Source organism: Hippopotamus amphibius, chromosome 1 (assembly GCF_030028045.1).
Source record: "Hippopotamus amphibius kiboko isolate mHipAmp2 chromosome 1, mHipAmp2.hap2, whole genome shotgun sequence".
In the NCBI taxonomy this organism is placed as follows: domain Eukaryota; kingdom Metazoa; phylum Chordata; class Mammalia; order Artiodactyla; family Hippopotamidae; genus Hippopotamus; species Hippopotamus amphibius.
Window position 1 is genome coordinate 2,329,234 of NC_080186.1, and position 71,294 is coordinate 2,400,527.

Sequence of the window (71,294 nt, forward strand, 5' to 3'; positions counted from 1 at the left end):
ACGATGGAGTGGAGGCCGTCGCACAGGACACACCTCCTGACCCACGGCGCCTGTCACGGGCGGTGATGATGCAGACCTGTTGGCTTGTGCTTGGGTCAAGCAAACGAGGTCGCACAAGGCCAGGCAGCTCCACCGGCCTCCGTGGAACCTTAGAAGCTGGTTCTTGCTCGACAGACGGAACGGGGGGGATGCAGATCCGCACGGTCTAAATCTGGCCTGAAACACCGGCCGTGTTGAAGAAAACATGAGGACATTTAGGTTAAAAACAACCCTGGTGTTCGCTGGCCCAGCTCAGAGCCTTGCTGAGTTCTGGTACCTGAAGCAAAGTCAGCAGCGTTCAGCAGGTGGGAGGTGGGGGCACTGTTTCGGTGCGAGTCTCCAGGCAACTTTGGGGGAGGAATGATGCCCTGGGGTTCCCAGCGTTTGAAGACTCCCTGTGAATGCATGGAGCCCTGAGAGTGTGGACACTGTTCTCCCCGTGGGATGATGGGGACCTCTTTCGGGCCTCCAGGTGCCTCCTGAGCCCCAGTGGGAGATTCCAGGAGGGAAGACGTGGTTCCTGAAGGGCCTTCCCGCAGGTGGTGCTCGGTCACGGATCCAGCAACGCGAGGAGGACAGCAGGGCGGGGCGGGGTGTTGGCACAGGTCTCCCAGGGCCTCTGGGGGAGGTGGGACGTTGGGTGGGTGGGTGGGGGGGTCCCTGGACCAGGCACTTTATTAGAGAGACTGAGAGCTAGTAAGTTTCAGAGTCCAGACTCGGACCCATGACCGTCTGCCCTTGGAGCTTGTCAGCTTGGCTGGAGCCCTGGGAGATGGACATGCGGGCAGGTGTATTTAGGCTGGAGGAGACCGCCTGGCCAACACCTGGCAGGTGTATGGCCTGAGGGGTTTGAAACACGGCAGGACCCATGAAGCTCTTGAGTGCTGGCCAGAGTAGTTTCAGGCCAGGTTCTCTCTCTGGGTTTTAAAATAAAGAAAAACTCTGTTGCCCTTCAAAACGAAATGCTGTTTGGTTTTGTTCGGCTCCTAACCACATTTATCAATATCATTCTAAGCAAAGCTGTGTGACTCCTGGTGCCACGGTCCAACCTCATCGATTTTTCATAAATGTCAAGCTCTATGGGGACCAGCATTGCTTTATTTGGGGCTGTCCCCGTTTTCTCATTTTCAACTTGGAAAGGACCCCTTCGGAAAAGGGCAACTCTGCTCCCCATCACGTAGGTGGGGAAACCGAGGCCAGAAGGCTTAGGGGAGAAGCCTGCGGTCAGCTGGTGGGCAGGGGCCAACCACGGGCAGCTCCCCACCTCCATGGCTGCCAAGTGCACAACTGCTTAATGCATTTTTCTCCAAAGCTGAATAAATGGGTCTTTACAGAAATTGAGTAGGAGAGTAAACCACAGATGAAAAATCAAACACTTAGAAAAATCATTTAAGGGTCTTATTTATACCATATGTGAAATACCAGCTTGGTTTGGGATTGGAGCTGTTACATAATTTATAGCCGCAAAACCAATTCCTAACGCAACGTGCTCTTAAGTTTCGCAGGTCCCTGAGGCGCCCAATTTATATTCCGTTCCACCGCGGAGAGAATGAATGGCAGGATGGTGGCGGGAAGGGAAGGGAGTCCTCCCGGGAGCCCGAGAAGGAAAGGCAGCTTGGGAAGCGGGAAGGCAGACATGGCAGGGATGTAGGACGGCAGAGTGGTTTGTAACGGAAGGATTGTAATTTATTTTGACACTGATCATGTATTATTCAGCCCAAGTAAAAATAAACCTTATTAACCGGGAAAATATATCCTCGTCTTCAGCCCACGCCATGCCAACGGCAACTTAATCGTGATGATCGGGACAACAGCAGACTTTGCTCAAGCGTCTTATCGGCACTCGAAGAATCAAATCCCTCCCTCGGAAGAGATTTACAAACTCGCAAACGCAGCTACATAATACGCGTAATCTGTCCTCCAGCAAGGGAGCCTTTGGGGCCGCGGGGTCAGGTCCTGGCGGGCAGGCTGTTCTGGGCTCTGCAGGGCGGGGACCTGGCTGGTGGGACGGGGGGGCCCTTCACCCACTCATTCCTCCCTCCCTCCTTTCATTCCTCTAGTCCACACTAACTCCGTGCCGGGCACCTTACCCAAGACCTCCCTTAGGATCCTCTCAACTCTGTGAAACAGGCATTCCTGGTCTTAATTTTGCAGATGACAGAGAGGAGCTGTGTGTGCAAACACCCTTGACCTCCAGCCCCAAGCTTCCATCCTGCAGATGCTCCTGTCGTGGGTTGAGCAACCTTTCCCACCAGCCCGCCCCCCCCGCCGCCCCCCAATTCACATCTAACAGGAGTGTCAGAATGTGACCTTCTGGGTCACAGGGTGGTTGCAGATGTAGTCAAGGTAAGATGAAGCCACACTGGATCAGAGTGGGCCCTAAATCCAAAGACTGGTGTCCTTATAAGAAGAGAAAACAGAGAGGCCCGGGAGAAGGTCACGAGACGACAGAGGCAGGGGTGAGAGGGCTGCGTCTACAAGCCAAGGGTAGCTGGTCATCACCAGAAGATGGAGAGACCCAGGGGACGAGGCTCGCTGCGAGCCTCCAGAAGGGACCAGCCCGCTCACACCTTGACCTCAGACCTCCAGCTTCCAGACGGTCTGTTGTTTTGAGCCCTCTCCCCTACCCCACCCCCCAGTCTGCGGTACTTTGTTAGGGAAGCCCCAGGAGGCGAGAGGAGACATAGAGCGGGACTCCGTCACTCCTGCAAAGACCGGAGGGGACGCAGTGGGCACCAGGGGCCAGCCGCTTTCTGGGGGCTTTCTGAGTAGGGCCTCGCCTCCCTGCAGTGACCAGCCGGCTGTGGGCTCATGGGCACGTCACGTGTTGTGAGTCTCGAGAGGCTGGCATGGATGGGCTCTGGGGTGGGCTTTGGCCTGGATTTGATTTGGGGGCGAGCGATGGGTAAGTGATCTTTTCATGCTCTCAGGGCCCTTGTTGGCAGGTCCCCAGACCAGCCACACCCACCACGCTTGCCCATCGTCCCCCCTCCCTCCCCACCTTGCTCGTTTCCCCTCCCCCACCCCCTCCTGAGCTCACATGGTCCCTTCTGCCTGGGTCACACCTTCCTCACCTTCTGTTGTGGGCCATCCCTATTGATCTTCCAGAGAGAGCATACACCCCACTCGCTCTGGGAGGGTCTCTCTTGTCCCCCACAACCCCCAGCACATACCCCATCTCAGCCTGCGCCTGCCTGGGGGAGGGGGAGATAGCTGTGTCCCAAGTACGGGCGTAGAGTAGGTGCTCAATAAATGCTCTGCGTGGGTGCTTGCTAGGTGGCTGGTCCTGTGTGTCTCCATCAGCTCTGGGCCTCACTCAGCCACGTGGTCATGGAGCCAGAGACCCGTGGATTCCTGTCTGTCCCACGGAAGAATTGTCCCAGGAATGTGAGGAAGGATGCCTCTTATCTATCTCAACTGTGTTAAACCTGGAAGGAACAGCCTCTGTTCTGGGAGGGAAGATGCGGGGCCTCCTTGGGGTCTGGGCTGCCCCTCCTGGGACACTAGGAGGGAGGGGACGGTTGGCCACCAGGGACCACGCCTCCAGACTTGTCAACAGGAAGCAAGTTTCTTAAAACTTGGAGCAGAGATAGGCTGCATGTGTGGACCCCAGAGAAAGGACAACAGGATGGGACGCAGCCCATTGGACCCTCCAAGCCTAGGACACCTCCACAGGTAGTGACTGGCCCCTCCGTCCAGGCAGGCCCGGGTCCAGGGTTCTGGATGCTGCTGGCCTGAGAGGCCACCTGCTGAAGGTACAGCTGCAGGGAGCCCTGCCAGGTGGGCGGCCGAGCCAGGGCCTCACGCTCCTCTTACGATCCTCAAGCCGGGCTCTGTGTCCTCACAGCCATGTGACAGGTGAGGTCCCAGGATGTGCCCTGGGCCATGGGGCAGTGGCCGAGGGGGGCTGGGTTGGGGCTGGAGTCAGCCCTGTGCTCCAGCTGCCCGTCTGGCCGCGTCGCTGAGGACTGGCTTGGTGGGGCAAGGTGGCCCGAGATGGTCTGCAGGATGCTGGCCTGGCTTCCAGGAGCTGCGGACACAAGGGTGGGTGAAGCAGCGGAGAGGCCCACCGACGTCACGGAGCTTCCTCTGGGGGCAGTGCTGAGGAGGGGGGAGAGAGGATAAATAGCTCTGGTCACCGATTCTAGGATGCAGGGTTCCGATGCTCGACCACCGTCTCCGAATCGGGACGCATCTCATAGCCAAAGGCGCAGGCTCAGCCTCGCCGTGGCCCTGCGGCTGATGTCCTCATCTCTGCACAAAGCAGCCCGGGAGACGATTCCGGGGACGGCAGTGAGGCCCCGAGGGGCCGCAGGTTGTGAGGAGGTGGTCAGGGAGGGTGCTCAGCCCAGATTCCCTGGGCAGGAGGAGCAGGCCAACCCCGCTGTCCCCAGGCCGGCTCTGGATGACCTGTGATGCTCCTCACCACTCAGAGGGCGCTGAGGTGGGGAAGTGAGCAGCCTCGACGGCTCGGGGCAGAAAATCACATGGGAAGACTGGACTTCAGCGTGTGCCAGTTTTAGGAGTAGCTTACCTGGTTTATCTTGCTTATGTCTTTCTTTTTATGTGTGTATGGAAGTGATAGCCAATAAAAATCTGGGTCTAATTAAGTCCAGAAGAGCTCCTTCAATAAGTATAAAATAAAAATTATAGGTGATAAGGAAGTATCATGTCAGTTTAATTGGCAGTGTTCTTTCTTTCTTAGTGGTACATAAAATTACGAAGCCTTCTGCCATCGACGGCGTCTTAAATCCAACGAGATATTCCGAGTAAAATACAACACCGAGCAGTGGCTCCAGGCCAGACATGATTACACACGTGTTACATGTTCTAACTCACTTAATTGTGCGGCGGCCTCAGAAGGTACTCATTGGGAAGGAGGACATTAGGCTGGACCATTCCAGGGTCTGGGATGTGGGGAGGATGCAATGGAGAGTCTAGTGGTCAGGGATGCCCCAGTGAGAGGTTTGAGCAAAGACAGGAGGAGGTGAGGGGGTCGTGCCTGGGCCTGGGGAGGGGAGCCCAGTGGTCTCAGAGCACCTGGGCGCAGGGGCCTCTGGTCACCAGAGCCCGGTAGATGCCATACCGCCAAGGTTGGGCTATGACCTGCATGAATTGACCACGTGTCCCCAAATCTGCGTGGCCCTGGGGTCCTGTGTGAAGGGCTGCTGTGCAGAAGGACATGTGACAGAGAGGAGCAGGGCCACACGGTCCATAGGGCAGGAGGGACCCCAGTGAAGGTTTGTCCCTCTGGTATAACCAGCAGGACCCTGTGGGGGGACCTCTGAAGTACCCAGATAACAGTATCCAATACACATTTCCTGATTTGTTTTGCAGACGCTAAAACCACCATCAAAAGGAAGAAATTAACTACTTGGTGACCATGAGCCTGTAGCTCCCAGACCTACTGGTGCCTAAGGACTGATAACGTGAGCCCCCGTGACACCACCCTGGCACCGCACCATCAACCAATCAGAGAACTGTGCGCGAGCCGGTCACACACCCTGGGACACCCCTCCCTCACCTGGCCTTTAAAAATGCTTTGCTGAAAGCCATTGGGGAGTTTGGGCTTTTTGAACACTGGCTGCCTGGACTCGTTGCTTGGTGCCTGGAATAAGCACTGCACTTCCGTTCACCACTGCCCGGTGTGAGTAGATTGGCTTTATTGTGCATGGACGAGGGGGCCCAAGTTTGGTTCGGTGACACTGATGCCAAAGTGTGAACGCCGGCTCCAATGTGGCTGCGATGCCAGCACCAAGAAGACCAGGGAGGCGGGTCCCCCAGGGTGGCAGGTGGGCACACGGCATGGTCGTCAATTCAGGGCTCAGAATCTTGCTGAGATGGACTTAAGTGAACGGAGCAGCGTAAACATCTGTGAGTGGAAGAGAGGAAACAGGATGGAGGGGCGGCATCTCCAGCTCACTGTGGCTGCTGTCACAGAATCCGCCCCCCAGATATCCATTTGGTGCTGGTCCGGGCTCCCTTGGCCCCAAACATTCCTTTGTGAAGCATCAAATGAGGTGAAATCCATCCATTTGCTGTAACCGTCATCCCAGCTGGGCCCCAGAAATTGACCCCCATGACTACAAGGCCCAACCTCCCCGCTTGGATTCAGGTGGGGCTGGTGCAGAGTCTGGGTCACTGGGAGTGTGTAGATGACACTATTTCCAGCATCTGTGCAGGTTTCTAGCTAATGCTTTCGTTAACATGGTATCTTGTGCTTAAACTTCTCTGAATGCCACTGCCCTGGAGGGGCTGGTACGCACATGGGTCTCCTGTTTAACAGGTGAGGGAGGCATCCAGCCTCCACCTGGTCCTGCTGACTGGGGTCGCGGGCAGGGAGGCCCTGTGGATGGGCAGTGGGGCCAGTTAGGTGGCTGAGGTCATCGGTGGGTGACCGGGAAGCGATGGACAGGGGTCAGGACAACTGGGTGCCCTGGGACAAGCTGCTGGGCTTTCTGCACGGTGGGAACAATTACCCCTGCCCGGGGGGCCCTCAGGGGGGTCACGCGATTGCAAGAGGAGGCTGTGAGAAAGGGCTTCTATGGCTCAGGGCTTGTCTCCATGTCAGCTGCAAACCAGCCACGTGCTCGAGTCTCTTCTCCGTCTTCTCTCTCAAGTGACAATGGCACAGGGGCCTGTCCCTTTCTCCACCCACCGGGAGGCAGGTCCCACATTGCTAGAGCAGAGCCACCAGCCCAGGGACTCACTCCAAACCCACATTTCAGGGCAAATTTCAGATGCTACCTTTCTATTTCCAGAGGACTCGGGTGAAAAACTCCACTTCTGAGTCTCAGCAGCACAGTTCCGGGTTGATGGGTGAAGCTTCCTCCCTGCTTGTGCAAAAGCCACAGCCCCACAGCTGCCAGCTGCCTTCAGACTGGCCTTTCCTCTCGTGGCTGCCATGGGAACCACACTTGCCTTGGTCCATGTTTGCCTGTGGTTTGCCGGTGATGGGCCTTGATCTGCCTCATTCTCTGTCTGCAGGCCCATGAGGCATCAAAAATCCTAGAGCCGGCGGGGACTTGGACATCACTTTACAGATGGGGTCATGCAGAATACTGGGGGCAAGTAGCCCTTTCTCCCATCACCCTGGGTCCCCTTATCACCCATTTTCCCCCTACCCCCAACTCAGCTGTAAGACAGGAATGGTATTATCCAACTTAGCCTGCCTGAATTCTGTTGGGTTTTCTAATCTTTGAGTGCATTTAAGCAAAGGTCACCTGGACAGGTTTTGGCACCCAGTGAACACTCAGGTGCTGACCGAGAAGTAGTTGGGATTTGTGGAGGACTGGACAGGTTACATGATGGATGTGCCCACGCCAAGAAATGCAGAGGACAGCTTTCATTATTTCCTCCTGAAGCCCGCGTACAGGATGTCCTGTTCCTTTCTGCTCCTCACTCGTGTCTTCAGGCCTGCCATGGATAGTTGCACAGGAGGAGCACTGCACAACTGTAGGGGCACCATCCATGTAGATGACACTGTAAGTGCCATTCCCTGGAGTTATTGGTCCTCAGCTATGTCATGTAAGTAGCCCTCAGGCTTCATGCTTAGAGGTTGTTGGGGTCCCTGATGCAGTGTCTGGCTCAAGGCTGTGCTGTGTGAGGAACATCTAACATCCCTGCATGGGGGCCCACACGGGGCAGGGTGAGGGGAGGGGAGGCCCGAGGGGTACCTGCTCTGTAGCTGTGTGCTCACTGTGATGTGGAGAATCAGCCACAGTGGCCAGAGCCAAGACCGGGGAGCTGGGACACCGCTGTAGCTGCATCCGGGGAACTGTGAGCCCAAGCCCCAACTCTTCCCAGCCAGAGGCGTTTGGTCACCGTGGTGACTGGAGTAACGGCCCCCAAAGATGTTCAGGTGCTCATCCTGGAACCTGGGACTATGTGACCTTAGTTGGTGAAGGGTTGAGGTGGCAGATGGAATTGAAGACCGAACGGCTGTAGATTGGAGTTTCCAATGACCTCCTCCTCAGGTTTGATTAATTTGCTAGAGTGGCTCACAAAACCTGGAGAAACATTTTACTTATAGATGACCAGTTTATTATAAAGGGACATAACCCGGGGACGGCCAGATGGGAGAGATGCACAGGGCGAGGGATGGGGAACGGGCATGGGGCTTCCGGCCCTCTGCAGCTGTGTCACTCCCCCCGGATCTGTACATGGTCATCAGCCTGGAAGCTTTCTGAGCCCTGTCCTTTCGGATTTTTTGGAGGTTTCATTACAGAAGCCTGACTGATAAACTCATTGGCCATTGGTGATGGGTTCAACCTCCAGCCCTTTCCCCTCTCCGGTGGCCTGGGGGTGGGACTGAAAGTTCCAACCCCCTAATCACATGGATGGCTCCACTGGCATCCAGCCACCATCCTTAGATGCTTTTCCAAAACTCACCTCATTAACATGACCAAAGACACCTTCATCACTCTCTTCACTTAGGAAATTCTGAGGGTTTAAGGAGCTCTGTGTCAGAGACTGGGATGAAGACCAAGTACGTATTTCTTATGACAAACCACAGTATCACAGCCTCTTGTGAAAAGCCTGTTGGGAACCCATGTATGGCAAGGCTTTAACCAAGGGATGAGGATGTGGCCTCATTTGCTGTGGCCACTGCGTGAGGACAGCCCTCAGGGGGCAGTGGCAGGGCAGGCAGGATGTGACGCGCTGGGCCGGGCATCAGGTTGACCAGTCAGACTTTAGAATGCAGATCCCCAGGCCCCTCCCTGGACACCAGCCTGGGCCCAGAGAGCTGCATGTCTTACAGGCTCCCAGGTGCTTCTGCTGGCCGGTGGGGTTTGGGGAGCTCTGGGCAGCTGAAGTCAGCGCCTGGTAATTAACCCTGATGCCTTCCCAGCCCTGGGTTTGGGTGAAGTCCAGAGCCTGCCCTAGAGGGTTTGTCAGAGGCTGTTACTCTTCTTCCACGGAAACCACCTGGGAAAAAACATTAAAAATATATAATTTGTTATCCCCTTTGGCTTAATTTTTTTCTTTTGGAAGTGAGTTGGCATTGGAGATGATAAAGCTGGGGAGGAGGCGTCTGGAAGGAGCGTGTTATTAAAACTCTCAGCCTAATTCAGATTGATAACAGCATTTAAGAGGCCAGCTTTCCAGGTGGTAAATGAGTTACAGTCTCAGCAGCAGAGTCCCTCCAGCTCCATCCCTGCCGGGGGGAGAGATCGATGCCGCATCCGAGGCCCACCCGGGTGTCTCTGGGAGGCCAAGTATCACGGCTCTCCTGGACCATTTGGCTTTCATGTGCCTGGAGACCTTGGAGCAGAGGTGAGGCCCTGGCAGGTGCTCTGCTGCTTCTCCCCCTTTGCTGTCTAACCCACCAGGCAGGGCAATCCCTCCCCAGGAAACCCCCTTCCTTGGGGAGCTGGGCCTCTCCTCCATTACGTCTCACCCAAAGCTCTCGGCTGCCACCAGTGGTCACACTGACCAGCTGCTCTGGTGCATCCGTCACTCGGCAGGTATCTATTTACCTGAAACCTCCCCTCTATGTGATTATCTTCTCTGGGTTGGTCCTGCTCATCCATCAGGCTTTGGAGGGTCCTCCACCTTCTGCCTGGCAGGGAATACTCTTAGGGAGCCTGTGCGTCCTCTCCCCTCTCTGAGCCGTGTATGCACCTTCCGCCAGTGGGGTGGGTACTGTGGTGCTGAGTAGAAAGGCAGGAAATCCAGGCAGAGGTGTGCAGAGGTGCCCTGGCCACTGAGAATTGTTGAGACTCAAGGTATATTAAAAATTGGAAACAAAGAGAGCGTTAACATTTAACAGGGCTTCAATACCCTGGACCCAATTTAAAATGCTTCGTGCAGGTTACCCTATTTAATCCTCATGTAAATTCTATGATGTTGGGAGTTTTAGCATCACCATTTTGAAGTTAAGAACGACCCAAAACAGAACTTAAGAATAAAAAAAATCACCGAGGACAAAAAGAACACTATGTAATCATAAGTAAAGGAGAGGTACTCACCATACACATATATGTACCTAACTACATAGCTTCAAAAAAAACCCCAATAAGCAACACCAACAGAAATCCAGGGAGAAAACATTCTTTGAAAATATTTATTTATTTTTATTTGGTTGCACCAGATCCTTAGTTGAGGTTCATGGGCTCCTTAGTTGTGGCATGGGAACTCTTAGTTGTGGCATGCATGTGGGATCTAGTCTCCTGACCAGGGATCAAACCTGGGCCCCCTGCACTGGGAGCCTGGAGTCTTAACCACTGCGCCACCAGGGACGTCCCTGGGAGAAATGTTAACGGAGCTTTTAGTGACAGATCAAGCAGACAAAAGAAAGCAGAGACCTGAAGTCTTGAGCAAGACAGTGAATAAGCTGGAGCTGTGAGGTGTGCAAAGAACGTGACAACAGTCAAGAGACAGAGGGTGTGCCCTCCCCACCCCAGCACACAGAAACGCTTACAAAAAGAGGTGGTATATGAGGCCACAAGGGAAGTCTCAATCTCTTTCTAAGAATTAATGTCAAATAAACTAAATTTTGCAACCACAAATAAAGGACATTCAAATTAGCAAAAGAATAGTGTTTTTGGAAACCCCAGTTCTCGAGGGACTAATTAACATACCTTGAATAACTCATGGAAGTCATCAAGGAAAATAAGAAAGATGTTAGAATAAGTGACAAAAGAATTTGTCGTGTCAAAATCTGCAGGACTAAGTCAAAGTGGTTCTTAAAGGGGAATTGACAGTTCTAAATGCATTCAGCAGGAAGCCACAGATGCTAAAAATGAATAAGCCAGGTATTTGATGTGGATTCTTGGAAAAAGAGCAAGAGAGTGACACTACCCTATCTATCCACCCCTCCAAAATAAGGAAGGAAATACAAATTATAAAACAGAAATAAATGAAATAAATAAAACCTATAAAGAGGGTGACCAAAACCAAAATCTGGATAGAAAAAATTAACACACTAGACTTCTGGAAAGACTAATCAAGAAAAGGATTAAGTTAGAAATAAGATAAAAAAGTAATATAATGAACAGGAATATTTTACTAAATTTGATACTTTAACGGAATGCATAAATCCTTGTAAAAAGTATAAAATTCCAAAGCTGGTGTGAGATAAAACAGACAACTTGAACTGACAAATGCGTGTTCAGGAAGTTAAATGGTAACCACGAATTTCCTTCACCAAAACCCCCCAAAGTCCAGATTTATTTGGGGGGAGATTTCTACAATATTTTCTAGGAACAGTTAATTTCTGTTTTATACAAGATATTTGAGAAAGTAGAAAATGAGTGAAATTTTGCCTGGCTCACTTTGTGAGGCTGGTGTAATCGGGGTTTCATAATCAAATAAGGACAATAAGAGGAAAAAATTTACCGGCCCATTTTATTTATGAACCAAGTTGCAGAAATCCTAAGTAAAATATTAACTAACTGAGTCAAATAGTGACAAATTAAGAAAAATGCCCATGATAACCGTAGGATTTATCCAGGAACATCTGAAAACCTGTCACAGTAATTCATTACAGTAGCAGACGAGAGGAAAAGTATCATAATTGTATCTTCATCAATGCAGAAAAGGCTTTTATTCAATAAAGCTCAGAACCTAAAACCCTAAGCCCAACACTGAATCTCTACCTAATGCCATCTACACAGCTGGATTCTGGGTGGATTAAAGTTCTAAAAGGGAAGCAAATGTTAAAGAAAATGCAGGAAAAAGCTTTGTCACTTAGAAGCAGGGAGGCCTTTAATAAAAATTCAAACTACAAACCATAAGGCAACAAATCAATACATTTCATTTTATCAGGGTTAGAGATTTTTGTTCAGTGAAAGACACTACATCAGCGTTAATAGTGACAGGGCAGGAATAGAGACGCAGAGGTCGAGAACAGACTTGAGGACGTGGTGGCGGCAGGAGGTGGCGGGGGGGTGGGTGGGTGGGAGGGAGGCTGGGACGAAGTGAGAGAGTAGCATTGACATATACACACTACCAAATGTAAAATAGGTGGCTAGTGGGAAGCTGCTGCAGAGCACAGGGAGAGCAGCTTGATGCTTTGTGACCACCTAGAGGGGAGGGATAGGGAGGGTGGGAGGGAGGCTCGGGAGGGAGGGGACATGGGGATATGTGTATACATATAGCCGATTCACCTTGTTGTACAGCAGAAACTAATAACATTGTAAAGCAATTATACTCCAGTAAAGATGAAAAAAAAATAAAAAATGGAAAAAAAAAAAAAAAAGACAAGGTGGACAAAGTTAATACACTGCTGAGCAAAGGAGAAAAGATATTTGCAAAGTTAAAAACTGACACGGGATTAAGAAAGACCTAGAATTTACAAGGAACTCCTGCAAATCACAAAGCCAAGGACGCAACCCCAGTGGAAACATAGACAAAGGGTATGAACAGACAATGGATAGAGAAGAAACCCCAAAGCTAATAAGCATAGAAAGAAAAGCTCAAAGTTATTAACAATCACACGGGGAAGATTAGGGCAAGTTACCACTTTACATGTATCCGACTGGGAAAAATGTACAAAGTGGTTAAGCCAAAGTCGGGGTGAACGCGGGTGGCAGGAACGCCCAGGACAGCTGCTGGGTGTGATACTGCCGCAATCCTGGAAGACAAGGGTGGGGGGAGGGGCGTGCTGTAGCCACGAACTCTGCAGGGGCACGTCTCAGCACCCGGCAGGTTTGCCTCTATGTATCCAGCCCAGAGACGCCCTCAGGGACCCACACGAGCATCCTCTGGGGGTGTGCAGAGCGTGGGAGGCAGCCCGGGTGCCTACCTGTCAGAAGCAGAGAGCACAGGTAAGCCCGGGCAGGTGCCCACTGTGGAGGGCTAGCAGGAAACAGAAACTGCAGACTGGATATGCAACAGAGGAGCGCGATGAGACTGGAAAAAGAGAGCTAGGACACAGTATCATTCACACAAATAGAACATACACGTGGATTTTGTAAGAACACCAACATACAGAAGAAACTATGTCGTTGTAATGGGGAAGATCCTTTGCATTCTATACAAGTTCATCGCTAAAGAGCTGTTGCCAATAAGCTTAAATGATACATCATGGCCCATCGCCCGGAACTCTGCCTCTGGTGGAATGAGCATTAAGCTAAAATATCTTTGTTTATCTCACAGGAAACTTCCTGACCAGGCCCACCTGTGGATGACTTTAGGAAGGAAGAAATGAACGCATCCCCTCTGGAGTCTGGTCAGAACCAGGACGTCCCCCCCACCCCCTTTTAGTATAAAAGAAGCCTGAATTCTAACAGGGAGGATGGCTCTTTGGGGCACTAGTCCACCATCTTCTCAGTTTGCAGGCTTTCTGCATAAAGTCACGATTCCTTCCCCAGCAGCTCGGCTCTCCATTTATTGGCCTGTCACGTGGCAGCAGTATGAGCTTGGACTTGGTAACATCATAACCAAAAAAACTGTTGCCTCTGGGGAGGGGAGGAATGGGAGTGGGGTTTGGGAATTCAAGGGAATGGGTGCCCAGATTCTAAGGAGAGGTGGTGAAGAGGAAAGTTAGAAACTTACACTCAGCTAAAAACAACTCCATGCTTGTTTTGCTTTTGTGAAATATGCTTGCTGTGTGTAGAAAAACAGGATGACCTAACAATTCAATGTAACTTTAAGATGTTTTGCTAAAAAATGGAATATACTGCACCTGCTCTTGTAAGTTTCTGTTTGGAAACTTCCATGCTCTGTAAACATGTGCAGTATAAAAGTAAAGCTCACCCTGAGTTTGGAAACCAGAACTTTGGAGCCTTAGCTCGTCTGGGGCTGCTGGCTTAATAAACCTGAGTTCTCCAACCCTCTGAGCATGGTGCTTGGTTTCTTGATGGACCAATTTCTGCAACGGTGGGAACCTTGCATAGATCGGGGGTGTAAAGATGCTACCAGGTGATAAAATGTTAAACCCACCCTCTGTGTCCAGAGCCTCTTTATTTGTCCAGGGACTTAGAGCAAAGATACGGACCCTGCAGAGGGATGGTGCCCCACGCAAGCTTAACCACAGCACCCTGACACCCCTCAAGGGAGATGGGCCACGTTTCAGTTTCACACTGAGCACTCCCTGAATGCCTTCCAGACTTGGGCATTGAAATGACTCCTGGCTAGAAACCATGTGTTTCTGTGTGCACAACTGTACCCACACACAAGTACACAGACACACACATGTGCAAACGTGGAAACACAGCTCTCAGCTTGCGGATGGCATGAGAGAAATTCAGGGACCTTGCTCTTTTTTTGTGCTGAGATGAGAGAACCTTGATAAATTCTCTTCTTAAATTTAGTACCTTTGATTAAACACAAGAAAACCCAAGAAGATGAATTATTAAAATGGGGGTTCACCTCCTCCCTCTGGGGCTATTGTTACACAAATACATCCAGCTGAGGGGCTGCCGCAAATTTAATACGGAGGTGACACAAGTATTACGTGTCTTTCAAAGGCCACCAGCTCTTCACCTGCCTGCAGCAACAGCCACCGTCTCTGCTTCCCACCAAGGTTTCATTTCTCAGGGAGCTGCAGGCTCACGGATACAAGCTAATTATCAAAAAGGCATCTTTGTAAATGAAGAATTTCTGGGTTGGGCCGGTGTTAGCCTTGGGCTGAATGAACGTCTGCAGAGCCACTGGAAAGATGTTGGCAGGTGAATAGAGGGCCGAGTGCTCGGTGTGGGGAAAGGTGCCGGTTCCTGGCTCTTCTCCTGCTGAGATGCGCCGGCTCCAGCCAAGGGGAGGCTCCCTCGGGTGGGTTTTTGCTGTAGGCCGATGGAAGCCAGAGCGTAACACCCGCAGTCTGAGGAACGGCCATGGGCATCTGTTCCAGTCAGTCCTCGATGCCTCTTTGAGTGGAGAAGAAACCGGAGGCAGGAAGACGCTGGGGCAGCCGGATGTGGAGTCGGGCCAAGTGGCATCGGGTCAGATGCCTGTGCCCTTTGTAACAGTCCTGGGGGCACGACCAGCGGGTCCTCAGCTTCCCCTGCCGCATCTGTTGGGGCACCTGACTCTTCCAACTAGACACCCCGAAAGCAGAGCGTTTGCTCTATCCTCTGTCCGTGGCCCCTCCTGTGGGTGGCTCCTGCCCCCTGGGTCAGCTCACTGTCCCCTTTGGGGGGGGTCACGGTCATCTTCAGAGCTCTCTGCAGGCTCCTTGGGTTAACACTGTCAGGTCTGCACTTATTTTATGTTACCGTGTAGTTGATAACGGCTGTCTCCCTCATCAGACTGTGCGTCCACCGAGCCGGAACCTCTGCCGGGTGGGCTCCCTTGTCAGAGCATGGAGCCCTGCAGCTCAGGGGCTCAGCCAACGTCAGTGAAGAGGACGAGGGGGGCCGGTGTAGATGCTCAGGGGCTGGGCGGTGAATGGCTCATGGCTTTGGGACTGAGACAGAAACCTTTGCCCTTGAATCCCTTGGCCCCGAGTCAGGGCGGAGAGTGACTGGTGGGTTCACGTCCTTGTCACAGAGCGTCTCACCTCTGGGCCTGAACCCCAGCAGGCAGTGGCTCTGCTCCTGGTCTTGAACTCCTGGCTCACGGGCAGGGCAATCAGCCGAACTCTACGGGGCACTGGAGGGTGGAGTTGGGGGGGGGTGCTCAGATTCTCATCAGGGCCCCCAGGAGGGCTGGTCACCCTCTTTCCCAGCCTTGTCCACACCCCAGCTTCCTCAACCTGGTGGCAGCCACTCTAGAGAAGGTGGGGTCCTCCCTACAGCCTGTTTCTCTTCCCTTGCAGCCTGGGAGCCATGGTACCCAGCACTGGGGGAGAGATGGGGAGACAGCAGAATTTTGCCCTGTCCAAGATGCAGAAGGAGGAAATGCTTGAACAAGAGTCAGGCCCAGGCCAGGGCAGCTCAGAAGCCAGTGGAAAAGCTCTAGCACAGACAAGAGCTGTGGGGGGCCCTGTGTGGGTGGGTGGCTGAGTACCCAGGAGAGGCCAGGAATCCCCACATGTCCAGACTCAGCCTAGACATGTCCTAAGACACACATAGGACTTGACCTGCTGAGAAGACAGATGCTATTATTTGCCTCTATTCTGGTTTCTTGCCCATACTTGGGCTGCAATTTGGGGGGAGGGTCCCCACTTTGGGCTGGGAAGGCCTTACTTCCTCCCTCCACCAAAACAAAATCAAACTTGATGCTTTGGGGATTGGAGACAGTTCTGCTCTCATGTGGTGCAGTCTGTCTGAGAAGCTCGCTTTTAGGGTGGCTGGGGCATTGCTAAGGTGACAGAGGCCCAGGGTGCTGGGGTGGGCTCTAGGTGACCAGCAGAAGGAAACAGAAGAGAACTTGGTCCTTAGATGCTGAGACACTGGACAGAAATAGGAGGAACAGCCGCCACAGGACTCCTCGGGGAAGCAGAGAAGGAAAGGCTCATGCCCTGGGTCTCTGCCAGCTCCTGGCCTCCTGCATGGACGTCAGTGTCCACCTATCACTGTGCCCTGCAGCCCCCGTGACTTGGGGGGGCAGTGAGGGGAGGAGGGGGCCCCTCCTGGCACCTGTCACACACCAGCTCCCCAGCTTGAAATATTAATGCTCTATGGACCTGAGTTTCTTTTGGCATCTCAAATTAATTTCATTTTATTTGGATCATGAAGGATTTTAATGTAAAATAACAGGAAACCTTTGCCAACCTCAGGCAGTTTAATAACCAAAAACTTTGATTAAAAATTTTAATAGTCTGGAATGATAGAATGGTGTAGGGCCGGGAGAAATTAAGCCTCTGCCTTTCACAGTGATGTATATTTTTCTGCCTGGGATGGGGAAATCTATTTTCTTACTTTTCCCCAAAGGAAACAAAACATTTTTAAACTCTCTAAAACAAGGTTTTCTTAGAAAATTAACCTCAATTCCTATCTCATGGTTTTCTTTATTTAGTTTAGTCGAGCATGTACCTCGATTCTCAGGAGGAGAAGTGAGAAGGACCGTGAGCTCAGCTCCGCGGTGCCTGAGGCTGGGCCTTCACTGGCCCAAGGCTCCTCGTGGTGTGCGTGTCCGGGGACTGCGGTAGTAAATTACCACTGCCAAGTGACTCAAAACTACAGACATTTATTCTCTCTCTGTTTCAAAGGGCACAGGTCTGAAATCAAGGGGGCCAGAAGGCTCTAGGGGAGGAGACTTCCTCACCTCTGCCAGCCCCTGGGGGCTCCTGGTGTCCTTGGCTTGTGGCTGCATCCCTCCAATCTCTGCCTCTGTGGTCATGTGGTCGACTTCTCTCTGTGTCTCTTACAAGGACACTTGTCCTTAGATACAAGGCTCACCTGGACACTCCAGGATGATTGCATCTCAAGACCCTTGACTTAATCACAGCTGCAAAATAAGGTCACATTTTCCATGTCAGGTCACATTCACCAGGGATTAGGACCCGGACATATCATTTAGGGACCACTGTCCAACTTAAGTTCCTTAAATATGAAAGAGTTCCATTCTGAGAGTGTGTTCGTAAGTCCAATTTGTTCATGAGTCCAACAAAGGACTTACTGTACACTCACACCACCCTTGGGAAGAGAGTCACAGGTGAGGATGTAGAGCATCTGTGGCCCGGTGAGAAGGAAGGGTAACCAGACCTGGAGAGCCGCGAGCTGGGATGCTGAGAGGAAGGGCACTGCCCCCGCCCCCAGCTGGCAGGAAAGCTGGTGGGGGCTGTGGGCTGGGGGTCTGTGTCCCCCAGACCCACATGTGGTGGCCCCGACTCCAATGTGATGGAGTTTAGGAATGAAGCCTTGGGGGGTGATCATGAGGTCATGAGGGCGGGCCAATGGTGGGATTAGTGCCCTTATGAAAAAGGGCCCCAGAGATCCCCCCACCCTGATCACCACAGGAGGACACAGTGAGAAACCGGTCCTCTGGAAACCAAGAAGTAGGTCTCACCAAGAACCAAATTTGCTGTTATCTTGATTTGGGGCCTCCAGCCTCCAGAACTGTGAGAAAGAAACATTTGTTGCTTAAGCCACACAGCCTGTGGCATTTTGTTATAGCAGCCCGGCCAGCCTAAGACAGTGGGGTCAGCTTTCTGGAGGCAATTTGTTTCTCACCGTCCATCTGTCTGTCTGTCTCTCTGTCTATCTCTGTGTCTCAAGGCCTTGAAAATGTGTGTACCTTTGACCCAGAAATCCCTCTCCTAGGAATTTATCTACCCTATGGAACACTCAGAGACAGACACCGAGACTTATGTCCTGGGTGCTGGGTGCAGCATGGTTTTTAATACTGAAATATAGCAAATGACCTAAACATCCAAAATAGGGAAATGGTCACATGAACGAATTCTTGGGTAGCCATGAAATCGTAGGATATTTAGTGACGTGGTAAAAGGTTCAAGCTGTATAGCACCAGGAAAAGAAAGTCACAAAGGAAAATAGGAAACAGGATAGCAGTTTAGCAGAGAAGGAAACGCATACACAGGGAGCTGGATGTCGAGACTCAGATGCTAACACCTGCTAACTCTGAGAGGGGAATCACAGCTGATCTTTCTAAATCTGAGTTTTCTCTCTTTTCTATTTTTTGACACCTTTCAGGAGGCACTGATTAAGACTTGGGATACAGAAAAGTGGTTTTGACCCCCAAAGAGCTCCCAGTTTATTTGGGAAAAAGAAAGACATGTAAACAAATACGTCTGATGCCACATGGTCATGATAAAACGGGCCACAAACCAAGTCACACGTGGCAGGGACGTTTAGTGGGGCTTGGGAAGGAGGTGGGAGAGAGGCCATTCCCGGCAGAGGGGGCCGTCTGAGCAAAGGCTGGCAACAGCTGTTGGGCTGGGGGTGGGGGAGTTTGGCAAGGGGGGGCGGGGGCATGGAGCTTGTGCAAAGAAAGAGTGGAGGGGAGGCTGCAGGTGGCTGAAGACTGCTTGTCAGTGGTTTTCTGTGGGGTGTGGTCTTCTCTTTGGGGGGTTCTTGGGGAACCACCGAGTTTCTGAGTGGGGACGTGACTGTTCTGTTTGTCTTTAGAGAGCTCATGGGGTAACATGGAGGGTGGACTCCAGGGAGATGATGCTGGGAGCAGGGGCACCAGACAGAAGGCTGGGCAGGGGTCCGGAACCTTCCTCCTCTCCCACCTGGACCACAGTTGCTTCTCTGCTATGCCACGTGCCTGACTCGGAGTACAGGGGACATTTTTCATCGGAAATGAATAAAAAACCTCTGGGCTCTTATTCCTGCTGGAGGCCCCCATTTCCCTGGCACCCCTGTCCCCAGCTGTCCTCCAGGTATGAGCCCATGTCCTGCTGTGCTGGTGATGCATTTATTCACATCTGCGGGGCTCTGGGGAGAAAAGCACGTACCTCTTATTCCCCATGGGGACAGAAAATGGTCACACTCTTGTTTATTGTTATAACACACATATTTGAAATGCCACAAATCTCGGATCTGGGGAGAGATGGAAATACTTTAGCTGAGTCTTAGAAAAGCCCTCCTAAGTCCAGCAAATGGGATCAGGGACCTCGTGAACTGCAATCACCCTCAGCCCTTGTTGGGAAAATGATTTCCCTGTGAGTGAGTGAAGCTGCTTCTTGTACTTTATTATGTTGCCTGGGAAAGATGGGCTTGGGCAGAGGCAAAAGTCAAAGAAAGGAGCTTAATCAAACTTGTGCTTGGCCTTGGGAGCTCCTGAAGAGTTGGCATTGAGAAACAGCTGCCTGTGAACCAATTTCCCGAGGACGCGACCCCACCGGGTCTGGAGAGCGAGGGTGTAGGGTGAAGGGGAGGCGGGCCCTGGGCTGAGAAGAGGCAGGACAGTGTTCAGCCAGGGATTTGTGCCTGTCTTCTGCGTTCCTTCCATGTTTATTCCCCAGGGCCCCCTCAGAAGGGTGTGAGGATGCTCTGAGAAGCCCCCTGCACCCCCGCACCCACAGGAGTGCTCAAGGCTGCAGCAAGCATAGCCTGAGAAGGACCGTGTCTCAAGGAGGAACATCCCTGGCCACACATGCCCCCACAGGGTTCCCACGGTGTGTCGGCCTGGTCACGTACCATGTGGCTGGAGAGCCGGCCTGAGGCTTGGGTGAAGAAAGGACTGCTGGCTCTGGGCAGTTGGTGTGTTCAACCTCCTCCAGTCCCTGCAGCCTGTCCTGGGCAGCCCTTCCTCCATCAACCTGGCCAAGGCCATGGCCACATTCCAGCCCCCCACCTACCCCCATGTCAGGAGCAAGAGCGACTTCTCCCTTGTCTCTCCAGGAACAGCAGAAGCTTGGGAAGGTTGCCCTCGAAGGTTCTAATTAGGGGAGCCCCTCCCGCCCCTAGAGCCAACCTGTGAACCAGCTGGAGGACACTTGCCTTAGAGCAATCCCAGGTGACAGTCGGGACGCTAGTGTCCTCCTATGGACCTGCCAGTGGCCCATACGGATGCCCAAAGGAGGAGCCAGTGAGACGGGAGGAAAGAGTGTCCAAACTCTGGAGGTGAGAAAATACCTTTTTAATTCATCCCTCCTTTTACAATAAATTATTTTAAAATTAACAGACAGTTAAATGGACTCACTTTGTATATTGGGACCCACGAAGTGGAGGCCACCCTGGTGGCCCAGCCCACGTCACAAATCTAAACCGAATCAGCCCGCATTGAGGGAAACACCTGCCAAGGGAATCTAACACATGTCAACCCCCCATCTCAGCTTAGCTGGCTCACTGGACCCCAGAAAACAGGTGCCGCTGGCTTAAGGGGAGAACCTGACCTCCCAGCCCTTTGCGCCCTGTTCCCGGGCTGCCCTTCTATGCTCTGCAGAACCTACTCTTACCCAAGGTCCCCCGGGGAGAGCCCCCCACTGCTTGTGAGGCACTGTCTCCCCAACCCAAGGATTACTTCCCCTTGAACACAGGACTTCCAACTCGTTCCTAACGTGTTTTACTTTTGACAGTTCTTTTTGGTAAACAGATCCATGGACTTTTACACATATACAGATTCATGCAAACACCACCTTGATTCGGATGCAAAACAGCTGCATCACCCCACAGACTCCTTCATGCCACCCTTTGGTGGAAGCCCCTCCGCCCACCCCAGGTAGTGGCTGATCTGGTCTCCATCCCTAGTTTTCTCTTTTGGAGATTAGCATCATTAATGGAGTCAAGCAGTGTGTGGCCCCTCGAGACTGGCCTCTTTCACTGAGCAAAGTGCCTCTGAGATGCAGCCAAGCTGTTGTGCATCAGGAGTTCACTGCTTTTGATTGCTGAATAGTGTTCCGTTGCTTGGATGAACCCCTGCTTATCCCCTCACCTGATGAAGGATGTTCGGCTTTTACGTCGAGCTGCTCCAAATATGTGTGTACAGGTCTTTGTGTGAATTTCAAATTTTGTTTTTCTAGAGTAAATGGACAGGAGAGGGATTTCTGGGTCCTATGGTAAGTGTTTGTTTAACTTTATGAGAAACTACAGCACTTTCCCGAGTGACTGTACTGTCTTGCATTTCCATGACAATGTATGAGGCTTCCAGTTGCTCCACGTCCTCGCTACCACTTGGCATTGTCAGTATTTTCATTTTAGCCATCCTAACAGGTGTGTAGTGACATCTCATTGTAGTTTTAACTTGCATTTTCCTAGTGATTAATAATGTTACATATCTTTTCATGTGCTTATTTGCCATCCAGACAACCTCTTTGGTGAAATATCTGTTGAAGACAGTCACCTATATTTTGAGAGTCCTTTATATATTTTGGATACAAGTCTTTTGTTGGATTTGTGATTTATAAATATTTCCTCCCAGTTTGTGGCTCCTTTCTTTCTTTTCTTTTCTTTTCTTTTTTTTCTTATTTTAAATAAATTTATTTATTTATTTATTGGCTGTGTTGGGTGTTTGTTGCCATGCACAGACTTTCTCTAGTTGCGGCTAGCGGGGGCTACTCTTTGTTGTGGTGTTCAGGTTTCTCACTGGTGTGGCTTCTTTTGTTGTGGAGCACAGGATCTAGGCATGCGGGCTTCAGTAGTTGTGGCATGTGGGCTCATCATTAGTTGTGGCTTGCGAGCTGTATAGTGCAGGCTCAGTAGTTGTGGCACACGGGCTTAGTTGCTCCATGGCATGTGGGATCCTCCTGGAGCAGGGATCAAACCCATGTCCCCTGCATTGATAGGTGGATTCTTAACCACTGCACCACTAGGAAAGTCCCTTTCTTTATTTTCTTAAAAGTATCTTTTGAAGAGCAAAGATTTTAACTTTGATTAAGCCCAATCTGTAAATTTTTTCTTTTCTGGAGCATGTTTCGGTGTCACATCTAACAACTCTTAGCCTAACCTTAGGTCATGAAGATTTTTCGCCTATATTTTCTTCTGAAAGTTTATAGTTTTAAAATTTACATTTAGATTTCTGACCCATGTGAGTTAATTTTTGTATAAAAGTGAGGTTTAGGTCAAGGTTCATTTTTTTTTCTATGGATGACTAGTTTTTCCGATACCATTTGTTGAAAAGACTACCCTTTCTGCATTGAATTTGCTGTGTAACTTTTTCAAAGTTGTGCTTGTGTGGGTTTACTTCTGCAGTCTTGGTTCTATTCCACTGATTTATGTGTCTGTCCCTTTGCTAATACCACATGGCCTAAATTCCTGTAACTTAAGCCTTAATACTGCAATAGGGATCCTTCACATTTTCTTCTTCTTTTTCTAAATGGTTTTAGCTATTCTTGGTCCTTTACTTTTCCACATCAATTTTATAACCAGTTTGTCTATGTCTACAAAAAAATCCTGCTGGGATTTTTATGGAAATAGAATTAAACTTATAGATCAATTTGGAGAGAATTGAAATCTTTACCTTCCAATCTATGAACATGTATGTTTTTCTGTTTATGTAGATTTTCTTTGGTTTCTTTCAACAGTATTAGTCGTTTTAAGAGTACAGATCTGTTTTGTTAGATTACACTTAATTTTCTTATTTTTTGGTGCTACTATAAATTGTATTGACTTTTAAATTTGGTTCTCACATGTTCATTGCTGTTATGTAGGGATATTGATGGTGTGTGTGTGTGCGAGTGTGTTGATTGTGTTTCCTGCAATCTTGCTAAACTCATTTATTATTTCTAGGAGGTTTTGTGTGTGGGGGTTTGTTTGTTTGTTTGTTTGAAGGCTTGATACATTCTATGTAGACTAGATGTTGTCTGCAAATAGGAGCAGTTTTATTTCATCCTTTTTAATCTGCATGTCTTTTATTTTTTTTCTTTTCTTTCCTTTTTAATATTTTTGGCTTAAGCAGCAATTTATTCTCTCATAATGCTGGAAGCTGGAAGTCCAAGATCAAGATGTTGGCAGGGTTATTTCTTCTAAGACCTGTGTCTTTGGCTTGCAGACCACTGTCTTCCCCCTGTGTCTTCACATTGCCCTCCCTCTAGGTGTCTATTTCTTTTTCTTACCTTATTGCTGTAGCTAGTATTTCTAGTAGAATGCTGAACAGGAATGGTGAGAGTAAATATCCTTGCCTTGTTCCTGATCTTAGGGAGAAAGCATTCAATCTTTCACCACTGAGTATGATGTTAGCTACAGCTCTGCATATGAATTTATCAGGTTGAAGACGTTCCCTTCTATTCATACTTCACTGAGCGTCTTTATCATGAATGGGTGTTGAATTTTGTCAAATGCTTTTCTGTATCAGTTGATATGATTGTATTGGTTTTAAAGTTTAGAATGTTAATGTGGTGGATTATAGTGATGGGTTTTTGAATACTGAACCAATCTTAATTCCCAGGATATTCCTTTTACATGTTACTAGATGCAGTTTGCTAATATTTTGTTGAAGGTTTTTGTGTCTAGGTTTGTGAGAGATATTGGCCTGCATTTTTCTTACACTGTTGAGAATCAGTCTTTTATTTAGTAAAATGCCTTGACGGCCTCTTTGTTCTGAAAGTTGAGTCCATGCACCCTATCCCCCAGGGGATGCTTGGGGTCATCAATTGGATTGTGTACTACCCAGTAATAGGAGCAGGAATGGGGTGCAGGTTAATGCAGGTGACAGCAGTGGTAAAGATGCAGGTTGAAGCTGGGCCTGAAGAGGAAAGGGGTTGATGAATGAAGGGAGAGAGAGAGGATGTAAAAGAGAGGAGCCCAGCTCTGGGGTATCGGCTGGAGCATCCTGGGAAGAGGTGCCAGGGAGAACATCTGGGCGTTTTGGCCAAGATGCTCCTCATACCAGGGACATCCAATATTAGGGGTAAGCCCGGGGCTGGGTGGGCTGGGATGTCACTTGGCACCCTTGGCACCCTTAGCAAGGCTGCAACTCCTACAGCCTAGGGTGGGTGAATCTTTGGGTGTTCTGGAATCGAGTGAGTCCAGAGTGGGGGGACCTGGGGGGCAACAGGGGCCATGGGTGCCAGCAAGGAATTGAAAATGGAGCAGGAAAATGGAGCCAGGTGAAACCTGCCAGGCCTCCCTCCACCACCCCTCCCCCCCGCTGCCAAGAAAACACCCCTGAGATTGGGAGGGAGCTGGATTCCTCGCATATTGGACAGGGATTTGGGAGTATTTTTATTTAACAATTGAAGGACAGGATGACTCCAAAAAACAGAAACTGGAGGACTTTGGGGACATTTGGGCAGCTCATCTTGGGTTGTGATGGGAGGTGGTAGGGAGGTCCCTTCTCAAATGAAACCTCCTGGGAGGTACTTTTCCTTACCACCCTCCTTGATACAATGGCCTCACCCAGACCCATTGTTCTCCAGCCCTCCACCCATTTCACTTTTTGGTATTTCATTTTTGTCTGAGTTTACTGCCTCTCTCTCTATCAGAATGTCAGCCTCATGGGGGCAAGTTCTGTGTGTGGGGCGGGGAGATGTGCATTGAATGGTATCAAATCTAGTTTCTAAAATAAAAACAAGAAAGTATGGCTCTCCAGGAACTCTGGCTGGAATGGAGGGCTGCAGCGGGGGTGCACACCCTGAATTGGGAGATGGGGGACACTGAGCAGGTCCCGTTAGCTGGGGTCAGGGTATGTTCATGGCAGGAGCAGACAGCACTCAGGCCAGCAGAGCCAGAACCATCTATGGTCTCCATAAAGAAGGCTCAAGGCTTCCGAGGCAGGGCCAGGGAAGCGGGGAACCCAGCTGCACCCATTTCTCTCCACAGCAGCAGCACTGTCTCTTCTCTTGGCTTCTCTGAGCCCCAAGTCTGGGTGCCTCTCTTACTAGTGCTGTCTCTGTGTGTCCAAAGTCCTAACGCTTGGGGGAGGGGACCCCAACTGGCCCAGCTGGGTTAGGTATCATATGGAATACAGGGCAACCTCTTCCAGGAAGGGCAGATTCCCAAGGTGTGAGTGCATGTGTGTGTGTCTGTGTGTGTGTGTGTGTGCATGCGTGTGTGTGCACACACCTGTTGCCCATGTAAATGATCCCAGGTGGAGCTGTTGAGCACCTATTATGTGCTTACATGGTTACCTGGCTTCATCCCCACGGCCCCTCGAGGAACACATTTTCTCCCTTTGACAGAAGCAGAAATCAGACCCCTGGAAGTTGGACTCCTTACCTGGGATTCCACAGCTGGTACATGGATAGAGAATCTGGGCGGTGCCTGTCCACACAAGGGCAAGGGCAGCTGCAGGAGGGCAGAGCTCCTCTCTTCTCAGGTGAATGCACCTTGTTGGGGCAGGACCCTCACCCGCCAGCTGCAGGCTCTGGAGTCTGAACTGATGGCAAAGGCTGGACCCCAGGGTGGGTGACCTCAGAGTAGCAGGCTGAGCAAACTCTACTGATGGATTTAAAGATGACCAGGGCTCAAGGTCCTGAAGATCCTTCCATCCCAAGGAGCCTGCCCACCCCTTCGTCCATGAGGTCTGGGAAAGATGCTCCCTCCTCTCTGGCCTATCCCAGGCTCACTGGGGCTTTCCCTTTGCTCACTGCTGCTTTGAATGGGACACAATGAGAACCAGATTCTGTCTTGGGCCAGAAAGACTGGAAAACTAGCTCAGCCTGGGGACATAACCCACATGTGTCAGTCTGTATAAACTCACTGTGCTGCAGTAACAAATAATCCCCATGTCCTAGGGGTTTCACACAGCCATGGTTTATTGCTCAGTCACTCTAATTTGCCATGGACCCAGACAGCTCCCCAGGGCAGTCTCCTCCACAGGGTGACTCAGGGCTCCAGGCCTTTTCCACTGCTGGTTGATCTCAATGGGAGGACGCGCAGCTGTCTACGTCAGGGGAAGAGACAGCTGGAGGGTTGATTGCCAGCTTTTAAATGCTTCAGCCTAGACATGGCATCACTTCTGCTCACAGCCCACTGACTAGAATAGCTATACGGCCTCTATTTGCAAAGGCACCAAGACCTCTAGGAGCACATGGTTATTGGTGAGAACAGGTGTTTTTGCTACACTTAAGTGAGAGAGCCACCCTTGACTTGGTCTTTGTGTGGAAGGCCTGATTCTAGATTTGGGATGGAATGTGGGAGACAGGCAGACCAGGTGCCATGTGACCTCTGGCCCTTACAGAGCTCCTGCCCTCATGCTTTCCTGACAAGGCACACAAGCATCTAGGAAGGTAACCTAGCCAGGCTGCTGTGCTAACTGTGTAAGGCTGTCCAGCTAAAAAACCCAGGCCTGTGGGTAGACAGGTAAGAAACCCTCCCTGCTGGGCATCCCCTTGTTTCTCTGCCTTTCCCTTGAGGGTCTGGTAACCAGAAGATCAGAGAGACCTACAACCCCATGGCTACTTCAGAGCATGACAAGGAATGGACAGAAGTGGGTACACATGGAGGGATGAGGAGACCTTCTCAGGGGAGTTGTCCCTTGAGCCATGTCATGTAGGGTCAGGAGATGCTGACCAGGGCAGAAGGTGAGGATGCAGCAGATGCGCAGCTGGGCTGTTGGAGGATCACAGACAAGACCATCCTCTACTCCCCAGACCCTCAGAGCCTCACATAGGGTGGACCAATGGAAGACTCTAGAAGCCCACTCATCTCTGAGAGCCTAGCTTGGAGAAACTCTTCTATGATAGGTTCTGAATGTGGGCATTTTAATTTCTTGAATAGGCAGCAGAGTGAAAAATAAACCATCATCTTAATAGTTGGCAATAGAATTTCTTTTCAGGAGGGAACTGTCTTTATTTGCAACAGTCCCTGCCTGCACTGCAGGAGATGGAGAGTGAATTCCCGAGGGCCCAGAGAAGGACAGACAGTCCTTAGAGAGGACCAGGAATTTGGGGTGGGGTGAGAGCAGAGACAAGAGCAAATGAGAGGGGGTTGGGTTAGGAGGCCCTGGGGGTCTAACACTTTACTCTGCTCTCTATGGCCCTCATATCCCCAAAACTTAAGCCGAGTTTTCTACACCTGCAGGCCTCGCATAACTTCCTGTGGGGAGGCTGAGGAGGGCCTACTCTTTCCATGCGTGTTGATGACGGGGTAGAGCCAAAGGAGCTCAGATGTGAGTGAGAGCCCAGGCTCACTCCCCCAGAGGGACTCCGCAGAGGAACTCTGGGGTCCAGGCATTTTCCGTTTTTGGCTCCAATATCCGAGTGAATGGTAGTTCTTGGCAATCTGCAGAAACATGGGGAGGGCATTGAGCTCCCCCAGGAGCATGACTAGGGCTTCAAGTTCATTTTGCTGCACATACAAGGACAAGGAGACCCCAGCTGAGCTCTGAGTTACAGCTACTTGCCACCAGTGGCCAGTGACTCCTAAGGTCACGTATGGGAGCCTCCCTCCCTCCCCTGCCCCATGCACCAGGCTTCTAGAACCACATGGGGCAGTCCCTTCTCCCTGCCCAGGAGCTGCTAACGGTTTCTCTCAGGTGATGTTCTCTGCCAGGCCGTGAATCTTTCTCCACCCTCAGCTGGGCCTCCCTAAGTGTCACACATGGCCCTCGCAGGGTTCATCATTCTTCCCGAGACCAAGATCTAACAATATTTTATGGAAACTGATTCATGGTGGATGTGCCTTAGCGCCTCCCAGCTAGTTTTGGCTCCAGCGATTTTCCTCTTGCGGGCTGGGGGCTGCTGGGGGGATGGGAGCTGGGAGCTGGGTTCAGGGGCAGAGACTCGGTCCTGCCATGTTCCCGCTCAGAGCCTGGTTCTCTTTCCCTGCGTGGAGCCTGGGTCAGGGTGGGGCCGGAGCCTGAAGATTTTAAGGTGGGTGTGTTTCCTGAATCAGGATCTGGACCAGGCAGGCACTGGGGAGGGGGAGGGAGAGTAGGATGGTGGGGGGAGCAAGAGGAGGAGGGGAGGAGGAGGAGGAGGGAGGAAAAGGAAAAGCAAGAGGAAGAGGAGGAGGAAGAAGAGAAGGAAGGAGAGGAGGAGGAGTGGGAGGCAGAGAGGCAGGGAGAGAGGGAAGCAGCTGGTGAGAAGAGGGAGGCAGGCCTCTGCAGCAGGAAGGTGAGGATGCCGGGACATTCCAGGGTCTGAAGGATCTACATGGAGGGAGGAAGGTGATAGCTTGGAGCGCCCCGAGCTGGGGAATCCAAAAGTCAGTGATGGCTGGATTTGAACTGAACAGCACGATGACCTTTACAGGTCCGCCTTCCTCATTACGATGAGTTAAGCTAATGTGGGTTTTGCGCACCTTCCCCAAGCATCACCAGGTTATGCAGAGTGGAGGGACAGAGCGGCAGGGGCCAGCCTGGGAAGCCGTCCCCACAGGAAGGACCGTGGAGGGTGGAGTGGCTGGGGGGGTTTTCGGAGCATCCTCAAGGCCCAGCTCCTGCCCTCAGCAGGCAGCCGTCCTTCCTGCCCAGGGCCAGCAGGTTCCTGCCAGGAATGGCCACTCCTGCTTCCCCCGGCAGGCAATCAGCTCAGCTCAGCCATTCGCAGCCTCACGAGGTGCCCAAGATGAAAGTTCAGTTCTGGGGCTCGAGGCTTCGAACCAGGAAGTTGCATTTTGCCAGCTGCAAATGAACTGCTGTCCCATGAGCCCTTCCTGGGCCCAGCAGGGGTGTGGACTGCAAGGCTCTCTGTGGAGGTGGGGACGCCGTGCGCCTGTGTGCACACACATCCACGTGCGGCCTCGCGTCGTAGATCGCATCTAGGTTTTCTCCACACCACGTTCATACCAGGCATCTCGAGAGAGGGAGAGAGGCCACTTGCGGCCGACAGGAGACTCCAGAGGCGTCTTCTTTTCCCTTTTGTGGGCGGGGATATGGAGTCACCCGTCTGTAAACTTTTGGGACCGGGAGATGCTCTAGGGCCCCAGGCAGCACCCAGGCCGCCGTGGGGAGGTGACCGGGCATCGCTTCCTGTGCGGTCAGAGCCTTGGCTTCAGGGAGGGCAGGGCTCCAGTTTATACCTTTCCTCCAAGCCACTGTCATGGAAAGTTCCAGAACAGCCATTTGCTGGACTTAAGGCAGAGCCTCAGTGGCAAGTCTGCTGGGGTCAGGACCCCCTCATCAGGGGGTGACTTCGACTTTTCCAGGGAAAGAGGAGAAAAGTGTCCCGGACTCCCTCGTCCTCCCCGGTGGCTGTGCTGGGGGTCTGAGCCGCCACCAGGGAACTAAGCATCTCTGATGATTGCCGATGGCTGTTCAGAGCGGTACTGAGCCGGCACGCACTCCAATTTCCCAGCTGGCTTCTGGCGCTCCGGCCTGTGTCTCTGTGGACTGGGCTCAATGGTCCCCTGGTGCTGGCTGGGGACAGAAGGGGCTTTTCTGGCCTGTGATTTTTGCTGTGAGTGTGCAGAGATGACCCCTGGGTGCAGACAGCTTCCCGGGTGCCTCTGGTTCCGGTTCCGGTGGCTCGGAGGCTCGGGTAGGATGCTGCGAGCCCTGCCCGGGGCTGCTGCTGTGCTGGGAACTGGGGCCCTTCTTCCCTGGGAGCGTTTATCGCACATCAAGGAATTTCTGTCTCCTTTGCTTTAAAGTCAATTACTAAAGTTAATCGCTCATGGACGCACCGTCATTTCATAATTGCCCTGTGCTGGGCCCACAGTCAACTTGTGGAGTTTGGGCCAATTCACTAATCACACTGGCTTCTCGGAGGAGCTTGGTTTCCAATCAGTGCCTGGCCGGCAACCCTTCCAGAAAGGACGCCTGGGAGTGAGCTCACAGGGAACTGGCCAGGGCAGTGGTTGGACGGCAGTGTCTAGCGGGCGGGGGGCCCGGCTGGGCTGCTGCAGGCTCAGCTGACTCACAGGGGGCCCGGACCCCTGCTTATAGGGTGGGCTCTGGGTGGAGGCTCGAGACAGGGGCTGGGGCCTCGTGGAGGAGGGAAAGGGGAGAAAAGGAGGAGGGAGAGAGAGAGGGAGAGAGAGACCCAAATAGAGTGAGAGAGAGAGAAGGAGAGAGAGGGAGATGCAAATCCAGTGAGAGAAAGGGAGGGAGAGAGGGGGACAGAGGACAGCAAAGGTGGGGATGCGTGGGTGTGGGTGTCTCCCAGGTTGCCCACCAGCCTCTGAAGAGAGTGCGACTGAAAAATGACTCCAGGGGGCCAGGCCCATGAGACAGCCTTTTTCTTAAACAAGGAGAGAATCAACATTGAGAGGTCTTTAAAATCAGAAAGAAAAGGGGCAAATACCCATTTCATTCACTCACTGGCTCAATCCGTTTCCTCCAGAATCTTTCCTGAGCACCTACTGCGCGCAGGCCCCGTTTTAAGCCCTGGTGTAAGGCTCCCTGGAGCTCATGCTCAGGGGTGGGGGGTTGCTTGGGAGTCAGAAACAGATCGGGGTCTGGAACGGAGAACAGTGGTGGGTTTGGTCGGGGGGAGAAGCCAGCGCAGGTCAAACAGTTGGGATGGTGTCTCCAGCCCTGTGATGGGGCAGGGACGAGTGTGCTGGGTGGGGAGCAGCATGTGTGGGGTCCCTGAGACGTGAAGGACGAAGGGCTGATTCACAAACCTGGAAATACAGCCGGTCAGGGATGAGCTCGCCCCACCCCCTCAGAGAAATGCGCATTGAGATGGGATGCGGGGGTTTTTGTTTATCAAACTGGCAGCCAACAGCAGCCAATGACCTCAGGTATCACGAGGGAGGACGCTGAGAACAGGCAGTTCTAGATGAGGGTGGAGGTGACAGCCTTCCTGGGGAAGCTTATCGGCCAGCATCAGAAGCTGCCATGTCCTTACTCCAGGACCCAGCAGTTTATGGTCCAGACGTTGTATTCTGAGAAATCGTCAGAGACGTGCACCAAGATTCCAGAACTAGGGTGCTCAGCCCACCGTTTAAAACACTGAAACACTCCTTAAGTACAATAGATGTTTTCATGAGGGGCTATGGAGAGACGTTCGTTACACTTTCAGAATTATGTTAAGCGAACAAGTAGGTTAGGATACATTCAGGTTCCGTATGAGTCTGGTTTTGTGAAACTGCATTTTCTCATAGGACCAAAGGCTGGAAGGGTCAACAACAAAATGCCGACAGCAGTTGTATCTTGGTGGTGGAGTTACCGGGAATTTTGATTTTCTTCTGTGTTTCTTTCTGTGCTATTTTGGTGATTAAGGGAAAAAAATCAATACATATAAAGCTACACATTTAACAATGTGTTTGTTCTCAGGCCCTTTTCGTCTCTTCCAGACTGTTGTATAATTCCCACTCGCCAGCGCCAAGTTCATTTCCCGCACGGTCACTGGCTTCATCTTTTTAACACACAAAGATGGGCATGTAACTCCGGCTGAAGAAGCTCCACACCATGAACACCTCGGCTCACCTCCCACTTCCTTCAGGTGGGGGCCCGAGCTCCAGAACCTGGTGTTCAATGCCCCTCACCACCCCACCTCCTTCTCAGCCGTTTCTCTGGCAGTTCTCTGACCCCCCAACCTCAGCCCCTCTAAAGCTCTCATGCTTTTTTATAAACCCCCATCTTTGTGCATTCTGCCTCCTCTTCATGGATGCTAAACCTCATAGCAGTCTTCTTGGGAACTCCTACTCATCCTTCAAAACCTTTTCTAAATGCCCCTGCTGTAATGATATAACTTCTGTTTTTTAACCACATTGCTCTCAAGAAATTTTCCAAATTTCTTAGCATGGCTCCTGTTTGTCATCCCACCCCCGTCTTTCACACTCTTCGCCTCCCCCCCCCCCCACCTCTGTGTTCTGAACAGCAAACTTCTGGCAGTTGCCCGTCATACCTCCCTGCCTACCCCCTGGACTCCCCAAGCACCCCCTGCCTGGCCAACTCCCACACTTCTTTTAAGTTGTAGAGGAAATGCCCCCTCCTTGGGGAGCCTTCCCTGACTCCCTGCACGGGTTAGGTTCTGCAGCACCCCCCGTGCCCCACCACGGTGTTCGCTGTGTGAGACCACCATTTCCTCCTCGCCTGAATGTCCCTGTCAGAGTGAAGGTGAGCTCCGAGGGCGGGGCTGTCATTGGATGGTGAGGAGGAGGACGGAAGTGGTGACCGTCAGTCTCGATTCAGACTTTGAGCTTACAGGGGGCATTTGAGTTCACTCCCCCATGTCTCTACACGAGAGCCTTGTGGTACTGACCACTGCATCTCCCACGGGACTGTGGGCGCCCACGGCAGGGACCTGGAGACATGGGGCTGGGTGATGACCTTGGAAGCCATGAATGTGAACCTGGGGAGACCTGGGAAGAGCCCCCCCCAGCCCCCTGCTGCCAGCCTTTGTGGGCTCGTCGTTTGCGAGCAGAGCAGACCAGAGTCTGCTGTAAGCTGGGCTGGTGAGCACGCCAGGCTCCGGGGTTTGGGCGTCACAACGCGGCCCTGGGCCGGTGAAGGTGACCCTTGTTGAGCGCGCCCCGCCACCTCTCTTCTTGTCTTCGGTGCCACGGTCAGTTCTAGCCAGCAGGATGGGCCAGGGTCTGACCACACCGCGGGTGCGAAGCCCAGGCCAGGGGCACGATGTTTCTGCACTGGCTGAGTTGACGCAGAGATGCAGCCGGTAGGGCGTGATCGTTTAGACTAAACCCCATCATCCTTCGATAAGTAATTAACCTGCCAGACGTAAGATGCTTACGAACAAGCTCACTCCTCCCCCCAGACCGGCCGTGCTTGGAGCAAAGGTTTGCCACTGGGGTTCTGCACATCCCCTAAACCACCGATTAAATCCAGGGAGGTGTGGCTGCGTGGAGGCAGGATTGGTGCTGGCAGGTGGGGCTGATGGTGTCCGGGTGCTCTTTCCGGGTGGAGGTCTGAGGGATGGAGGGGAGAGGCTCACCCTGGGGTCATGGCCAGCAGACCTTTCCCATAGGCTCGGCCTGGCGTCCAGCTCCTGGTTCTCTGTGGCTTGGAGGGCAGGGCAGAGGGCAGAGGGCAGAGGGCAGAGGGCAGAAAGCGGGGGGGGGGGGCTTGGCAACTCTCCAATCCACACCCTCCACCCCCAATGATGGCTTTTGTCCTCATAGCTCAGTGACACTAGACATCTGGGTTCCACCCAGGATCACACAAATGACAGACCAATGCCGTGGGCTTTGCTAGGGGGAGGTGGGATTTTGGTTGGCAGGCGACCACGCTGGGGGATGTCCTGAGAGGCGTGGTTTGGACTGTGGTCTCGGTGGCACCAGTACCTTGCTGGCCGTCTGACCTCGAAGAGTCAGTGTCATCGCTGGTTGGTGGGGGGTGGGGCGGCGGTCGGCGTGGAGCCAGGCACAGAGTGGACGCTGGGTGAGGACATGGGAGCCTGGTCTGGGCCCCACCACTCACTCAGGGAGGTGTTGGCGGGGTTTACAGAAACAGCTGCTGGCGGCTCAGGAAACTGGCTTCTGTGGGTGACCCCTCGGGGGTCATGGGGGAAGATGACACAGCCCCCAAGCAGGGTGGCCTCCTTTCTCGCACCCTGCCCCCACCTTGCCTAAACTGTGCCCTCAGCCTGGGGTTGGGGAGCCCCCTGGGTCAGGACAGGGGTGTGGAGGGGCCCGTGGTTGTGCCAGCCAGGGCATCTCTCTCCTCTTCTTTCCAGACTTGCAGACCTGTGAGTCCCCTTGCACTGGGGGGACAGACATCTCCTCAAGACGGGGGTCACCCCATTCTCAGGAGAGTAGGGGGCACCTGTCCTGCTGGGCAAACCTGGTTCTCAAGGATGGTTTGTCAGGGACTTTCCTTCCTGCCTGGCGGCTCCTGGGGGGACGCGGTGATTTGCATATGTAAATTTGGCCGTGCCGCACAGTGCCTAACTCCGTTTGAATTTCACGACTCCCTGGCAGGGGACAGCTGTAATTATTTAGGGGTTATACTGATGATGTAGTAAAGGTGGTGATGAGATGACCAGGGTGATGGCGGTGACGTGTGGTGGGGTGGGTCCCCGCAGACGCCAATGCCCAGGGGGTCACCACCACTCACCTTGGAGGTGGGGGAGCTGAGGCTGCAGAGGGCAGGTGCTGCCCCAGGGCCCACCTGCCCCGCTCGCTGCGGTCCAGCAGGCACCCCCTCGTCCGTCCTCACCATGACGAGCATGCCCGGTCCCTGAGGGCCCCCAGCCCTGCCGGGGGCCGCCCTCACCTGCGCTCACCTGCCCTCACCTGCCTCACCTGTTGCAGGGCAGGTGTGCTGGGCAGGGGGGCTGTTGATCCCAATTCTGCCACTTTCTGGCAGAAACAAACAAAGCAGCGGGTGAGTTATTTGCTGCCTGCTCTGCTTAAATCAGAGGCATGATGTAGCTGCCAGGGCTCTCCCGCTGCCGCGTCTGCAAGGCAATTAACTTGAAAATTGAATTGATGTGCATTGATTTTTTTAATAAAGTTATTGTAATATATTCACTCGTTAGAATCCGGAGCTGAAAATAGACACTTTGCTTCTGATTACGAGGCTGTCCCTATAAATCACAGGGACGGTAGCCACACAACTCGTATTGTTTCCTGTTGGAACCGAAAGGTCCATCACCGGCAAGTTTTCTTCTCCTGTGTGGGGGCTTGACACATTCGGGACCCCTGAGGCCTTTCTCCAGAAAACCGGGCTGAGGATGACGGGGCCGGGCTGGCAGGGCTTGGCTTGGGGACGTGGCGGCAGTTGTGGCCCGTCCCACGGCCCTGGCTCGGCTGTCTGGGTTCCGCTCTGGGGTGGGCGGGGGAGCTGGGCGGGCCGGTGTCCTGTGAGCCCTGAATTCAGAGGGGAGGATGTGATGGGAGGAAGGAGTTGGCAACGTCGTGCCGCCCACAGGGCTCTGTGGACACCCAGAGACATGTTCCTAATCCCTGAACCGCAAACGCACATGGCCTCAGTGTCAGCCCCTGCAGGGATCAGAGGTCAGCCTGTCTTCAGGCAGCTCTGCCAGGTAGAAACGTCTCTCACATCTGGAGCCGTGGTCCAGGCGACACGTTCTGCTTTGTGCCACTAGAATGGGGGTCCAGGGAGGCCAAAGGCACTTTAAAAGCCACCGGCTTTGTGCCGTGTCCACTCTGGCATCCTTCCGCTTGGGCATTTCGCAGACCCCAGGGGCCCATGGGAACCCGAGCTTTTCCCATGGTCCTCCCAGAAAGAATCTGAAGGGCAGCTCAGGGCCATGGACCTACAGGACAGGGGCTGGAGCTGGACGAGCCCAGGGGTCTTCCTGGGAGTGAGAGGGGCACAGCGTTGCAGGGCGTGACTGCTGCACTCCCTGGACCCTGGAGGACGCATGGATTTGGGGAGCTTTGCGTTGTGCCCCCGAGACATAGCCAGGCCTGGCCGACATCTGGGGAGAGGGGCCTGGGGAGCGGGGGAAGGAAGGTTCTGGTCCTGATCAGGAAACCAAATGCCAGCCTCAGGGTCTGTCGCCTGAGCTGCTGGAATCCTGCATAGCAGAACTGACCATAAAATCTGCATTGTAGGGGCCTCAGCCGTGGAGACGCTTAGATTTCATCGGACTCCTAGAGGGTCTGGACTCCCCCTACCCCAAGTTGAGAGCTCATTTGACAAATGGTTGGCCTGGCTCTGTTTCCTCCGACTCTGGGTGCCTTGTCAACAGCTAAATTTTGTGAAACTGTTAAAATTGGCATTGAGGGTATTTTGGGGTATTGGGGTGAGGAAAGGGGGAGAGTATATCTTCGGGTGCAGGACACCACTGCCCATTGGGCCAATGTGCCCACGGGCTCCGAGCACTGGCATCCCCTTGCCTCTCACACCTCCACCCACGGCACCCCTGTGTGTGGTCGTGAACTGTCCTTTAGGATGAGTGAGTCAGGACCTCTCCAGCTGGATTGCATCTTCCTGCAGGAAGACCCCACCTTGCTCTGCAGGAAGTGGGGAGGAAGGGCCTGCGGGGGGTGGGGGCATGGGGGGCTGGAGGGCAGCTCCCAGACATGTACCAGGGGTGCAGAGAGGCCAGCTCACTCTGGTTCCCGAACCCAGGAGGGCCTTGGGGAGGTGATGGAGGTGAACTGGGGCTGGAGAAGAGGGAACGGCTCGTGAGAGGAACAGCAGGCTGGGGTGGGGGTGGGGGGACGGAGGGTCTGGGTTCCCGGTGGGTGAGCTGCGTCCCTAGCTGGGTGGATGGGGGTTTCCAGGGCTGTTTACCTGTCTAGACGGTTTGGCACCTGGTGAACGCGCCGTGTGCTCTCACCGAATTTCATTCTTTGCTCTTTGAGATGCTACAACAGGCTGGGGGCCGGGCGACCGGAGCAGCGCAGGCTTGGCCACGTCTGGGGGAAGCTTTGGGATGACCACCCTGCTGGGAGCGTGAGGCCAGGGTCTAAACTGGGCCACCAGAAACCTCACCCATGCAGCCCATTAGCGCCAGCCCCGCTCAGCAAGGCTCGCTTGCTCTCACAGGAGTTAACAGGCTGTGCATCCAGCCTGGAGGGGTCTGAGTGAGTCCCAGGGGAGGCAGCCTTTAATGCTCCAGGCCAGAGGCCTCCCGAACCCCCACCCAGACTCCAGCTCTGCACCCAGGCAGAGAGGAGCGGCTGGCGCCAGCAAGACAGCCCCTCCAGCCCCAGACACACACGGCTTGTCCTCTCATTGGGCCGCATGTGCCTCCTGCACCCAAGATGTCCCGGTCCGAGGCCCCAGGACCTGTGAGTGTGTGGCCTTCCTTGCATGGTGAAAGGGACTATGAGACGGCGTTATGGGTCTTGAGACGGGGGGCATCCTGGATTATCCGGCCCAATATAATCACACGAGTCCTTCAAAACAGAAAACCTTTCCCGGCGTGGTTGGCGAGAAGAGAGGTGGCGATGGAAGCAGAGGGTGGAGGGCTGCATGCGGCAGGAGGATGAGGCCACAAGTCAAGGAGCGCAGATGCCTCTAGAGACAATTCTCCCCGGATCCTCCGGAAGGAACGCAGCCTTGCCGAGACCTGACTGAGCCCCTGGGACTAACTGCAGACTTCTGAGCTCCAGAACCAGAAGAGAACCCGTTTGTTGTGTTTGAAGCTGATGGGAGTTTGTCCCAGCAGCTGGGAAACTACCCCAGGTTTGTTTTTCCATCCACGTCTCACTCACGTGTCCTGCCTGCTGATGGAGGCCTTACCTGTGCCGTCGGCACCTGTACGGCAGGGCCTGACGCCGCAGCGGCCATGGGAGGCCCCAGGAGATGGAAGAGGGAGCGGATGTGGCTCCTGGGTGGGGCTGGGGGCCACCCTGCCCTGGACGACAGGGGACTTGCTGGTCCTTCCTGATGCTCACCCTCCCTGGGATCTGCCCCTGCTTCTCGCTGAGATGAGGCTGGGTGCTTCCGTGACCGGTGAGCCCCGCTCGGTGAGCTGGAAGCTTCTGGGGCTGGGATCACACGGGCGTGTTCACACGTGGGTGCCAGAGGAGCCCTTCCTTAGGGGTGACGGGCTCCGCACAGCCATCCTGCCTTCACCCCCAAGAGCCCCACAGTGTACAGGGCGTGAGCCCTCCCACCGAGGGGACGTGGGGAGCAAGCCCGATCTCACGTTCCCATCTCAGCAGACAGCCCGGAGTGGAGGCCGGGCAGGAGTCCTCAGAATGGGCCTCTGCCTTTGACGGGGCGGCGTGAGGTGAGCGGTCACTGCGCTGGGTCAGGCCCGGGGTGACGGGCCGCAGGACAGCGGGTCCTACCGCCTGGACCCCGAGCCGGGGGACCTCTGAGTTCCTGGGGCGGTTCACACGGGGAGAGACAGCCTTCCTCTCGGCATCTCTGTCTGCCTGTCTCTCTGTCTCAGCCTCTCCCCTCTCTCCGTCTCTTTCTCTCTCTCTGTCTGTCCACCCCGTCCCCCATCACTCTGTCTCTGTCTGTCTGCCTGTCTCACTCCATCTCTCTGTGTCTCTATCTCTCTGTCTCTCTCCATCTCTGTCTCTCTCTGTCGAAAGCATGAGGACGTCGGACCTTGGTAGGGGTTGTTTCCACATGGGCAAGGGGGCTCTGGTGTGCTGGGAGAGACCACCCCTTCCTGTCTTCTAGGAGGCCCGTAGGCCTCCCACCTGGGCCTGGATCTTTTCTCTGAGCCTGTTGGGTGACCTGCAGAGACCTCCCGAGGCCTGGGTGCCTCATTAGAGAGCAGGAGTAGCAGGGCCCCCCCACTCTGAGGTTCCTTGACGCTTGGAGTGACTGACGTGCACATACAGCGCACAACACGGGCCTGGTTCCTGCAGACCCGCCATGAACAGCAGTGACGGCAGCTACTGTTACCAGCTGTGGCTGCTCTGGCCTCGGCCCAGCCCGCTTCCGTTCACTGTCCTTCAGTCCCCGAGGTGGTCTGGAGCTCAGGCCTCATTCCCCTGGTCCCCCGACTGTCTGCCGTCAGCTGTGGTGGGACAGGGACAGGCTGGGAGAGGGGAGGGCTCCTGGACTGTTGGGGACCCGCTGCTGCGGCCCCAGGTCCTGCCGGGTACCTCTGTCCACGTCCCCAGAGGCTGACTCTGAACACAGCCCAGCTCCGGCCACCAAGCAGCTGCTGCCTCAGGCCCTCCGTGTGGCCAGGACCGAGGGCCATGGCAGCCCCAGCCAGTGGCGTCAGCACTTTCACGTGTCCAGAGCACATCCCGGAGACGCTGCGCCTGTGTGTCAGATGAAGAAACAGAGTCACACAGCTAGTGACCAAACGGGGGAGCAAATCTGGGTCCCCCACTTGTAGACTGGGGCACTCTTCTGGAAGGATGAGCAGTGATGGGGTCCAGAGGTCGGGGACAGTTCCTGACCTGAGCAGGTGGCTGCAGGTCAGGTGGGGCTGGTCCCACTGGTCACAGCCCCAGAAAGCAGCACGTGGGGCCCAGGCATCCCTGAGTCCACTCTGGGGACACTGTGTCCATTATGGTTCTTTGGCCACAGAAAAGTCACCAACTTTGGCTGACAAAATGGGGGGTGGGGAATGGGATTTATTGGGAGGATGTGCGCTAGCTCTTGGAGAAGCCGAGGTGGCTGGAGGATGGACAAGGACAGAGGGGAAGGGCCAGGATGCTGTGGGTCAGGCAGTGGCCTCCGGAGACACCGGTTTCAGGCATCCTCTGCTTGGGATCAGATCCTGGGTGGGCCCAGGCCCACTTCTCACCAACAAGGCAGACAGTTGCATGAGATTGGGGGAAGGTTGGGAGGGGCGTGGGTACTTCTCAGGGGGACAGACACAGACCCCCACGGCTCTTCAGTCACTCACTCTCTCATCCATCGTTTGTTCAGCAGGGGGCATGGAGGGTGTGCTCCCCAGGGGGTATCAAATCGAGTGGGCAGAGGCTGGTGGGAGTCCAGGGAGGGGAGTGGCTGACATGCATTGATGTACGGTCCCTCAGGTGGATGTCAGTCCTGAGATGAGGGTGCCGACACGTGTGGACCGTGGGGAGTCCTGCAGCCTCGCAAGAGGCGCCCTGCTTGTTTACATAAAGGCCTGGTGGTCACCACGGTGCTCAGGGACTCAGGAAGCATGACCAGTAGCAACAGGAGTCGAGGGGCATTGCCCGCTGAGGCCAACACGCTTTGGACCCGTGGCTGCTGGGCCAGGAGATGTTGTCATGGAGCCCAAACGGGCAGCACCAGAACCCTGTAGCCAGCAAGAAACATTTAGACAGGGCAGGAAAATGTACGTAAACCCCAAGAAGCCTTCCAGCGATTATGAGTATTAAGCTGCCAGATGTAACATGAAGGCGGGGGGCAGTGTTGTGAGCTGTGTCCCCCCAAATTCCTATGTGGGAGCCCTAACCCCCAATGTGATGGTATTTGGAGGTGGTGCCTTTGGGAGGTAACTGGGTCATGAGGATGGAGCTATCATGGCGGGATCAGTGCCCTAGTGAGAAGAGGAAGAGACGGGAGCCCTCCCTGCACCCCCCATGCACGCACCCGGGAAGCGTACCGTACGTACATCACGGCAAGGCAGCCTTCTGCCAACCAGAAAGCAGGGCCTCACCGGACATGGAACGTACCAGCACCTTGAACCTCTCAGACCCCAAACCGTTTGTTGCGTAAGTTCCCCAGACTCTGTATTTTATTCGGCAGCCCAAACTAAGGCTGCAAAATGCCCTTTCTAAACCTTAAAGAGACTGTGTGTCTGAAACTGGGGCTGGGAGCAGCGCGTGGATCCTCGCCCCTCCCTGGAGCCTGGAGGGCCTGCCAGTGCCCAGGGCTGAGGGCGACGCTGGGCTGCTCATGGCTGCTGGGCCCAGGGGACCCACTGGGGTCTTTCCTGGCAGGGCCAGCGGGACCCTCGACCTCCACTGTGTCCTGCTAGCCAAGCACAGCGTGCCCAGGGATACAGTGGAATCCTTAGAGAAGAAAGCCAGCACCTCCATTTGTCTTCCTGAAAGTGCCCCTGTTCTTGACACATTGTGTAAGGGTGCGTGTTTAAATGAAAACAAGGCTTTGAGCAAAAAACCAATTTGTTTAAAACAACCTGTGGCATCGTGAAAGATGTGATTTTGACTAATGAGCACAAACTTTGTGCGGGCAGAAGTGTTCAATTATGGATGAGCTAATTATCCAAGTGCATCAGATTTGGACCGCCAAGACGTCTACGCGTCTCTACCTCCGACTGGGCCCCAGCCCGTTGGTTATGATAATTAATGAAACTTCGTTCCTGCATTATTTTGCCAGGCACAAATAATCACTTATTTTTATGATTCGATATCCATCAGGCATCAGGGTGCACCCCGGGGCTTTCCACCTACGCCGGGCGTGGGAGGGATTTCTGGACGGGTCGAATGTCTGCCTGTCAGTGATGCTCAGGCTGGATGTGTCGTCTCTGGATTTAATGAAAGCTGTTTCCCGCGTGTGCTGGCAGGAGCCCCCCTCCTTCCCATCTGCAGGGGCCACCTTCGCCGAGATTCGTAGAGATACAGGTGAGTACTGATATCTTTGTGACTCTTCTCTGTAGCTAACAGACAGATGAAGCTTATAGAGAGAGAAGGTGGGAATCCTGGAAGGAGAAGGGACTCCCCACCTCCTGCCTCTTGAGTGTGGCCAAAGCTCAGAGGTGTTGCTGGTTCTTCATTTTGTTTTGTTTTTTTGTTTTTTTTTTTCACCTGTCAGCTTGGGTTGAGGAATTACATGTTCAGTGTTTTTTTTTTTTCCCCCTTGGCCTCCTGGCAAAGAAGAAGAAACTGTCTTCACTTCTTAATTTACAAGGTAAGGATAGCAGCTAGTCTGTGTTGAGTGTTTACCGCGTCTGGGCCTTATGCTATTTGATGGATGTATTCTGTCTTCTTCCTTGTTGCATCCATGCTGGATTTTACACAGAGGAGCGACTTCAGGCCAAGAGAAGCTAAATAGTTTTTTCAATCTCCCAACACCAGTGAGTGTCAGAGCCAGGAGTGGAGCAGAGTCTGTCAGACTTCGAAGCCCCCCTCCCAACTGGCTCATTTTACCACCTGAAGAGCAACTGAGTGCCTACCAGGTAGGTGTCAAGTGTGGCAATAGCCAGGCTCTCTTTCCCCCTCAAGTAACGTACAGCCCTGAGAGAGCGTCATATGACCCAGTGTCACCATGCATCTCTCACCAAAACCACAACTGAGTCTTTAAGGCACATCTGTGGGTCCAATTCTAAAAGTTAAAAAGCCAATAGATGTGTTTGCTTTGTTGTAACTATGGAAACATTGTTTGCTGCACAGCCACATAGTGTACTATGATAGCAATTCTTTTTTTTGTACTGATTTCTTCTTTCTGGAGATTCATTTCCTTTTTTTTTCTTGCATGATCTGTTATGAACATGACCTTAAGTACTTCTAGGCTCCCTGTAATATTAACAAGTCTCTGGAGCTTTATTTAAAAAAAGTAACTTTTTCTAAGCAGCCTTTGTTGATAAGCATACTAGCATGGCTGCTTCACCAATGTCTCATTTCACGCTCTCTCTCTCTTTTTTTTTTTTACCCCAGACCACATCTGCAAGTAACTTTTCTTTTTTTGTTAATAAATCTTAAGTTCAAAATTAGATTTAGAGTTACAGAAAGGTTGTGAAGATAGTACAGAGAGTTCCCATAGACCCCACACCCCTTTCCTCCATCAGTAACATTAATGTGGTACATTTGTCTCCATTAACGAGCCAGTATAAATACATTATTTTTAACTAAAGGTCATATATAGATATTAAAAAAAAAGCTTTCTTAGTTTTTACCTAATGCCGTCTTTAAAAAAAATAAATTTATTTATTTATTTATTTTTATTTATTGACTGTGCTGGGTCTTTGCTGCATGTGGGCTTTCTCTAGTTGTGGCAAGCGGGGGCTACTCTTCGTTGCGGTGCACAGGCTTCTCATTGCAGTGGCTTCTCTTGTTGTGGAGCACGGGCTCTAGGCATGCAGGCTTCAGTCGTTGTGGCTCGTGGGCTCTAGAGCACAGGCTCAGTAGCTGTGGCGCACGAGCTTAGCTGCTCTGTGGCATGTGGGGTCTTCCCGGACCAGGGATCGAGTCTGTGTCCCCTGCATTGGCAGGCGGATTCCTAACCACTGTGCCACCAGGGAAGCTCTGCCTAACGCCCTTTTCTGTTCCAGGACACCAATCAGGAGGCCACGTGATGTTTGTCATCATGTCTTCTTAGGGTACCCTTGGCTGTGACAGCCTCTCAGACTTTCCTTGTTCTTGGTGACCTTGATAGTTTTGAGAAGTACTGGTCGGATAGTTCAAAGAACGTCCCTCAGCTGGGATTTTTCTGATGTTTTTCTCAAGGTTGGACTGGGGTTTGGGGTTTTCTGGGAGGAATCACTGAGGGGCAGCCTCCTCCTAACCACATCTTATCAACAGGACTCACCCCTGCTGATACCGACCCTGGTCACCTGCTTCTCCACTGCGACATTCTCTGGGATGCTAACAGTTGGACCCTGTGCATTCATTACTTTGTTATTTTATTCACATAGTCTCTGTATCACGTTTCCAATCTCCTCTTCTGGAAATCGCCTCGTCTGGCCTTGTCCACTGGTCCAGGGACGGCCTGGAGGTGGCCCCATCCCTCTAGCCCCTAAGTAACCTTTTGTTTTGTAGCTGGTGGATTCAGTCTCGTCTTCTTGGCTTGACACTTTACTCCTTCCTCACCGTTTCTTCCAGTTGTCTAGGTTTTTCTGCGGGATCCTCAGTGTTGCTCAGGTCTGGATTGAGCCGGGGCGATGCAGCCGCCCTTCTCCGGGAGCGCTGCCCCCGAAGGCTGCAGGGTATCCCACCCGCCATTAGTCACCCGCCGGACGCGGGTGTCCCGACCATCCGGCCGCCACGAGTATAACCGCCTGAGGCAGCAAACACTCGCATTGCAGGAAGGAGCCGCCGCGGGCTCTGGCGCTGACCAGTCCGCCGACGGCGCGCTGGACGCAGACTTCCTCACCAGCCCCTGTCCGACCCTCCCTCCACGTGGGCGTTGCAGTGATGCCCCTGCTTCCAGAGTGTGCTTCCCAGAAACAGACCCTGTTTTCTTTAGGGACATGGGGTGTGGGGTGTCTACGGGAGAGAGAAGGACCCCATGGGGATGTTGATGTATTTCCGGAAAGATGATCTCCTTGGAGCTTTTGTCTTTCTTTAGAACACAGATGGGTGTTTCTTCTTGGTGCTGATGTAATTGATAATGTTAGTGGTGAAAATGTCTCGGAGTCCTTGCTGGGCACCTGGGACGTCCCCCGGCGGCTCCCTGGACCCCCAGCACAGTCTCGTATGATAGGAGCCACTTCTTAGCTCAGCTGCTGGGGGGAGACGGAGCCTCAGAGAGGAGAGTGCCAAGGCTCCCAGGCTGGGCACCCGGGGGTGGGGCAGCATCCTCCTTCTGCAGCCTGTCTGAACGGGAGCAGGTCAGGCCCTGGGCCCCCAAGGGCTGTGCACTGGCCCGGGCCTGTCCAGGGTGCTCTGGCCTCAGCTGACTGGCCCCGGTGGGAACCCTGAGCCCATCCAGTGGCGTGATGGAGCTGCAGCCCAGCCCGTGGGGGCCCCAGGACCCAGTGACAGCCTCGGGGACCAGCGCTTTTGCAGACGAGCTAGGTGGTCACATAGGGTGACTGTGCTGTGTCCACATGTAGGGGCTCCTGCCTGGATGGGGGGGTTTATTTCCTGAGGCCCAGGGCTGCTGCTGAGGCTGGAAGGTCAGGGATGAGTAGAGAGAGATGGAGTGAGTGAGAAACGGGGCCAGAGCCAGGGCCAGTGCTACGTCCCCGTGTGTGCCAAGAGAATGATGTCACCAGCAGAAGAAGGCACCGTGAGCCTCGGTGTGGGAGGTGGCGGGAAGCTGCGGACATCATGGAAAATTGTCTGGAGTTCACTCCACCTCCTGCAGAAAGGGGCCCACGAGTCCAGGACACCCCTCTTTACGGGGGGTGACAAGCAACGTGACACATGGTAGGAGGGGTGGGAGGACCCCGGGGTCGGAGTGTCGGGTTTGGATTGGGCTCTGACACCCACTGCCAAGTGGACGTGGGCAGATGTTGCTGCTGAGCCTCAGCGGCTCATCTGTAAAATGGAGCGGCAGCAGGACTGCCCCCAGGGTGTGGTGGATGGGAGGCGGTGATCATGGTCAGTGTGGTTACCGACCCCGGGGCAGCAGGAGGGCGAGGGATCTGGACACAAAAATGAGCAAACAGATGGGAGGGTTCAGCCAGAGGCGGGTGGCTACTTTCTACGTGGCGTCCCCGGGGGTGCTTGGCTGCTGGCACCTGCCCGCGGGCCGGGAGGGCTGGGGCTGGGATGGTGCGTGCCCCGTGTTCTGGTTTGCAATTCACCGCCCCGCCCCCCACGTTGGCTGTCTCAAGGGACGGACCTAGGAGATGCCTTTGCAATCCTGCTCTTTACGTGCCAGGTGGACAAGGGTTGGGCAGGGCAGGGCTCTCCCTGCATCCTGACTTATCCCCACACCCTCTTTCCCTGGTCACTCCATGGAGTAAACGACCAGCTTTCTGCAGAAAAGGGACAGCCGCTCTCCAGGGGGTCAGCCTCTGCTGCCGTCAAGGTGAGGGTTAAACACCTACTGTGTGCCAGCTTATCCTCACACCTTGCGGGGGAGGGGGGCCGGCTGCTGGGATCCAGATGACGCCACATATCCTGACTGTGTGTTCCCAGGAGTGCAATTGCTTAGAGATGGGTGTCCCTTTTTGTGATGGGATGAGACCAGGTGAGTCTCCGGAGCAGCCTGATGTCTAGTTACGAGGTCCCTTCCATAGACAGCATTTCTGGCGATCACAGCTGCTCTGGAGAAACGTCACTATGTCAGCAGGGCGGGCACTCACCAGTGGGACCTCACGTGGTGTTAGACGCCCAGTGACTCCAGCGGGTGAATGAACGACAGCTCCTCAGCGTGGGAAAGTGGAATCTGAGTGGGTTTATTCTCAAAGTGAACGCTGCTGTGGCACACAGGACTGTGTCACAGTACCACATGGACGCTGCTGTGGCACACAGGACTGTGTCGCAGTACACGTGGACGCTGCTGTGGCACACAGGACTGTGTCGCAGTACCACGTGGACGCTGCTGTGGCACACAGGACTGTGTCGCAGTACCACGTGGACGCTGCTGTGGCACACAGGACTGTGTCACAGTAACAAGCATGCATATAAGTAGCTTATTCCAGCCCATCACCTCTGAGTGGCACTTTTCAACTCACCAAGATTATCAGGGACGGCAGGGGTGTACAGCGTGGGGGCTGCCGGCAAACGCCGGGTCTTGATGCTCAGCCAGCGAGCCCGCCATACATGGTCTGGAAGGAGCAGAAGGAACTTCCCCAGACCCTCCTGAAGACACCCAAGGGCGGCCGGACAGAGCAGGGCTCCTGCCCACCCTACCTGGCGAGAGAGCAGGTTTCCTCCCTCGACTACGGATGGGCAATTGCTGAGGCTCAAAGTGTGGGACCTCTTTCCCGTGGCATTCACACCAGTCTTCTATTAGTGGCTTAATATGCCACATGGAGAGAGAGAGAGAGAGGTGTGCTAATCACTTTGCTGGAAATTGCCACCACCGTAATTCGTTGGCTCCGGGAAGGGGGGAGTGTTCAGAGGCTGAGTTACAAGACACAGAGCCCTCCTGGCACCGGAGCAACCTGGTTTGCAGGGCTGGCCATGTTATCACACACTTAAGCCGATGGGACGGAAGGCGGGTGGCTCCCGCGCGGTGCGAGCCCTGGACCGGTGGGTCACCCCCTTGGCTGAGCTGCATTCAGCTGCCTCCCCTTCTCCTGCCTGCAAGCCTGGGAGATGCTGCCATCCTCCCAAAACAAAAGCTCCCTCCGCAGACCCAGCACCTCCTTCCGCATCCACCTGGCAGGTCCCTGCTTGCTTGGGGTGGAAGCGGCCATGATTGTGTTTTCCTTGTACGAGTGTTTTCACGGCCATTACTCCTGGCAATATGAGGCAGGCAATAAAAATAATCGATTGCAGGGATGTTGATAAAACTCCACTTATTGCAAACAGTAAATTAAAAGTGAGCACTCCACCTTTCTTCCCACCCAGGGAACAGTACCCATGCACATGAGCTGGAGGAGACGGAGAACGAGATGTAGAACCATCGCTCAGCTTCACCTGTCTCACCAGCAACCTCATAAAAATTAAGGAATAATTTTTCAAAGAGATAAGGGCTGCAGGGACATGAAAAGCAAAACAACCAAATTGTTCCTGCCCTGAGGAGGTCCATGCAGGATGGGAAGGGATTTCTTTTCCCGTTTTTAATTTACAAGAACCTTGTAAACCACAAATTAAAGCAGCAACAGCAATTCAGAAAGTTTGATTCATTAAGCCTCTATTTACCCTAAATGCCTCCAAAGAAAAATAATTTGGTTACTGAACACGAGTAATGGGCTCAGAGCTGATACTTTCCCACACCAACCTCCAGCCCGTTTCGGGGCAGGGCTGCTGCGTGCTGGGCGGAGGTCACGGCTGCAGCGGGTGCCTGGTCTCCGTGGGGTCATTATTCTGAGATTGGCCTCGACGGGAGGCCCGAGTGAGACCGCTTCCCTGGACGTTTAGTTCCCAGGCCTGCAGACAGGAGCACGGGGGTCTCCTGAGGTCACTTCTAGGACTGTTTCAAGTCCACATCCTTTTCCCAACAAGCAAGAAATGAGTCAGTCGCCGTTGTTTATAACGAGCAGATAGTAGGAGACCAATGGACGTGTTTTAAGTGAATGAATGAAGAAATGAATAGACGAGGGGCTGTCACCGCACTGCTTGCTTGTGCCGGGCTTTCGGCCAGGGTGGGCGTTTCTGCAAACACATGGCATCGCTGCACGTGTACGTTTGTGACAGGGTCGTGGGCATCTGCTGAGCACGTGTTGCCTGCCAGCACTGCTCTGGGTGAGAAATCAGACACAGTCCCGGCTCCCTCAGAGGTCAAGGCCACATCTGCATGGTCTTTGCCTCGATAATCCGCCTTCTTGGACTCACTGGGTGGTGTCTGAGGGTGCGGAGGTGAGGAGGGCGGTGTGAGGGGAGTGAAGGGGGAGGAACGTGGCTCTGGAGCCAGGCTGCCTGGAGTGTGGACACAGGTCGTGAGTTGTGTTCTATTGTCGAGTAGCAAATCGCCCGAAGGTAACAGGTTCCTCCTGGGGCCGTTTTTGCGGTCAGGATTTCAGACCTGGGTCAGCTGGCACCTCTGTTTCAGGGTCCCTCACCGGCCGTGATCAAGGTGTTGTCCAGGGCTGGGCTCTGACCTGAAGGCCTGCCTGGGGAGGGGTCTGCTCCCAGGCTCACTCGGTGTTCAGTCCCCGAGACTTGGAGAGAGGGCCTGAGTTCCTCGATGGCTGCTGGGCAGAGGCCCCCTCGGGGCCTGGCCCCTGGGTCTCCACGTGGCCCGCAGCACAGCAGCCTCATCCGAGCAAAACAGGGAGGCGGGCCCAGCGAGACAGCAGGAAGGGTCCTCTGGGACCCAGCGTGATAGCCTGTCGCCTGGCCACTCTGCTCATCTGCAGCACGTCGCCAGCAGCCCCCTCTCCAGGGGAGGGACCACGCAAGGCTGTGGACACCAGGAGGTGGACCACGGGGGCCCCGTCAGAGCTACCTGTCCAGGTGAGCTCACAGCTCAGTCTCCTTACCTGCGAGGTGAGGGGATGGTGACACCAGTCCTATAGGGTTGTTTAGAGAGGAGGTGTTTCCTTAATGTCCTGGGCCCAGAGAGCTCTGTATCAGAAGCCCTAAAACATAGAGTCCTCTTTTCTGGTGACATTTTTCCTGAACCAGGATTGTTTGCCCCAAACACAGCAAGCCAAACGCTGAGATGCTGAGGTTTGCAGGTGAGAAATGTTTTATTCACAAGGCAGCCAAGCGAGGAGACAGGAGAACCAGTCTCAGATCTGCACCCACGCCCCCACACCCCAGAGGCCAGGGGCTTGAGGTATTTGTGGGATAAAGAAGCAGGGTGGTCCTAGGCATGGGGAAAGGAGATTGGAGGTCGGGAAAAGGTGAGGTGACTGGTGTTCTGTGCAGGTGTATCTGAGTTACATGCTTCTTCACGGGACTCATGTTCAAAAATGTCAGTGCTTAGCAGGATCCGAGGGTGGGGTTTTTGGCCCTCTGACGTCAAAAGGTTGCTTATCGGACACCTGCCCAGGCCCAGTTTTAGGGTCAGTGGTCTCAACCAGTCTTAGCCGGCTCGAGCTCAAACTAGACACAGCTGACTCCAAGCTCCTGGCAAACGTCTTATAGTCTGGGCTACGTGAAACTTGCAGGGTGTGCAATTTGAACAGAATAATTAAGGCGAGCTTGCTCGCTGATGGCAGGCTACAAGCGAGGGGTTTTTAACACTCTGTAAGACGAGCTCAAGAATTTCTGTCAGTCACCAGTTTCGGTTACCATGGCTGCGACATCACATTCTAAGAACCCTTTTGCAAAGCTGTGAAGTGATGGGATTTATGTTTGGGACCCTGAGACGTTCCTTCAAGGGTGGGGATGGTGAAGTTTCTGTGTCAGCTTGACTGGCCATGGGGTGCCTGGATTAAACCTTCTTTCTGGGTGCGTCTGTGAGGGCGATTCAGATGAGATTGGCATTTGAATTGGCGGACTCAGGAAAGAGCCCCTCCTCAATGTGGGTGGGCGTCACCTAATCCGGGAGGGTCTGAAGGGAACACAAGAGGAAGGAGGAGGAAGGCACCTGGGGGGTCCATGGGTCTCAGGCCTCCAGACCTGGAGTGAATTACGACACCTTCTTTCCTGTGTGTCCAGCTTGCAGACAGTAGATCGTGGGACCTTTGCCCCTCTGTGATCACACAAGACAATCCCTCATGGCACAGCTCTCTGAGTCTCTCTCTGTTTCTGATCTCTATCTATCTATCATCTATCTATATCTATCTATCTATCATCTATCTATCTATCTATCTATCTATCTATCATCTATCTATCTATCTATCTATCTATCTATCTATCTATCTATCATCTATCTATCTATCTATCTATCTATCTATCTATCATCTATCTATCTATCATCTATCTATCTATCTATCTATCATCTATCTATCTATCTATCTATCTATCTATCTATCTATCATCTATCTATCAATCATCTATCTATCATCATCATCTACCTATCTATCTATCTATATCTATCAATCATCTATGTATCTATTTATCTATATCATCTATCATCTATCTATCATCTATCTAGTATTTACCTGTATCTATCTATCATTTATCTATCATCTATCTATCTATCTATCTATCTATCTATCTATCTATCATCATCTATTTATCATCTATCTAATATCTTACTGGCTCTGTTTCTATGGAGAACCCTGACTAGTACTTGGACACTTTTCCTTCTTCATGGAAACCCCTTTGCCCGTGTTTCAGCCAGAACCCTGCTCCCTGGAAGGTCTCTGCCCTGAACCACTCCTGGCAGGAACCTTCCTGCCTGCACTGGGCTCTCGCTCACTGGGCTCTTTGTGAAGAAAGAAGGAGCAGGAGGGGTGCCTCTAGAGACCCCAGCTCCAGGGAGGCACTGCTGGGCCTGCTCACACTGACTCTCTGACCCCAGGTCATAGTGGCCACAGGGAGACTGCGTGTTCGGGCTGAATCCTGGATGTGATTCTACAGAGTTCTCGGAGGAAGGTCTAACCGCTCAAACCCTACCTCTGGGAGTGAATCAAGTGGGGGTGTCTAGAAATAATGATCGAGGGCGTGGCCATGACGTCTTCTCAATAAACGCCTGTCGGGGGTGGTGGGTGTTCAGAGTGGGCACCTCTGAGCCCCAGGCTTGGGGACCCTTTGCACTCCCTGTGTCCCTCTGCTTCTGTTGGTTTTCTCCTTGGCATCACTGATGGGTTTTAGGCGGGGTTTCAAAAGGTGGGCTCCTGGCTTCAACAACAGATGGTCCCGGCCGTCTCTGCTCTCCCAGGACGTGGCACAGAGGAGGCGGACAAAGCAGCTGAGGGAGGCATGACCCCTTCCCGGGACAAGGAGTGGGAGGGACACTATGTGGGTAATTGGAGGGGGTCCCGCTGGACCTCCTGGTGCCGCCTCAGGACCTCATTCTGCCCCTCTGCGCCTTGGCTTCCCCACTATGACAGGTGAGGTGTGACGAGACCTGAGCCTTGGCCAGCTCTGGGACTGTGCTGGGTTGAACTGTGATCCCCAAAGATATGCTAAAGCCCTAACCCTTGGTATCTGCGAAGGTGACCTCATTTGGAAATAGAGTCTTTGCAGATGACGTCAACTTAAGATGAGATTGTACCAGATTTGGATGGGCCCTCGTCTGATACGTCCAGTGTCCTTGCTCGGAGGGAGAAATTTGGACACAGACACAGAGGAGGGCCCATGTGAAGACACAGGCAAACAAGGAAGCGGGTCATGTGATGACAGGGACTAGAGACTGGAGTGAGGCAGCCACAAGCCAGGGAAGACCGAGGGTGCTGAAACCCCCCGAAGCTGGAAGAGGCAAAAACGGATTCTCCCCAGAGTCTTCAGAGAGGGCTGCTGATACCTTGAGTTCTGGTCTCTGGGCTGTGAGGGAGTAGGTTGCTGTTGTCTTAAGCCTCACAGTCTGTGCTCATTTGTTATCGCTGCCCCGGGACACTCATATGGGACCCTATCCTGTGACCATCAGCGGTGGCATCAGGGGGCAGGCCCCGGGGGAGAGAGGGGGCTCTGTGAAGCTGGGGTGGCACAGAGGTAGAGGGGCTCAGGGTCCCACCATTCACAAGCCCTGCGGTCCAGCCCTCCTCTGGCCTTCCCATGGTCCGTGGGAGCCAGGCCAGGGACGGTTCTGGGTGTCCAGACCAGCATGGGCTCCATCGGCTCCTCAGCATGGTTTAGAAGGACAGACTGGGCCCCCAAGAAATGCTCAGGCCCCTGCGGAAACCGGGGCGGTGGGCATGGCTGGACTTGGCCTTAGGGCCCCGCCATCTCTGGGCCTCGGTCTCCTTGCCTGTGACATGAAAGCATTTGTCACCCTCCCTCCTTTCGAGGGGGATCAAGCTTCAGAAGAGCAAACAGAGAGCCTGTCTGAGCCGCCCGGGGTCCTCGTGGACCAGGCAGCAGATGGAGCTCCCCTGCAGGTCTGGCCCTGTCAGGTGGCTTTGTTCAGCCTCTGTTTTTTAGTCTCTAAAATGAGAGCAGCATTCCCTTCCCCTGGAGGAGCAAATTAGGAGTTGGGAGGTGGCTCAGATGCTGTAACAAAGTACCAGAGACTGGACGACTTCACAACAGACAACTATTTTGCACATTGATTTCTCCCCAGCAGCTGGGAGTCTGCGATCAGGGCGCCCGCATGGTTGGGTCCTGGGGAGAACCCTCTTCCTGATCACAGGCCTCCTTCTTGCCACGTCCTCCCGTGGAGCACAGAGACATCTCTAGTCTCTTCTTGTAAGGACACTAATCCCACCCAGGAGGCTTGTGATGGCTAATTTTGTGTGTCAGTGTGCCTGGACTGAAGGGTGTGTCTGTGAGGACGTCTCCCAAAGAGGTTAGCATCTGAATTGGTAGAAGACTCACCTCACCAAGGGGTGGGCCTCGTCTGGTCCACTGAGGGCCTGCATGGAACGAGGGGCGGAGGGAGGGTGCATTTGCTCTCTTCCAGAGCTGAGGCGTCAACCTTCTCCTGCTTTTGGACATGGGCCCCTTGGTCCCTGGGCCTCCCACTCGGACTGGAACTTACACCTTCAGTCCTCCTGGTTCCTAGGCCTTTGGGTTTGGGCCAGGGCTGCACCACTGACTTTCCTGGGCCTCCAGCTTCTGGATGGCATGACGTGGGATGTGTCAGCCTCTGTAATCATGTGAGCCAGTACTTCCTAGTAGATAACTATTATCTATCTATCTATCTATCATCTATCTATCTATCATCTATCTATCTATCAATCTATCTATCTATCTATCTATCTATCTATCTATCATCTAGCTATATCTATCAATCATCTATCTATCTATCTATCATCTATCTATCATCTATCATCTATCAATCATCTATCTATCTATCTATCTATCTATCTATCATCTATCTATCTGTCATCTATCATCTATCTATCATCATCTATCTACCTGCCTATCTATCTACCTATGTGTTCTCTATCTGCCTGTCTGTCTAGCTAGCTAGCCAGCTATCATCTATCTATGTATCTATCCCTACATCTTGCTGGTTCTGTTTCTCTGGAGACACTGATACAGGACCCTCCCTCATGACCTAGTCACCCCCCAAAGGCCCCACTTCCAATTGCCATCACATTGGGGGTTAGGGCTCCACCATGAGAATGTTGGGGGGACACAAACGTTCATTTCGTAGCAGGAGGAGGATGTGTTTGAAACCACAAAGTGCTGTGACCCTCTGAGGAAACTTCTCAGATGCTGGACCGTGCCCCTGGGGGATGGAGACATGAGGGGGTATCTTGGGTGCTGGGGCAGTGGGCAAGGTGCCAGGACAATGTTCCATCTCAGGAGGAGCCTGGGGGTCTCTGGGCCAGAGAGCGTGGGGACTGCAGGGCCGTAGCCACAACTGTCACTGTTGGGGCCTGCCCTCAAATCTCATGGTGTTGCTGGAATTTTCTTTGGGATCCTGATGTCCGGTGGAAGAGGTAGCTGGCCATGGCGTCAGACAGACCCAGTGCTGGCCTTGATGCTGACTCCTCTGGGCTTGGGTTGCCTCACAGGCAAGGTCACCTGCCATCAGGGTGGCTGTGAGTGTTGAGCGCAGTGATGCACTAAGTTCCGGGGTGGGTATCATCGAGGCGGGGCCTGCTCCCTTTCTTGGGGAGCAGTGCACTGAGGACTCCCTCGGGGCTGGCTTCCAAGGGAGGGAAGGTGTCCTCACACCTCTGTCTAACACGTGATTAAGTTATTACCCCATTTGGTTTAAAGACTCATCTTATCACCTATTTACAAGACTTATGGATTTCTCATTACTTCCTCTGATGGAACTCAAGCCAAGTGATTTCCACTCACTCCGTCCAAGCTCTGCCTATAAAACATGGCAGTACTCACAGGAGAGGGAGTGGGCGGAGGGGGGCCTCGAGGCTGAGCGTCACGCCTGCCCACACGCCCCTGGGATTTATCACAGCCGTGTGTGCAGGTGCTGGTGACCTCCTGACAGTCATCAGCAGATGCTCAGCCCAGATGCCCCTGAACCAGGTCCTGGAACAGGTGAGAATCTGCCTGTGAGGTCAGGGAGCAGAGTTCACGGGTCCCCAGGACCAGCCTCAAGTTTAATAATTTGCTACAAGAAGTCATAGAACTCGTTGAAAGCTGATATACTCACAGTGGTGATGTTTTTGCAGTGAGAAGACACAGATTAAGATCAGACAAAAGGAGAGGCTCAGGGGACGGAGTGCAGGAAAGTTCCACGGGCCAAACCTTCAGCTGTCTTTCCCTGCAGCGTCGCAGACAGGGTTAACTCTTCTCAGCAGTGAAGTGTGGCAACCCGCAGGGGGTATCGTGTCGCCCATCGCAGCCCTGGTGTCCAGAGTCCTTACTGGGGCCCTTTCATCTACATGAGGCACATGGCTGACCTCAGGCTCCAGTCCCTTCGAGCTGACACCACGTGCCTCAAGACCCCTCACCATAAATCACAGCATTAGACTCTCCAGCAGGGCCTGGGACTCCCAGGTAAGCAAGGATGCTCCTGTCAGGTAGGACATCCGAGGGCTTAGAGATCACCTCGCAGAGCCAAGGGCAAAGGCCAGACCTCTCTCTTGGCAAGGTTGAATTCTTTACTATGCATCTCTTCCTCTTGGCCAGGAGGGCTGAGGCATAAACAAACTCAAAGGGGCTCTTCACGTTTTCAAAGAGACACGTGTTTCCAGGAACTGAGTGGGCCCTGGGTCAGGATGAAATTCCCACCAGACAACACTCTCCAGAAGAGCTGTCCCCTCCCAGAGGCTCCAGGAATCCCCACCCTTCCCCAGGTCAAGTCAGCTTTTCTCACCCTAGTCACAGACCACTGGTCAAGGGTTGACTCCCTGACAATAAAATATGAGTTTGAATGAGCGGTTTAGAGTGCCTGGGGTGGTGGGTGTGGGCATGTCCACCTCTAGGCTCAAACGACCAAAGGAAGGTTGGAGATGTCCAAAGGGCTGGAACCACGACTCTTGGAGTGACGGACCACCTACTGGAACTTGATGAAGACTCTGGTTTAGCACAAATCTTTGTAACCTAATGTGATGTGATGTTCACATGCTGGGAGACAAGAGTGGAGGCAGGGTCCTGTGGGCAGATACTCTGTGGACACTGTTCAGTGAGTGGACAATGATGGATGGTTCATTGGATGGAAGGATGAATGGTTGGCATGAAAGAAGGATGGATGGATGAATGGATGGCTGGATGATGGATGGATGGATGGATGATGGATGGATGGATGGTGGGAAGGAAGAAAATAAGGTGGTTTGGATAGGTGGTGGGTGGATGGATATAAGGATGGATGGGAGGGTGGAAAGATGAGTTATGTGGGTGTGGAGGCAGCATGACATGTGGGACAAAAATCTGTGCAAAAGAAGCCCAGTGCTGTGAGGCCTTAGGGAAGGGCTCCACAGCTCTGAGTGGCCAAAGTTTGCATGAGGATAAAATGAAATAACACAGGTGAAATGGCAAGCACAGGGCTTCCCTGGTGGCGCAGTGGTTAAGAATCTGCCTGCCAATGCAGGGGACATGGGTTCTATCTCTGCTCCAGGAAGATCCCACGTGCTGCAGAGCAAATAAGCCTGTGCGCCACAACTACTGACCCTGTGCTCTAGACCCTGTACACCTAGACCCTGTGCTCCACAACAAGAGAAGCCACTGCAATGAGAAACCCTTGCACCGCAACGAAGAGTAGCCCCACTTGCCACAACTAGAGAAAGCCCATGCACAGCAACAAAGATCCAATGCAGCCAAAAATAACTAACTAAATAAATAATAAAATAAATCTTAAAACAAAAAAACAACAAAAAAAGAAACGGCAAGCACAGCATCTTGCAGAAACTAGACTCTCAGTGAGAAGGGCTTCCCTGTCTCCTAGTTTCCCTGTTGGTACCCAGTGCCCACGTGACTGTGGGTCTGCATCCTCAGTTCGCATGAGTCCCACTGAGTTCCGTTCTGTTCCATCGTGTGACCCCTGTCCAACAGAGGTTTTCCCACTGGGGGCAGAGTGTGGGGAGGGGATGGTCCAGGAAAGCCCAGCTCCCTGTGGGGCAGCGAGTCCCCTCCCCAAACACCGTGTCTGGGAGCAGCGGTGTTTTGACTTCGCAGGTGATGCTGCATCTCTGTTGAACTCAAGACACCCATTTGTTTGACTCTCTCCCCTCCTGCAAACACACAGAACAGCTCTGTGTGGCCACGGACTGGACAGAGCCAAACGCAGGATGATTTGCCAGCTCTTCAGCTCGGCACAGGTGTCCTTTCTTCTCGGATCTTCATTGCTTGTGTTTTGAGGAAGTGATGGACACGGTCCTGAGGATGGATGCAGGGTTCTGGGGGGCACTGCTGTGCCCGCCCCGGGGGATCTGTTCTTCCTAGAGGGAGAAATGCCTCTACCCTCCGCCCCCTCCCACCTTGGTCCATTCAGATCCTGCATCCAAACTCTGTCCAACGGTCCTCTGTGGGGCTGGGATGCTCACCGAGCTCAGGGTGCCTTACTTGCTTTGGACTCCCAGCTGCCCTCCAGGGTCAATGTCAGAGCTGCTGGGGGCAGGGGCTGCAAAGGCTGGTGAAGGCTCTGCTCCCTGACAGTCCTCACGGCTGGTTTCCTGAGCGGTCACATATATTGTCTCTCATCACCCCTACCTGGGGCTCCTGCCAGAGCATGAGAAATCACACTTCCCTCTCCCAGGAAGCCCTGGCTGAGTGTGGGCGCCTGTGATCAGTAATCAATTATCTTCAGGAAGCGTTTCTCCTTCGTTAGTCATTTCTGTGCTGCCTCATTGTGCCCTCTCAGGTTTCAGTGCATTTCAGGCATCATTGAGTATGAGATAATTTATTTTATTAGGCAATTTATTTTATGGGTACATTTTTAAAGGTCAATTAATCAAGTTAAATTGGGGGTGGGGGAGGAGATCCAAATACTCCTGAGACAGAAGTTACACTCTGGGGAGAGAGAGGTTTGCTTTCCTCTTCTGACTTGGGAAAGATAAATGGGGGGCAGATGGCCCCAGCGTGGGGACAACTGGACAGTGAATGGAGGACCCCTCTGTGGAAGGTGGCGGCTGCAGCAGAAAGTAAGGAGAGGGGACGTGTTAGGATGGGAGGGAGACAGGCCGGGGTCTGGGGTCCGGGGTCAGACTGCTCATCGGTCATCGGAGCTGAGTGGGAGCCGGGCTCACTGAGTGAAAGGAAAACTCCGGGCAGCTGATCCACCCATGAGGCTGAAGTCAGAGTCAGGGCTTCCCCAGCACCTCGTAAATAATACATAAAACACACAGTAAATGTTTAATGAGGAAGACATGCTCCCGGCCCAGAGTGAACGGCCAGGGAATGGTTTCATCTGCCGCACGCAGCAAACTGCCTTGTGGTCCAGGTTTGCAAGCGTGAGAGGGAAAGGATGGTTGGGTGGATGCGACCCCAGCTCCACTCTCTGGCTTCCAGCTTGCTGTTCTCAGGGAGCAGGAACGAGCTGGCTCATCAGAGCAAAATGTTGGGGGTTCCTCAGCATCTGGGATTTTTTCCAGGAAGGTATTTTCCTCCCACAATGAGTTTCTTAGTGATGAATATCATTGCTCATTGATTATTATACAATCAGCATTAATACCAGCCTGGAAAGAATGCAAGGAAATTTGTAGTGTGATCTCATTCCATCCTTTTGAGTGTAGAGCAGGTTTCCTTCCTGATTTTCACCTGAGGAAGCAGGAGCCAAGAGAGGCTGCCCAGCGGGCTCAGTCTCAGGTGCAAGGACTTGAACCCAAGCCTCCATCTCTGCTGCTTGGCAGTTCCCCTGCGATGGGTCATACGGGTGCTTTTGGAAATACCCCATGGCCCAGGCTCTGAAGCCACCTGCAGTCTTGGGGAAGATGGGTGGTCTGTTGACCTCTGGCCAACCCTGGCAACCACACTGGGTCCACAGGAACTTGGTTGTTTCAGAGGAAAACAAGATAGCAGAATAGTTTATATATGTATTTCACAGAAATCACATTATGCCTTTAATAATCACTCTGCTCTTAAAGATTGGACACAAGTCTGGGCTGGTTCCCTTGAACAGCAATTAACAGGATGCTGTTATTCTTGGGTTATCACATTTCCAGATAATTGGTGTGTTATCACGTTTGTAAACATGCATGCTTTCCCTTACTTTTTGGGGGTGGCGTGATTTGTTCCCGGTTCCCAAAAAGGAACCAGTGGTTCAAAAGTAGTTCATTAAAGTATAAAAGTGGTGATACAAATGGAAACATAAATAACACAGCTGAGAAACACTGAAACAATGTAAATAGCATGTGTTAGACTCCAGTGCAAATACAGCCACAGATCTGTGTGTGCCGGGGTGAACGAGGCTGGGTGTGAGGATTCCGCACATGTAGCAGGAAAGAAGAGTTTAAAAAAAGGACAGCAGAAAATGTCTGAAAGCTGGAACCTCCTGGAAGCCCACGGGCCCCAGGATGTGGTCACTTACATGACTTTCAAATAGTGACATGACATCGTGGAAACTTGCAGTTCATTTTCGGATAAGCAAAGTGACGGCTCTGGTCAACCAAGTGAGCTAATCTTGACAAATGCTAAATTATGCTTCCTGACACAAAACTGGCAAGGGATACATTTTTTCACAGTGGACAAAGAGGAGACCAGAACAATAAAGATGTCATTCAAAACTGCAGAACTTAGAGCAGTGAGGGATGTGGTTGCTGGGAAGTTTGAAAAACTAGACGCAAAGGTAAAGGCGCTGGTGCTTGGAGAGGAAAGGATGATGATTTGGCAATGTCTGTCCATCTCATGATACTCTTGGGCATGTAGCGTGTGTTAGTGCCGTTCCTGTGTGTGCACCGGCTCACCTCTTACAGTGTGGCTGGACAAAACCGCTGGTGGGTCAAATGTGAACAGCTCTTGGTGTGTGAGCATTTCACGTGGAGAGAGAAGACAGTGGGGACTCCTGGGTCTGAGTCACAGGTGAGGAGGGTTTTCACGTTGTCCATGACGCTTTGAAGAGAGCTGTGATGACTTGGGAGGCCATGTCATGGTCTGTACTGAGGGCGTGTCATCTGCGCGTGTGGGCATCGGATGGGGACCTGGTATACAGGTGGCCCAGGGGACCCTAAGTGCCAACAGGCTCTGTGCATGGGGTTGGAGGGCAGCATACGCTGAAAATAGCAAGTCGGACCCCAGCATGCTTACCTAGCTGGGCTGATGGGCAGAAAACGCAATATTTTACTTTCGCTCACAGAAGCTGAGGGGACGGTGCTCGTACGAGCATTTGAAAGAAGAGGAGGCTTGAAAACATCTCTTCACAACCCTTATCGTCCCAGGGAAGGGCTGTCACTCCATAGCCAACAGCGTGGTTTGAAACCCAGATTAAGACACCAGGGTCATCTAGGAAGACTGTTCCATGGTGGGAAGGCTCCACGCCCCAGGTTTCATTCTTGTCCAACAAGTGATGATTTTCTTTGCTGGCCAGAGCAGGACACCGAGGATGCATATTGGAGGGAGGAGGCAGAGACAGAGAGAGCAGGAGGCTGAGGGTGTCTGGCCCTCTCGGGCTGTCTGTCTCTCAGCTCCCAAGGGCCTCCCCCCACTCACGGGCCCTCCCCTCTCACCCAGCGGGGCCCCTGCAGCCGTGTTCACTCACCCTGACCCCATCCCCTGGTCACTGGCAACTGGTGCAGGAGCAAGGCCGTGCCCCTGGGAGTCTGGATGGGGGATGAAAGGGCCCCGGGACAGTCTGTGCCATGCGGCGGTGACGAATGCAAGCTCTGTGCCCCACTGACCACACTCCCCCAAAGGCCCTGCCTTCTGGTCACCCCCCGCCCCCCACCCAGCACGCAGAGGCCACCGTCTGGGATGCTCGGGGGGCTTTGGTTTCCAAGTACCTGCTGAGCTGCGTGTCCTAATGCTTGAAGCCCGTTGTCCCCACTCCTAGCACCGTGGCAGGTGTGACGGCCCCCATTTCACAGATGGGCAGGGCCGTGGGAGGTCCAGCAGCGGGCTTGGCCCCCCAGTGTCTTCCTCCTTACCTGATTCCACCAGTTCCAAAGCTGGGCCACGTGCAGGCTTGGAGTCCTGGTCACGTCCCACAAAGCCCCTCTGGCCTCAGTCTACCATCTGCGAAGTGGGGATGACGCCTTGCGTGGCCTTGTGTGGCCAAGGGAGGGCCTATGGGAGACTGTCCTGCAGCAGCTGCTCTGGGCAGGTGGGCGCTGGCCCGCCCGCAGGGCTGAGGACGTCCACAGGCATCGGGAGGTGGGAGCAGAAGCCTCCCGGCTGCCCTTGGTCCACCTGTCTCTGACGCGGGGCCGGCTGCTCCGAGGGCCTGGACCACCGCGTGTACGGTCCTCCTGCTGCGGTGACAGGCAGGAGCTCCCTCCTTCACTCCTTCCAGAGTCTCTTCAGCATTCTTAAAAAAAAATCAACTTTGAAGGATTCTTTTCTTAGCATGGAAAACACATCCATATATCTATGTTAAGAAGCAGAGCACAATAGACTCTGGTGGTTGAGAGAAGTTGGCCTTTTGACAGGTGGTGCGAGGTGCCTCCAGCCCCCGGGGCCGGGCCGGGGACTCAGGAGGCATCGATGCTGCTAATTGACACTCGGTTGCCTCCAGGGACATTCTGCCCATTTGCTCCTGGAGAGCTGTCCGTGGGAAACGGCTAATGACCAAGGAGGCACATTAATCTGAGATTTGCTGCTGTCGAGAATCGCGGAATTAGGAAAGCAGAGAGAAACAGAACGCCACCTCCTGCACGCCCCCTTCTCATTGTCTCTCTCTCTTTCTGCCTCTGTTCCTTGTCTCCCCCCCGCCCCCAATGCTTTTCATTTGCTCCTCACGCCTGAGAACCTGAAGGTCGTGGGGAATCCACCTTCACCCCTTCCTCGGGCCGCAGGGACCTCCAGCCGTGGGAGGCCCTGCTTGCTCTGCAGGGATCACTGAGGTCCAGACCCCACTCACAGGTCTCCCCCAGCCCCTCAGGCCCCCGCCACATCTATCCCAAGAGCACAGCAGGAAGAGGACCCATGGGAAAGAGAGTAGGAGAGTAGGGGAGGGGGAAACACACTGGGGCCCCTGGAGGCGAGCCTCGGCCTGGTGCCCCCTCACTCTCGCCCCCCACCCCGGCCTGTGTGGATGCCCTGGCTGGGTGGGCACGGGGCGGTGGTGGTGGGGGGAGCCTTTTCCTGGGATGTGGTTCTGTTCCTTGGAAACTGTAATCTGTCTGGTCTCGCTCCTGAGCTTCGGGGCTCTGGTCCAGATCAGTGTTTGCTGCAGGACTATTTGCGCCTCCCGTCCCATGAGGCACAGTCCCTCTGAGAAGCCCACCCAATGCCCAGGAACTGGGAGGATTTCCCGGCTGGTGCTGGAGAAGGCACTGTCCTTGGCCTGGTTTGTCCCCCTCAGTCCCTTAGGTGGGCTTTCCGTGGCCTTGGGCAGTTCCTGACTCGTGTCCACTGGTCAGGCCTCAGCTGGAGATTTGAGGGACTGCTCAGATTGCTGGATTTCTCTCCAGGGAACTCTCTTGCCTCTGGGGCTCCAGCACAGCTGCCTGGTCTCCCTGGACCTTTAGCTGTGTCTCTTCCCCTCAGGGAGCCGCAGGCTCTGCCTGGGACCCCTCCCCTGCCCCCCCCGCCCCGGGAACTGTTCTGGGACCCCTCCCCATGCTTACCTGGAAACTGTCCAGCACTGAGCTTGGGCCACTGAGGGGCTCACCCCCATCCTTTTCCATCCCTCAGGGGTCACTGTCTTTCAGGCCTGATGCCCAATGGCTTGAAAAATCATTATTCTGTATACTTGCCCAACTGTTGCTGCTGGGGCATAGCTTGGTGTCTGTCATTTCATCTTGGCTGGGAACAGATGTGCCACTTGCATCATACAGCATCTCACCCCCACCGGGCAGCGTCTACCACTGTGAACCAGATGCAGTGACGGAGCTGCCCCCCTCCACCCAACTCACATCCTTGGCCGGCGTTCTCTGCGGTGCTAAATCCTCAGGGATTTTTTCCCCAAAGTCTGATGGCATCTCAGAAGTTTGGGAGCCTTTGTCAGTCTTCTGTAAGTGCCCAATGCATCCTCCCGTGCACCCCAGCAACATTTAATGGTCTCTTGTACTTCCCCCCGAGCATGGAGTTCTACCTCCTCAATCTGACGTCTGCGTGGCAGCTGCAGAATCTAGTGTCCTGTCCCCAGTGGCTTTGCAAACGGGAGGCTGTAACTTGGGGGCTTTTCGTATATGCTGGACACCCAAGCTCCCACCAGCCTGTCTGCACTTTTGATATACAGAGGAGAAGCGGGCTTCTGAGGATCTGACCGAAGTTCGAGCAGTGTCAAAGGTCAGAAGCCGGAACAAACGACACAAGGAAACCCAGCAGGCTGGAATTCCCATCACCATGGGCCCAGGCGAGGTCGCCGAGGTGGGAATGAGCTTCCTTCTCCAGCGAGGCCACTGCTCGGAGCGGAGATGCTGATACACGCACCCTTCTCTTCCCAGTGAATTCACGGGAGAGGGAGGGAAGGTCACCAGGAATCGCAGAGCCCCCTGCTATGGGGACATCTGCTGCAAACACCCCCAAGCCAGTCTTGGCCACCTGGAGGTGCAGGTGGTGTCAGCCACTCCGGGAGCTTGGAGGAGACGCAGGGTAAACTGTTTAGAAGCCCAGCACTGTGAGCCAGCCACAGATGCACAGTCACATCTCTGTTCTAAGGGCCTGGGGCCACCCCCCCCAGGGGTTTGTGCAGAGGCCGCTCGGGGATGGCAGTGAGGACACGGCACAGAGCGGATGGCACTGGGTCCTTCCTAGTGTCCGCTGAAAATAGTATGGCGGTTCCTTACAAAACTAAAAATTAAGCTACTGTTTGGTCCTGCAATCCCACGCCTAGGCATATTATCTGGAGAAATTCATAATTTGAAAAAACATATGCACCCCAATGTACATTGCAGCACTGTTTACCATAGCCAGGACATGGAAGCAACCTAAATGTCCATCGACAGGGGAATGGATAAAGAAGATGTGGCACATATATACAGTGGAATATCACTCAGCCATAGAAAAGAATGAAATAATGCCATTCGCAGCAACATGGATGGACCTAGAGATGGTCATACTGAGTGAAGTAAGTCAGACAGAGAAAGGCAAATATCACATGATATCACTTATACGTGGAATCTAAAAAGGGTACAAATGAACTTACCTACAAAACAGAAACAGAGTCACAGATGCAGAAGACAAACTTATGGTTACCAGGAGGCAAGGGGAGGGGAGGGATAAGTTGGGAGGTTGGATTGACAGATACACACCACTGTATATAAAATAGATAACACAGGCCTGCTGTACAGCACAGGGAGCTCTACTCAATCGTCTGTAATGGCCTATGTGGGAAAAGAATCTAAAAAAGAGTGGATGTATGTGTATGTATATACATCTGATTCACTTTGCTGTACACCTGAAAATAACACAACATTGTCAATCAACTATACCCCAATAAAAATTTTTAAAAATGTAGGACAACCTGAGAGTTGTGAGTTAGGTTTTATTTGGGGCAGAATGAGGACAATAGCCTGGGAGATAGCCCTTCAGACAGCTCTGGAAACCACCCCAGAGAGGGAAGGGGAAGGTCGGTGTTACATACGATCGTGGTGAAGGGGTTCATGCAGCCAAGCACGCGCTTTGGCGGAGTCTGGCTGCCGGTCACAAGGAGCAGACGTCACCATTAACGATTTCAGTGCTTTTCCAGCTACGAGGAGATGCAAGAATCGGGCTCATAACATTCCTTGAAGATACCTAACTATCTGAAGGCCTGTTCTGCTGGTTTTCCCAGAGCAGAGCACCCCATTCCTGATCTCCACCCTGAGCTCCTTTCAGGGTGGGTTGAAGGTGAGCAGCTGCAGTGGCCAGTGACTCAGTCCTTACAGAGGCAGGTGACAAGCAGCGATTTCCAGCCGGCACTAGTTTAGGAAGAACGTGGCCACTGGGGACTCTGAGAGGGATGTCGTGAGTACCTCCCTTTCCTCTGGACCGTCCTTCCACTCCCCAGAGCCCTTGAATAGAACCAGCTGGTGTCCTTCCCACGGCCCTTCTGTTGGGAAGACATTTCTCACGGGCCCTGATGACCAGGAGCCGATGGGAGAGGCCGAGGGCAGAGCGGGCAGTGTCCACACCGTCAGCCCTCAACCCAAGATGCTGGTGGGCGGGCATCAGCTCTGCAGACTTTGAGTGCAATTAGCGAGCCCCCCATGCAGACTTGGGGGAAATGGAGTGAAAATAAGCTGAGAATTGGTGCAGCAGATCCTGTGAGGGGCAGTGGGAACTTTAAATAATGCAGACCCGGGGCGGGGTGGGGGGTGGTGATGCCGTGGCTGGTCCTGCTGGTCCCCTCCTGGGCCCCCGTCCTCCAGCCCAGAGAACCCAGCTCATCCTTAGGGCCTCTCAGCTCCTCCTGCCCTGCTCCCATCCCTCCCAGATGGCTCCCCTTTACTCTCTGACACTTTCCTCTGCTTGCCCGCGTTAAGTGCTTGCTGTTTACAGACTCCCAGAGGGCAGGGATACCACTGAAGGGGCCACAGCCACGCTGTAGAGAAGGCCCTGGATATGGAGTCAGAGAATCAGAACCCGGACTGCCATGAACTGACTGGGCGGCCCTGAGCAATCAGGTAAACCTCTCTGGGCCTCAGTTTCCTCAGCTGGCAAATGGCACTGATGGTCATCTGAGAGTTGGGTGGTTGTTGAACTAAATGACACAGTTTATAAACTGTGAAAGGATGCTTGTTAAAGCTCCTGGTATGAGGCAAGACACATAATATCAACAACAGCCCAAAATCCACTTATTAATTGAGCTGCAGCTAATTTTGAGAAGCTGACAGAATGTGCACAGCACTTCCTTGAGGGAAAAATGATTCCAAATTTCTCAACCAGAGGCAGAATGGCATCCTGGTCCAACCTGAACATAGCTACTTTCATTTACTGAGAGCTCACTATGTGCTGGACACTGCATGTGGCTTCTATAATAGTCAGGATAAAGTTTAGCTTCATCTATAGTGAAACAAAATATAGCACTGGCTTAAGTCCATAAGAGCTTAAGGGATATAACATGAAGGGCTGCCCCAGAGTTTCTGTTGTCCTCAGGCACCCAAGATCCTTCTGTATTTCCTCTATGTCACATAAGACTGACATTCTCAAAGGTACCTCATAGGCCAGTATGGCTGCTGGAGCTCCAGCCATCACATTCTTAGTCTAGGCAGAGAAATAGGAAGGGAGGGAGGACAAAAGAGAAGAACCTTCTACCTGATTCACTTTCCTTTAAGGGGCTTTCCTGGAAGTCATACTGACACCTCCCCTGTTACAGCTGCAGGTAATGAAGGGAAGGGAAAGTTGCAGATGGAGGGCACTGCAATGTCCTTTAAGGGCCACTACTCAGAGTGGCACACAGTGCTCCTGTTCGTGTTTCATTGGCCAGAAAGTAGCCAGATGGGGAATGTCTTCTTTGAGGGGGTGCATTGCTGCTCCACATACAGCTGGGATTCTGTTTCCAAGGGCAGCTGAGAGGAAATACTGGGGAGACTCCCAAGAGCCTCTGCCAGGTGGAGACTGTCTCACTCAGTCCTCACACGTGGACGTGACCATGTGCGTCGGGCCTGTTACAGGTGAGGAAGCTGAGGCTCCCACAGGCAAAGGGCTTTGCCCCGGCTCCATCACGCTCCAATCCTGACCCAAGCCATCTGCTGGAGCTCGGGCTGGGTGCACGGCCAGGTCCTTAGTCAGACCGGGGGCATCTAGGTCGGTGCCCTTTGTCCTCCGAGTGCCTGAGAAGAAGCTGTGGCTGCCTCCGCAGAGCAGCGGCCAGGGGCAGGGTCTCAGGTCTCCCCCAAGCTCTGCGTGTCCTGGAGCAAAGCAGAGGAGGGCGGGGCTGTGTACTGGGAGCCAGGACTGTGGCGGCGGGCGGGGGGGGGGGGGGGGCATCGTCCACAGGAAAGGCCTGATTGAAGAGGCTCTGACTACCCATCAGTGGTACCGTGATTTCAGTCTTGCCAGCAGCACTGGGCATCTCCATTGCAGCAGGAGCTTGGTGGGTGGGGGGCGGGTCTCACCTCCCCCCGTGCCTTCCCTGCTCTGTGTGAGTTCAAGTCCTGGGTGCTGTTCCCACCCCTTGGGAGGCAGCTGTGGGCCTCTGATTTTGAGCCACATGCACATCTGTCTGGTCTCCCGTGGCCTTGGGGAGGGCAGCTCCACAAATGCCACTGGGAGGAGCAGCCACCCGGAAATGAGACGTGGCCAGTGGCCTGGAAAGTGCCGTCCAGTAAACCAGGGCCAGGACCTGGCAGCACCTGCTGAAACGGCCCTGGGAACTGGCGACGGGGCATCACGTCCCCGGCATGTTATTAAATCTCCCCTCAGAGGGTGCAGATCACAACACGCACACGACTGGGAGAGGAAGGGGCAGGGGCTCATGGACCGTGAGTTATTTGGGGTCTAGAAAAAAAGAGAAGCTGTGATGAGCATCTCCTAGGAGGCCAACTGGAGAGGGAAAAGGGTCCTGACGAAAGGGAAGGTCTCAGTGTCGGGGGTCCGGCCTGGCCTGCAGGACGGCTCAGCAGCCCCTCCAGGGTCAAGTTCAGCTCTGACCTTCCTGGGTGTACCCCTCTGGCCTTTTCCTCCTTCTCCTAAGCTTCGGGGTCCTTGATGACTTCCTGCGCCAACTTCCCACCTGCCTGGAGGGCAGCAGGAAGCGTGTGGCTGTCAGCAGGTCAGGGGTCTCCTTGGGCACCACTTCTATAACCTGTGCCCTCGCCCCGGCTCATGGGCAGTGGGCTGCAGGGCTAGTTCTTGCTTTCAGACATGTTCCCATGTGACCTGTATTCATTGCCAAGGCTGCTCTCCTTCACTCACTCTCCCCTGGCCAGAGGAACTTCGTCCTCCTCTGGGCAGTCATCCGTCTCCATTCTCAGTGTTACGTTTTCAGGAGAGTTGCTGCTAATCTTTGTCCAAGAGTAAACGTATGACCCAGGTCTGGTCAACCAGAGCCTCACATCCCGTGGTGGCAACGAAGGGTTCAGAATCCGTGTGTGCCCAGGTCAGAGTCAATGGATGCCGTAAGGCTTAGGTGCAGGCCGTTGGGAAGGGCCGTGTGTTTTTTTTCCCTCCAGGAACTTGGGGCCCTGGGGTAACATGAGCCCAGAGATGCCAGATTCCACCACGTGGAGCCCGTTAATGGAACCAACACAGTAGAAGGAAGAACCGAGAACTGGAGAGAAACCAAGTTCTGGGGAGCCCCTGGGGGAAGCCTTACCTGAAGGAATTAGATTCAGGCCTTGCCCATGGAATGCACAAGCTAGGGAGGGAGACTGATGTAGCCAGGGCAACTAAAGAGCTACCACTCCTGGTAGGAAATCCTAAAACCTGGGTGGGGACCCTTGGAAGCTCCAAGAAGGGAGTTTAGAGCAGTAAAGGAAGGCTTTCTGGAAAAGATGGATTCTTGTCCTGGATGTGGTTAGATTCTCTATTTTTGTTTGAAATTTCTACAAAACTCCACATGCAGGAGTGGGTATGAGTCTCTCCGTATTCCCAGCATAATCCCACTAATTCTCAGATAATCCCATTTAATTCCTGGCTCCAGCATTTTTCTAATGAAAACTCATCAAGGTTGGGCAGCAGGAGAGAAGTATTTGGGGACCGTCTTTGAAGAAACAATATTTTCTCTCTGTATCTTTTCATATCTTTCCCATCAAGGCCATTTTAAGAAATAATGCCTGGACTTCTCTGGTGGCGCAGTGGTTGAGAATCCTCCTGCCCGTGCAGGGGACACAGGTGCAAGCCCTGGTCCGGGAGGATCCCACATGCTGCGGAGCAACTAAGCCCATGCGTCACAACGACTGAGGCTGTGCTCTAGAGCCCGTGCTCCACAACAAGAGAAGCCACCAAAATGAGAAGTCTGTGTACCGCAAGCAAGAGTAGCCCTCGCTAGCAGCAACTAGAGGAAGCCTGCGTGCAGCAACAAAGACCCAATGCAGCCAAAAATAAAAGAAAAATAAATAAATAAATAAATAAATAGTTTAAAAAATATTAAAAAAAGAGAGAAAGAATGCCCCAGTGAAGCCTTCCCTGACCTCCCAGCGTAGGGCGAGGTCTTCCCCTCCCAATTCCTTGGATGATGTGCAATATCTACATGTTTGATCTGCACCCCTTGGCGTGGGAGCTGGCGGGGGATAGGCCCCCCCCACTCACCAGCATCAGTGCTTCACAGGCAAAGGTCTGACCCGGGCACGTGGGGGCTCTCAGCCCCACAGGTGACCGGGGTGGGGGTGCCTCAGCGAGTTGGTGGGGCTTAAACATTGGATCTGTTTGAGCTACTGGGAGGCCAGCCTGCCCTGCAGACCCCTACGGCAGAGGCTGAATCAGCAGATGTGGTGCAGATGGCCTTTCAGCATCAGGATTTCAGCATGTCCTTGGGCAGAAGGACTATTGGGGGAAAAACAGTGGAACCAAATTGGAGGCACATCACGCCTCTATCCCAAGACCTGGAGCAACCCGCCTTCCTCTAAGACCGTGACTGCGTTTCAGGCAAGTCATCGGTTCACATGACGTTGACGTGATGGTGCTGAGGGTCAACATTGGTAACATCTAGGGCCACGGAAACAAGGCGGGCGGAAATTCACATGAATTAAAAAGAATCCTTCATTCGTCCAAAGATTCCAACCTGGAAAGAGTGAATTGCTCCGGTGCACGGGCATGCTTGTGACAGAAGGAATGGGTGGACTGAGAAACTTACAGCAGAAATATTAGGAGACTTCCCATTAAAGATCAAATGGAAAAGATAAAGCTTCTTTATAAAGAAGCCAAAGGGAAAGCACAATTCAATAAAAATGGGAAAGAAGTTGATGCAAAAGCCTATGTTAGTCAATCTGACTGTTGTGAAAATTGAAGTTGAAATGCATCAGAGGGAGAGCCTGGGTGAGGAGGTTTGTTGATAAAACCCTCCTGCAGGAGGAGACTCCTAGGAAAATCTCCGTGGCACAGGGCTGTGGATTTAAGGAGACTGGATGGATCAGGGGCCGGGATGGTGTCTCCTGAGGATGACTGGCTGACAATGAAGGTGGAAAAGGACTTCTGATCCAGCCGGGAGCTCCGTGGTGGATGAACAGCGAGAAGGATGAAGAGCTGCAGGTGTGTGCCGATTGGACAGGACAAGAAGAGCGTCAGGGGCGGCTGGTCCATTCTCCTGCGTGAACGGGATCTGACCCACTTCAGGCTGTGGAGAATTCTGGGTATGAAGCTGTGGCAATGAAGCCAGGGTGGATGGAGAGGACTCAAGCAGAGCTGGTCAGTCTCAAGACTCCCAGGACAGACTGCTCATCTCCGACGCCCATTTTCGAGGTTTTTGACAACCAGGAGCTAGGGAGGGCATGATCACTGTGCTGAAGAGTGGATGGGGCATGGAATGTGAATGGGATGGGCTCTCGAGTCTCTGCTCCTCTCCGTCCCGTCCTGACCCTGCCCTGCCCTTCAGAAGGACCCCAGCCCTTTGCCATGTTGATTGGTCCAGGGGTGGATGCCTGACCCAAGATAAGTCATTAAATCACTTTCCTGGGAGCTCTGGAAATTTAGAACAATTTTGGGGGGTGGTGGTGCTGAAACAGTAACACATGAAATGCCAGAGCTGTCGGAGTCCACGTTTTCTCCCATGAGGACCGGGAAGCAAAGAAGGGCGTTCTGTGGCAGGGGAGGAAAGTGAAACAGATGGGCGCAGAGACGCATGAGACATTTCGAGATGTGACCTGAAGCAGTCTGGTCCCTAGAGAGAGCAGTTCCTGAGGTCCATCTCCCTCCCTGCTCTTCCTATGAACTCTTCCTTGAATTCTGTGAGGTTCCCCAGGATACTTTCTACAACCTCTCTCTTAGCTTCAGAGGGTTGGAACTGGGTTTCTTCCATCCACCAATTCATAAGGGAAGGAAAGGTGGGGGGACGGAAACCTTTGTGGCACACAGCTCCCCAGCTGACTCACCGTCTCCAACCTCCTGCCCAGCCTGGTGCTCTTTTGGCTCCATGTCCAATTCCTCTTTGGTTTTTAAACGTAGTCAATTACCAGGCTTCACAAAGCCTGTGCTGCAGGAAACCAAGTGCTGTCCGCTTGAATTCAGAGCAAGATCTATAGTCCTTCTGCCTTTTTTTGGTTGTTGTTCCTGGATAGGTTCCTTCTGCCACAGACAAATCAAAGTGTCCCTCAGATTGTCAGGCTTGGGTCCCACAGGAAAGATTTCAAATGACAGCTGAACCATGGAGGAAGAGGACTTGGAGAATTCTAGCTGGACAGAGGCAAGTAAGGAGATGATTGCAAACACTGCCTGGGAGGAAGCATTTTCAAGGCTGGGCAGAGAATCTTAAACACGCTTGCAAGAGACAGGCATCTGGAGAGAAAGTGGATTAACCTGAAAAGCTCCCTCCAGCATGAGATGTGCTCACAGAGTCAGCATTCAGTGGAGCTCGCACAGTAAGGTTGGAGGAAGCCCCAGGGAAGGACACCGCTCAGAAAAATTGCTGCCTCCCAAGCCTGACCAGTCTCTGCTTCAGCACCCAGGATGGCTCCGTGCCCTCTGGTGAACAGAGAATGAAGCTAAGATGTACTCCGTAGTTGGATGTCACTGGAGGCAGAGGATTGACATCCTAAACTGCCAGAGCTGGCAAGGACCTTAAAGATAATATAACGAACTTTTCATTTTCCAGCTGAGGAAGCTGAGCTGACATGGGGGAAGTACTTTGCTCTGGGTCATGCGATTTGCTTGTGGTGAAATGAACCAGAATTCAGGCTCCTAGCTTTTCCATAAAGCTCCTGTCTCATTTCGCCCAACGGAAGAGTCCATTACTCTGCAAACACTAGTGCGATATTCACTGAAAGGAACAGGATGGCTGTCACGAGCAGGAATATGGGCTCTGGAGTTGGTCTGTCGAGCGGTAAGCCCATCTAAATTGAGCGTTTTAACTCCTGCAGCCTCAGTTTTCTTGTTTGTAAGATGAAGGTGCTACTACCTATACTCGCATCACGTGGTTGTCATGGGGATTTAAGGAGATGATGTAGGTTGACGCTTAGTGGAAAGAAAAAAGTTACGCCTTACTTTGAAGGTGAGACAACTGAGGCTCAGAACTTTCCCAGGGGCACTTAGCTGGTAAAGGGCCAGAGCGTGGTTTGGTCTTGCTCTACAGACCACCGAGTCCTTGTTCTTTTATTCAGTCTTTCTTTTCTCTTCTGTTCAAATTGGATAGTTGAGATATCTTCATGTGCACTCTCTCCTCTGTCATTATTGTTACACTGTTAAGCCCATTCAGTGAGTTTTTAAAATTACAGTGATTGTATTTTTCAGTCTTTATCTTTTTCTTTGATGAAATGTTTTATATGTCTAATTTCACTTCTACTTGTTGGAGAATTTTTATAGCACATGCTTTAAAGTCTGTTGGTAATTCTAACATAGGGTATCACCTTGGCTTTATCATCTATTAATTGTCTTTTCTCAAGAGTTTGAGGTTTTCTTGCTTCTTTGTATGCGGAATAATTTTGGATTGCATCCTGGACACTGAATATTAATTAGGTGTCTCTGGGTCTTACTTAAATCGTATGCAGAATGTTGGCGTCTTTGTTTATTGGCAGTCCGTCAGCCTCGTTATGTTCAGGCCACAAGTTATGGCCAGCCCACCGAGGGTGGTGGTTTCAT